General features: G+C 50.0%; 1 protein-coding gene and 1 non-coding gene across 16 annotated transcripts; one reads left to right on the top strand and one right to left on the bottom strand.

Moving 5' to 3' along the window:
- Window positions 1–488: 488 nt before the first annotated feature.
- ITGAL (integrin subunit alpha L) lies at window positions 489–50,999 on the bottom strand. 15 transcript variants are annotated; one of them, XM_063796175.1, is made up of 32 exons: window positions 50,732–50,983; window positions 49,548–49,666; window positions 49,333–49,435; window positions 48,246–48,340; window positions 48,066–48,133; window positions 44,428–44,545; window positions 44,175–44,305; window positions 42,076–42,221; window positions 39,700–39,832; window positions 39,396–39,546; window positions 34,525–34,598; window positions 34,294–34,426; window positions 29,308–29,459; window positions 28,821–28,958; window positions 27,380–27,577; window positions 27,108–27,238; window positions 24,429–24,589; window positions 24,174–24,325; window positions 19,419–19,508; window positions 18,372–18,428; window positions 18,210–18,283; window positions 16,823–16,964; window positions 13,210–13,320; window positions 12,721–12,800; window positions 12,545–12,631; window positions 9,841–9,916; window positions 6,593–6,706; window positions 5,973–6,029; window positions 5,783–5,881; window positions 4,961–5,056; window positions 3,711–3,821; window positions 489–2,185 (listed from the first exon to the last, which is right to left on the bottom strand). In XM_063796175.1, exons 5-32 carry the CDS (start codon window positions 48,102–48,104, stop codon window positions 2,012–2,014), a joined length of 3,225 nt encoding a protein of 1,074 aa, XP_063652245.1. In that variant the 5' UTR covers window positions 48,105–48,133; window positions 48,246–48,340; window positions 49,333–49,435; window positions 49,548–49,666; window positions 50,732–50,983; the 3' UTR covers window positions 489–2,011.
- On the top strand, window positions 40,464–40,524 carry LOC112207374 (U7 small nuclear RNA). The gene has a single exon (XR_002941805.1). It is a non-coding gene; the product is annotated as a U7 small nuclear RNA (small nuclear RNA).
- Window positions 51,000–56,005: the final 5,006 nt, after the last annotated feature.

Genomic DNA, 56,005 nt, shown 5'->3' with positions numbered 1-56,005 from the left:
ACCATGTTGGCCAGGCTGGTCTCGAACTCCTGACCTCACGTGATCTGCCCGCCTCAGCCTCCCAGAGTGCTGGGATTAGAGGTGTGAGCCACTGCGCCTGGCCTCTTTTTTTTTTTTTTTTTTTTTTTTTTTTTAAATTTTGAAGGCAGTATCTTGCTCTGTGGCCCAGGCTGGATTGCAGTGATGCGACCATCGCTCACTGCAGCCTTGACCTCCTGTGCTCACGTGATCCTTCTGTCTCAGCCTCCTGAGTAGCTGGGACTACAGGTACGTGCAACCAGGCTCAAATAAGTTTTTATATTTTAATTTTTTGTAGAGACAGGGTTTGCTATGTTGCCCAGGTTGGTCTCAAACTCCTGGCCTCAAAGGATCCTCCTGCCTTGGGTTCCCAAAGTGCTGAGAATACAGTTGTGAGCCGCAGAGCCCAGCCAGAAATGTTCACTTGAGTAGGGCTGCAATATTGCACCAGCACAAAACCACCACAAAACTGGACAGAATTTCACATTTATTGGATAAATACATGCAGGCACTGTGCTTGGCATTGGGGCTCCAAGTTAGCAGATGTGGTTCCCACCTTGAGCTCAGTCTTTCTGTGGGGGCCACTGCACAGGCGTGATGGGTCATGGGAGAGGGTGTGGAGCTAGGGCAGGGGCAGAGCCTGAGAAGACAGCCTCCAAGGGTGGGGATGTCACGGGCCCGTGCCCGCTTTTTATTTTTATTTTTTCCTTGAGACGGAGTCTCGCTGTGTTGCCCAGGCTGGAGTGCAATGGCGCAATCTTGGCTCACTGCAACCTCCACCTCCCAGGTTCAAGCAATTCTCCTACCTCAACCTCCTGAGTAGCTGGGACTACAGGTGTGTGCCACCACGCCTGGATTTTGTATTTTTAGTAGAGATGGGGTTTCACCAGGCTGGCCTCTAACTCCTGACCTCAGGTGATCCACCCTCCTTGGCCTCCCAAAGTGCTGGGATTACAGGCGTGAACCACCGCGCCCAGCCCAGCCCCTCTTTTTCTGTATCTTCCCACTGGCTCTGTCATTAATTCAGTGAAATTATGTCAAGCACCTACTAGATGTCCCACGCCCTGACATATCACGAGGCATCATCCCAAGGTGAACAAGACAAGTATAGCCTTTACCCTCACGGTTCACTGAGAGAGAGCTGCTAAGTACGTCAATCATTAAACAGGGAAAAAACATCCAGGCTGCCGGATGAAGAAACATGACGTGTGCTTTGAGGGAGTAGTGCAGGCTGGTGGAAGTGTGAAAGATGTGAGGACCCAACCAAGTGTGACATGTGAGCTGGGATCTGCTGGTCAAGGAAGGAGGGGTGGCGAGATGGAAGGTTCAGGCAGAGGGAGCTGTCTGGGTGAATGCAGGAAGACAGGAAAGAGCCTGGCCTGGGAGAAAGGCTGGTGTCACCAGAGCTTCGACAGGGAGGCAGCACGGCTCTAGAAGAGGCTGGGGAAGGCCACGAGGGTCTCATTTTGCAGGGTGCTGGAAGGCATGCCAAGGAATTTTGTCTTTGGCCAAGAGCAAGGCGTGTGCCACAGTCACGTAGTGACACAGGTCACATTTGCTTTCTGCCAGCAGAAGAGACTGGACTCCAGTGCAGGGGAGTGTGCAAGGACAGGTTCTGGGGGGTGGAGGCATCTGTGGACATCCCAGGGCAGGGGTGAGGGCCAGAATATCCCTAGGTCCTGAGACTACAGTTTCTCCACATTTAGATCAGACATTCTCTTCCAAGGAAGGAAACCAAGAGAGGCTGGTGAACCGTCTGGTAATGACAAGCCCTCACTTTTGCAGCCCTCTTGGCTGGTCCCTCAGCAGGTCTTCCCTATGAGCCTGCAAAGGAGACAGGCAGGAATGAGCTCCATGTTCGAGATAGGGAAACTGAGGGCCAGGGAGAGGCAGTGACTCGCCCGAGGGCACACGGCAGAATGCAGGCAGAGGCAGAGTGGCCCTGGGCATCCTGAGTCCAGTTCTGGGCACTCTGCACCTCACAGGCCTGGACTCAGTCCTTGCCACCACCACTCTCAGAGTCCTTCTCGTGGAGGGGCTTCAGGCAGCCCGGATCCCCAGCCTCTTGCCCAGATGCCAGCTGCTCAGAGTCTTCTGCAGGGATTCCATTTGGGACACCTCTGCCAGCCTCCATCTTCTCCTTCAGGTTCCGTTTGAAGAAACCAACCTGTACAAAGACAAAATTTGAATGAGCAAAGAATTCACTGAGCACTTTGGCCCCAAGAAAATGTGAGAACACTTTTTTTTTTTTTTGAGATGGAGTCTCACTGTGTTGCCCAGGCTGGAGTGCAGTGGTGCGATCTCGGCTCACTGCAACCTCTGCCTCCCAGACTTAAGCAATTCTCCTGCCTCAGCCTCCTCAGTAGCTGGGATTACAGGCGTCTGCCACCATGCCCGGCTAATTTTTGTATTTTTAGTAGAGACAGGGTTTCACCATGTTGGCCAGGCTGGTCTCGAACTCCTGACCTCAAGTGATCTGCCCTCCTTGGCCTCCCAAAGTGCTGGGATTACAGGCATGAGTCCCTGAGCCCAGCGAGAACACTTTATTTTATTTTATTTATTTTATTTTATTTTTGAGATGGAGTTTTGCTCTTGTTGCCCAGGCTGCAGTGCAATGGCACCATCTTGGCTCACCGCAAGCTCCGCCTCCCAGGTTCAAGAAATTCTCCTGCCTCAGCCTCCTGAGCAGCTGGGATTACAGGCATGCGCCACCATGCCCAGCTAATTTTGTATTTTTAGTAGAGACAGGGTTTCTCCATGTTGGTCAGGCTGGTCTCGAACTCGCGACCTCAGGTGATCCACCCGCCTCTGCCTCCCAAAGTGCTCGGATTACAGGTGTGAGCCACCGTACCCGGCCTTCATCTGTAATGTCTACTCAGCCTTCAAATCCCACCTCAAATGCCACCTCTCCTGGGAGGCCTGCCAGGCCCTCACAGCCTAAGTGAGGCTCCTGGGTTCTAGGCCCCAGGCCACACAGGCCCTTTGCAGCCCTCATTCTGCTTGCTTCTGCCTGTGTCCTCTCTTAGACTGTGAGCGCCACAATGGCAGGGAGCATGTTTGTGGCATGTGCCTCTGTGTCCCTGTGCCTGGGACAGTGCCCAGCAGCCAGAAGGACCTCCATATTTGGCATACTTCCTTTTCCTCTCCCAGGACGCCTCGTCCTGGCTCTGCCAGGGATGGGCTGAATGACCGTGGAAAAGTCTCTCTTGCTGTTTGTGTGTGTGTGAGACAGGGTCTCGCTCTGTCACCCAGGCTGGAGCGCAGTGGCATCATCATGGCTCACTGCAGCCTTGACCTCCTGAGCTCAAGGGATCCTCCCACCTCAACCTCCCGAGTAGCTGGGACTACAGTTGGGTAGCATCACGTCCCCCTAATTTTTAACATTTTTTGTAGAGGCGGATGCTTTCCATGTTGCCCAGGCGGGTCTTGAACTCCCAGGCTCACGTGATCCACCTGCCTCGGCCTCCAAAGTGCTGGGTTTACAGGTATGAGCCACTGCACCTGGCCCTTGCTTGTTCTTTGGACCTCAGTAGCCTTCTCTGTTGAAGGAGGGAGTAGGCTGAGGCCCCCTGGCTCTGAGGCCCCCTGGCTCTTATGCCCTCTGGCTTGGTATTCTCCTCCCTGGCTCCCACCAGATCCCCTTCCCCAGCCTGGCTGTCTCAGCAATGCCTGTGACCCCCGGAGGCACCCACCTTGTACAGCACTATGAAAATGAGCAGCAGCAGCAGCAGCCCCCCGATGCCGCTCAGCACGTAGAGGTAGAGCATCTGCTTCTCATACACCACGTCAACCTTCATGACAACCTGGGAGCAGGGGGAGGGGAGTGCCGGAAAATGCCTTTTCCACCCCTGAAAGTCCCTGTGAACCTGGTTCCATTCCCCATCTCCTCCTATCCGGACTGCATCACCCGCCTGGAGTCTCCAGCTGCAGACCCTCTCCCTTTAACACGTCACCTATTGCAGTCGCTGCCGTGACTTGGCCAACACACACCTTAGGCAGCCCTAGGCCTTCAATGGCTTCCCTGGAATCGCACGCAGCTCAGCATTCAAAGCCGTCCAGAATCCAGCTTTTGCTTACCTGTTAGATGCAGCTTCCCTCCTCCCCTCTGCCTGTTAGCCACACTGAACTTCCTGCTCTTCAAACCTGCCCTGCCAACGCTCACCACAGAGGCCCCTGGCCTTGCCGCTGCCTCTGCTTAGAGCGCTCTTTCTTCACTGTCTGACTCTTGGCTTGGTAACTCCTTTGCTAAGTTGCCATCAGATTGATTTTTTTTTTTTTTGAGATAAGGTCTCACTGTGTTGCCCAGGCTGGAGTGCAGTGGCATAATCATAGCTCACTGCAGCCTTGAACTCCTGTGCTCAAACGATCCTCCCATCTCAGCCTCCTGAGGCACTGAGTACAGGCGTGAACCACCACGCCTGCCTCTGACAGATCCTTTTGAGATGAAGTCTCACTCTGTCGCCCAGGCTGGAGTGCAATGGTGGGATCTCAGCTCACTGCAACCTCTGCCTCCCAGGTTCAAGTGATTCTCTCACCTCAGCCTCCCGAACAGCTGGGATTACAGGCGCCCACCATCATGCCCGGCTAATTTTTGTATTTTTGTAGAGATGGGGTTTCACCATGTTGGCCAGGCTGGTCTTGAACTCCTCACTTCATGTGATCTGCCTACCTTGACCTCCCAAAGTGCTAGGATTACAGGTGTGAGCTACTGCGCCCGGCCTTGATTGAACTTTACTCGACATATAAGTCTACTACATCTCAGGCAACTCTGGGGTTGTGTGCCCACCAAGGGGAGAAGAAGCTTCTCCCAGGCTGATGGCTCTGGCAGTGGGAAGTTCTGACTCGCACAGAGCCCAGGAGCTCTCCCACATCTAGGTCTGCCCTGGGGCTCCTGGGCTCCCTCTGTTGCCTGTTCCTGGGGCTTCCAAGGAGGTGGAGATACCTGGGCCAGGGAGGCGTTGCTGCCATAGAGGTGGAAATGCTTGCTGCTGTTGAAGGAGATGGAGAGGGAGCTGCAGAGGCTGAACATGGAAGAGGCCTGTGGGAGCGGGGAAAGGCGTCAGAACCCGGGAGAACGAGGACAGAACCCACTGGCTTTTGCCCCCACCACAACACAGTGGGGAGGGGCAGAGAAGGGGTTCCAGGGGGGTGCACCCATCTCTACACAACTCTCTATTGTGGCATTCTTTTCTTTCTATTTTTTTTTTTTTTGAGATGGAGTCTTGCTCTGTCACCCAGGCTGGAGTGCAGTGGTGCCATCTTGGCTCACTGCAACCTCTGCCTCCCGGGTTTAAGGGATTCTCATGCCTCAGCCTCTCAAGTAGCTGGGATTACAGGCATGTGCCACCACGCCCGGCTAAAGTTTTGTATTTTTAGTACAGACGGGGTTTCACCATGTTGGCCAGGCTGGTCTAGAACTCCCGACCTCAAGTGATCCACCCACCTAAGCCTCCCGAAGTGCTAGGATTATAGGCGTGAGCCCCGCCCCAGCCTCTACTGTGGCACCCTAATATGTCGCTCCACATTGTTGTAAGGAAAGCTTTTCTATAAAGAACACACAGGAACTATCCATAGGCCCATGGAAACAGCATTGCAAATATCACAGAAATCATTGTTCTCTTTCACCTGTGACTGTGTAAATGGGATTTTTCATCAAGATGGAAAAGAAAAATGGAGGCAGACTATCTGGTGGGAGCCCACCCACAACGGCCCCAGGCATTGGGGCCCCCACAGCAGCTCCACATCTCTTAGGAGCGGGGACTACCTCGATCTCTCCCACCAGCTCCAGAGTCCCGATCACTTGGACGAGGATCTCCTGCCTGAAGACAACAGGGCAGCGCAACAGGGCTCCGGGAAGACAAGGCTGACAAGGATGAGGAAAGCGGGGTCAGGGCGGCTTCATTCCGACCCGTGTACCGCCCAGCCCCACCGTCTCTCAGCTCACACGCCCATACCTCAGCTGCATCCGGGAGCCTCTCCAGATCCTCATAGTGGCAGGGCACAGGAGGCTCCTAGGAACAAGCGGCAGGTCTTCAGTTAGAGCCTCCCCAACCCAGATAAGACACTGGCATCCCAGCTTTCCCCTGCCCTGGCCCTGGCCCTGGGTGAGTTCAGACATCTCTGAGTCCAGCAGGACCTGAATTCATCCATCCTTACTCTCCATATACCCAGCCTTGCCCCCTTGATTTTTTTTTTCTTTGTTAGAGACAGGGTCTTGTTCTGTCACCGAGGCTGGAGTGCAGTGGTGCGATCATAGCTCACTGCAGCCTCAAACTCCTAGGTTCAAGTGATCCTCCTGCCTCTGCCTCCTGAGTAGCTGAGACCACGGGCACGGGCCACCATGCATGCCTGGATAATTTTAAAATTTGTTTGTAGAGACTGGAGTTGTGCTATGTTGCCCAGGCTGGTCTCAAAATCCTGGCCTCAATGGATTCTCCCACTTCAGCCTCCCAAAGTGCTGGGATTTGGGAGGCAGAGCCACCGCACCTGGCCAAGCCCTGCCCTCTGTACCCTCAAATGCACTCACCCCCAAGACCTGAGGAGGGTAGACCCTCCCTCTACAGGCAGCACTCACCATCTGCACGCTCCACTGGTGTGTGATGGGCCCCTGGCTGGGAGGCTGTGGCACCCCAACCACAGCCTCCAGGGTGGGTATGTTGTGGTCATGGATGGAAGGCTGGATCCTCACCTGGCACAGAGGACAAGGGATGCAGAGCCCTGAATGCCAGCCACCCCAGCTGCCCCCCAGACCCTGTGTGCCCTTGCACGCCTCTTCCAGTCCTCATTGGCTGAGTCCCCAGGGCCCTTGTCGGTTAGGCAGTGTCCAGTGACTGGGCGTGGCCAACTTCCGTCCTCAGGGCCTTGCAGTGTGGCTTCCATGCTCTTCCAGCTTTCTCCGCCCAGCACACTCTCACACACCCTGCAAGGGCCTGCTCTAATATTATCTCTGAAGGCTTCACTGACTCCCCAAGGACAGGGCAGCTCCCCCTCCTGGGCTCCCACAGTGTGCTCTGCGTCCCCAGCAGGACGGCAAAGGATCTGCTTGGATGTCTGCATCTCCACTAGACCATGAACTCCCTGAGGACAGGAGCCATTCTTACTCCACCTCCAATCCCCTACTGCTTGACACAGTGCCTAGTGTGGTGGCTCACACCTGTAATCCCAGCACTTTGGGAGGCCGAGGTGGGCAGATCACTTGAGGTCAGGAGTTTGAGACCAGCCTGACCAAGATGGTGAAACCCCGTCTCTACTAAAAATACAAAAATTAGCCAGGTGTGGTGGCACAATCCTACAGTGCTGGGTACTCCGGAGGCTGAGGCAGGAGAATTACTTAAACCCAGGAGGCGAAGGTTGCAGTGAGCCGAGATCATGCCACTGCACTCCAACCTGGGCGACAGAGTGAGACTCCGTCTCAAAAAAAAAAAAAAAAAAAATTTCTGAGCACCTTTTATTAAAAAAAGAACTACCTGTGTTAAGGCTGGGAGACTCAGATATGTGTAAGAAAATGACACAGAAGTGGCACTAACAATGTCTCAGGAAGCAGGGAAATGTATCAAATTAGAAGGATTCTATCATTTATTCATTCAACGAACATTTGTGGACACTTGAAATACCAGTTAAATTAAAAAGGCCAAATGTCAGGGGCAGTATTTGAATTTGACTGTGAAAGATGGACAGGATTTTTTTTTTTTTTTTTTAGACAGAATATCACTCTGTCACCCAGGCTGGAGTGCGGTGGCACGATCACAGCTCACTGCAACCTCCACCTTCCAGGTTCAAGCGATTCTCCTGCCTCAGCCTCCCCAGTAGCTGGGACTACAGGCACACACCACCACACCTAGCTAATTTTTGTATTTTTAGTACAGATGGGGTTTCATCATGTTGGCCAGGCTGGTCTTGAACTCCTGACCTCAGGTGATCTGCCCACCTGGGCCTCCCAAAGTGCTGGGGTTACAGGTGTGAGCCACCGCGCCTGACCAGATGGACAGGATTTTAACAGATGAAGGTGGGAGAGGGCATCCAAGAAGAGACATGTGGGGAGCCAGGATGGCACCAGGTGAGAGGGATGTGGCTGGAAGGAGGGTGCCTGGGAAGGAGAACAGGAGCTGAGGCTGGAAAGGAAGCCCAAGATCACACTATGGGGCCTGGAAGGCTTGAGAGTGAGGAGTTGGAGCAGCATCAAGGAGGCAGTGGGAAGTCACAGAAGGTGGCAGAGGAAGAGAGTGGCTCCAGGGAGGTCCATCCCCTGCAGGCATGAGCTGGAAAGAGGCTGGGAGAGGCGGGTCATGGCCCATGTTGGGAGCCTCTCTCAATAGTCCAGTTGCAAGAAGGTGAGGAATTGGGTCTGGGCGGTAGCAGAAAAAGGACACAGACAACCAGACTCCAGGAGGCAGTGGGACAAAGCAGGAGGAAGGAGAAATTCACTCAGACACGTTAAGTTTTCCTTGAGAAAGAGATGGTGCTTTCAAAAGATTCCACGCAAGCCAGAGGAGATGCTGGCTTAGGGGAAGAGAGCAAATTTGGTTTAGAATATGTTGAGACCAGGCCAGGCACAGTGGCTCACGCCTGTAATCTCAGCACTTTGGGAGGCCGAGGTGGGCGGATCACCTGAGGTCAGGAGTTTGAGACCAGCCTGGCCAACATGATGAAACCCTATCTCTACTAAAAATACAAACATTAGCTTGGTGTGGTGGTGGGCGCCTGTAATCTCAGCTACTCAGAAGGCTGAAGCAGGAGAATTGCTTGAATCCAGGAGGCGGAGGTTGCAATGAGCTGAGATTACGCCACTGCACTCCAACCTGGGTGACAGAGCAAGACTCTACCTCAAAAAAAAAAAAAAAGAAAAGAAAAAAGAAAAGGTAAAAATAAAGCACCAGGCACAGAACCTGGGTTTGGAGACTGGGCAGGATGCCAGCACCTAGCTAAATACCTAACTTAGAATAGGCCAGGTGCGGTGGCTCATGCCTGTAGTCCTAGTACTTTGGGAGGCCGAGGTGGGTAGATCACTTGAAGTCAGGAGTTCCAGACCAGCCTGGCCTACAGGGCAAAACTCCGTCTCTACAAAAAATACAAAAATTAGCTGGGCATAGGGCCGGGTGCGGTGGCTCATGCCTGTAATCCCAGCACTTTGAGAGGCCGAGGGGGGAAGATCATGAGGTCAGGAGTTCAAGACCAGCCTGGCCAACATGGTAAAACCCCATCTCTACTAAAAATACAAAAATTAGCCGGGCATGGTGGCACATGCCTGTAATCCCAGCTACTTGGGAGGCTGAGGTAGGAGAATGGCTTGAACTCAGGAGGCGGAGGTTGCAGTGAGCCGAGACCGTGCCACTGCACTCCAGCCTGGGTGACAGAGTGAGACTCCGTCTCAAAAAAAAAAAAAAAAAAAAAATTAGCTGGGCATGGTGGTGGATGCCGGTAATCTCAGCTACTTGGGAGGCTGAGACAGGAGAATTGCTTGAACTTGGGAGGCAGAGTTTGCAGTGAGCCGAGATTGCACCACTGCACTCAAGCCTGGGTAACAAACAGAGCAAAGAATAGTAGCTCATTCAATGTTGTTATGAAAAAGCAGGTTCTCTCTCAGCATCCTCCTTGCTCTCAAGTCCTGTGATTCTTGAAATAATGCATCCAGTGGCAGAAAGGAGTTAGCATATGCTGCTGCTGGAAGCCTGTAAGTGGAGGCTGTGACGCTCTAGAGAAAGGATTATTGAACAGTTGGATGGCTAGGATGAGTACTGTGTCTACTTGGTGCCTGCATCCTCAGTCCCCGGGATAAAGAATGAATGTGTGACCTATAAGGACCTTCCACATTGGGATTCATACCTGGTACATGTGCTTGACTTGGTGGATCTTGGGGCCTTTGGGGGTGAAACTGACATAGAGTGTGGAGTTTTCTTGGCTGCGGAGAGAGAAGGGCAGCGATGGAAGAACGAAGTGACAGCAACCCGGGCTCCAGGAAGCTTCTGAGCGCCCAGCCACTGTGCTAGGAACGGCACAGATACCATCTCATTCAATCCCTACCACAACCTGCTCTTTCCCAGAAACTAAGGCTCCTGGACAGGGCCAGCCTCTTGTCCAAAGCCCACAGTGGAGAGACAGGACTGGAGCCCAGGGAAGTGCGTCCAGTGGAGGCTATGTCCTCCCCACTGCGCACCACCTCACCAGTGTCTCCACTGTCCTCTGGGCCCTGCTCATCTCCTAGATAATTGTATCCACTGCTGATGCCCCTCGCACCCATCCTTCCAACACACACTGCTGGGTAACCTTCCCAACATCACTCTCTAGTCCTGCCACTCACCTGCTCAGCATTGGCCAACGGCCCCCTACTGCGAGGGAGGGTCAGGTCCAAAGCCTCCCATGTCCAGGCAGTCTCCTCACTGCTCCCCTGCACACACCTGCCCTTGGCTAATCCTGCCCAATCCCTGTCCCCCAGGTCTGCCCCACTGCTTCCTCCCTCCTTGCCTTTGTCTGGGCCATGGTCTCTGATGAGGACACCTAGGTTCCTTTTTAGCTCTTCCCCTAATGGCCTCATCCTCCAGACCCCAGTCCAAGCCGCACTTTCTCCACGAACCCTTCCATTTCTCCCCCAACCCACACTCATCTTTCCTGGCTCTAATTTCATGTCAGTATCATACTGTATGGCATTGATGTTCAAAAGCACTGGAGGCCAGGCGCGGTGGCTTACACCTGTAATCCCAGCACTTCGGGAGGCTGAGGCAGGTAGATCACCTGACTTCAGGAGTTTAAGACCTGCCTGGCCAACATGGCGAAACCCCGTCTCTACTAAGAATACAAAAATTAGCTGGGCATGGTGGCAGGCACCTGTAGTCCCAGCTACTCGGGAGGCTGAGGCAGGAGAATTGCTTGAACCCGGGAGGAGGAGGTTGCAGTGAGCCGAGATTGTGCAACTGCACTCCAGCCTGGGCAACAGAGCGAGACTCTGTCTCTTAAAAAATAAAAAAAATTTAAAAAGCACTAGAGACCTGAGCTCAGACACTGTCCCCGTCCTTCTCTGTCCTTCTGTAACTGAGCCAACTGGAAAAAGCCACTCGATTTTGAGTTTCCTTTTTTTTTTTTTTCAGACAGGGTCTCACTCTGTCACTCAGGCTGGAGTGCAGTGGCATGATCTCGGCTCACTGCAACCTCCTCCACCCGGGTTCAAGCAATTGTCCTGCCTCAGCCTCCTGAGTAGCTGGGATTATAGGTGACTGCCACAACGCCGAGCTAATTTTTGTATTTTTAGTAGAGACAAGGTTTCACCATGTTGGCCAGGCTGGTCTTGAACTACTGACCTCAAGTGATCCACCCACCTTGGCCTCCCAAATTACTAGGATTACAGGTGTGAGCCACCACACCTGGCCAAGTTTCCTTTTCTATAAGCGAGAAGACCTGTAACAGGTTTTTTTGAAATAGCAAAAAACGGACATAACTCCCTCCATTTTTGTTGGAGGCCTTTACCCATTCCTGCCCATAGGCTAGGATAATTTTAGAGCACTGAGATAACATGCAAAAACAGCTATCATGTAGTTTTTAAAACTAAGTCTGGCATTAAAGGGGACGTATGTAAACAACTAACTATGTTTTGTTAAAGATTTATAGAAGCACTGTGACCTGACCAAGGACCAAGAAGTTCCCAACCTCCTTGTATCCTCTCTGGTGCCCGGATGTCTGTACTAAGTTACCTCTTGATCTTAACCCCTTTCTCTTCCCCCTACCCTTAACATTACAGATGGTCCTTTAGAACACTAGTTCACTGTCTTCTCAATTGCCTGGCTTTCCAGATAAACCTGCCTTTCCTCCCACCAACTCTTGCTTCTTAAGTCTGGCTTTCAAGTAACAAGCAGCCAGACCAGAGTTCAGTTACAAACCCAACTAGCGATCCCCATGGTTCCTTCCTGCTACTGTGTTCTGAGAGTCACTGACTCTGTGTGTGCATGAGTTTGGGCTCTCCCACTTGACTGTAAGCTCCCTGAGGGCAAGGGGTATTGTGATAACTTTTCTCCTATCTCTCCTGGCATTATCGGCCCCCAGGAGGGGAGAGAATCTAGGGTGACTGAAACAATCAGGAGCTTGGCTGGGCCTTTGGAGTCAGACAGGCTGAAGCTCAGACCCTGGCTTTAGTACTTCCAGCTATTGGACCTTGGGTAAGTGCCGGCCTTCTCTGAGCCTCAGCTTGTTCATTGGTAAAATGGAGAGCAGCACAGCTGCCTCACAGAGGTGCTGAGGGCTCCAGGCAATGTCAGCAACTGCGCAGTGCAGCTGGCCCTCAGTCTGATATAAAATTAGTGTTCAATGAGCTTTTTCTTCCATCAGTAAATGCTAATCCTTCCCTGAGCTCTTCCATGGCCCTCACATTTTGGAATGTTGAAAACTTTTGGGGTTGTGGCTGGAATCAGTTCTAATTACCCCAAGGGGCTCTAAGAAAGGAAGGAGGTTCAGAAGGAGAGCCCCAGGGGCAAAGTCGGGGCCCTGGGTTGGGAGGCTGCGGTGGGAGGAGAGGGTTGGCTGTCTGCTGGGAAGAACTCACTCCTGGATGAGGATGTTGATGGGGTACAGGATGGGGATGATGGTAGTGGCTGAGTTGTCCTCCAGGAGGTCTGAGTCCTCATTGTTACTGCATTGGGGCAAGGAAGAGGCCAGTGTTAGGAGAAGGGCTTGGCCAGGTCTGAGACCATGGCAGGGATGTGGGCGGGGCCTGCTCACCAGGTCACATTGGCGCGCAATTCAACCGAGTCCCCCCAGGAGCTGTTTACCAGTGTATTAAACATCATCTGCAGAGCAACCTGGCAGGAAAGGAGAGGGCAATGGAAATGGAAGGGTCATGAGGAGCAGCCTCACGGCCCCCACATCCAATCACCATCATCTCAGGGACCCCTTATCAAGTGCTCACTGCACCCCAAGCACTGAGCTAGGATTCTACCCATTGCAAAGATGAGGCAACCAAGGCTCCAGACGGTTAAGTTATGTCTATAAGGTCACAAAATGAATAACCCAATCCCAGCTTTGCCTGATTCCAAAGTCCAGGCTCTCAAACATGACACAGAACAGATTCACATACATTTCTCTTAGGTAGGGGCAAGGTACACCCTTCTTGACAATCACCTGCTCCCTCCTCCTGAGCCAAGAGCTCCCTGCCCTCCACCAGCTCAGGGCCCCTAGGCTGCTTGGTCCCTGGAGACTTGAAGCACTCACCGAGTGGCCTGCTTTGAAGATGGGAGAGCTCACATTGCAAGATAATGCCCTGGACAGAAGCCTGGACTCTTCAGGAAGCTCCTCGCAGCTCACAGGTATCTGGCTATGGGGCTGGGAGTGAAAGGAGGAAACAAGTTTGTTAATGAGCAAGGCCAAGTTTCCCCCAGAGGCCACCAGCCCTCCTGGCCTACCTCCCCCAGGGGCTCTGTCCCTGTCATGGAACCTTCTCAGCGGGAAAGGGCCCAAGAATCAGGGCTGCAGACAGAGGCTTAGTACAAAATAGTCACTGGAAGGCTGGGTAAGGTAGCTCACACTTGAAATCCCAGCACTCAGGGAGGCTGAGGTGGGAGGATTACTTAAGGCCAGGAGTTCGAGATCAGCCTGGGCAAGAGTGAGACCCCATCTCTATTAAAACAATTTTTTTTTTTTTTTTTAAATATAGGATCTTACTCTGTTGCCCAGGCTAGAGTGCAATGGTGCGATCTCGGCTCACTGCAACCTCTGACTCGCAGGCTCAAGCGATCCTCCTGCCTCAGCCTCCTGAGTAGCTGGGACTACAGGGATGTGCCACCATGTCCAGCTAATTTTTGTATTTTTAGTAGAGATGGAGTCTGTGTATGTCACTCAGGCTGCTCTTGAACTCCTGGGCTCAAGAGATCTGCCTGCCTCAGCCTACCAATGTGCTGGGATTATAAGTGTAAGCCTCTGTACCTGGCCTACAAAAAATTTTTAAAAATGAGCTGAGCATAGTGGGGCGTGCCTGTTGTCCCAGCTATTAGGCAGGAGAATCACTTGAGCCCAGGAGTTTGAGGCTGCAGTGGGCCATGCTTATGCCACTATACTTTAGCCTGGGCAACAGAGTGAGACCTTATCTCAAAAATAAAAGTTGGGTGTAGGGGGGTAATTGCAACACTATTTATAATACTGAAAAACTGGAAGTGCTCAAACAGGTCAAAGAGATAACAACGGCTCAGTAAAGTGTGGTACAATCAAAGAAGAGACTATCGTGAAAATTTTAAAATGCCACTACCTCTATACATTCAGTAACCATTTAAAAAATGAGCCTGATCCTGGGCTAAGCATTATTAAACCATTCATCTTCATCCCAATTTTGTAAAGGACAGATTTCAGTCTCAGACTGGGAAGGAAACAGATAAGGAAATAGAGGTTCAGGGAGGCTAAGGGACTTTCCCAAGGTGTCATAACTGGGTAACAGTAGGGATCCGTAAGAACTTGAACACAGAACTGTTTGACTCCAGTTATTTTCTCTCTCTCTCTCTTTTTTTTTTTTTTTTGAGATGGAGTCTTGCTGTTGTCACCCAGGCTAGAGTGCAGTAGAGTGATCTTGGCTCACTGAACCTCCACCTCCTGGGTTCAAGTGATTCTCCTGCCTCAGCCTCCCAAGCAGCTGGGATTACAGGCACATGCTACCACACCCAGCTAATTTTTGTATTTTTAGTAGAGATGGGGTTTCACCATGTTGCCCCGTCTGGTTTTGAACTCATGACCTCAGATGATCTGCCCACCTCAGCCTCCCAAAGTACTGGGATTACAGGCGTGAACCACCACACCCAGCCCAGTTTTTTTTTTTGTTTTTTGTTTTTTGTTTTTTTTCCTGAGACAAGGTCTCGCTCTGTCGCCCAAGCTGGAGGGCAATGTTGTAATCATAGCTCACTGCAGCCTCAAACTCCTGGACTCCAGCGATCCACCCACCTCAGCCTCCTGAGTAGCAGGACTACAGGCACACCCCACCACACCTGGCTAATTATTTAATTTTGTGTAGAGACAGAGTCTTGTTCTGTTGCCCAGGCTAGAGTGCATTGGCACTATCATAGCTCACAGCGGCCTCGAACTCTCGGGCTTAAGCACTTCTCCACCTCAGCCCCCAAGGTAGCTGGAATTGCAGGTGCGCACCACCACATCCAGCAAAGAAACATTTAATGTTGCTGTATAAGAATAATTCGGTTTGGTGCAGTGGCTCACGCCTGTAATCCCAGCACTTTGGGAGGCCAAGGCGGGTAGATCACCTGAGGACAGGAGTTCAAGACCAGCCTGGCCAACATGGTGAAACCCCATCTCTACTAAAAATATAAAAATTAGCTGGGTGTGGTGGCAGGCGCCTGTATCCCAGCTACTCAGGAGGCTGAGGCAGGAGAATCACTTGAACCCGGGAGGCGGAGGTTGCAGTGAGCCGAGATTGCGCCATTGCACTTTAGCCTGGGGGACAAGAGCAAGACTTCGTCTCAAAAAAAAAACAAAAACAAAAAATAGGCCGGGCGCGGTGGCCCACGCCTGTAATCCCAGCACTTTGGGAGGCCGAGGCAGGTGGATCATGAGGTCAGGAGATGAGACCATCCTGGCTAACACAGTGAAACCCCGTCTCTACTAAAAATACAAAAAATTAGCCAGGCGTGGTGGTGGGCGTCTGTAGTCCCGGCTACTCGGGAGGCTGAGGCAGGAGAACGGCGTCAACCCGGGAGGTGGAGTTTGCAGTGAGCCGAGATCGAGCCACTGCACTCCAGCCTGGGTGACAGAGCGAGACCCCGTCTCAGAAAATAAATAAATAAATAAATAAATTTAAAGAAAATAAAAAAATAAAAAGAATAATTCAAGTGTTCATTGACAGATAAATAGGTAAAATATGGTCTATGCATAAAATGGAATATTATTCAACCTTAAAAAGGAAGGAAATTTGGCCGGGCACACTGGTTCACACCTGTAATCCTAGCACTTTGGGAGGCTGAGGTAGGCAGATCGCTTGAGCTCAGAAGTTTGAGACTAGCCTGGGGAACATAGTGAGACCCTCTCTCTATTTAAATTTTTTTTTTTTTTGAGATGGAGTCTTGCTCTATCACCCAGGCTGGAGTGCAGTGGCACAATCTTGGCTCACAGTAGCCTCTGCTTTACAGATTCAAACGATTCTCCTGCCTCAGCCTCCCTAGTAGCTGGGATTACAGCCGCACACCACCTCGCCTGGCTAATTTTTGTGGGGGTTTTTTTGTTTTTTTTTTTGAGACGGAGTTTCGCTGTCGCCCAGGTTGGAGTGCAGTGGCGCGATCTCGGCTCACTGCAGGCTCCGCCCCCTGGGGTTCATGCCATTCTCCTGCCTCAGCCTCCCGAGTAGCCGGGACTACAGGCGCCCGCCACCACGCCCGGCTAATTTTTTGTATTTTTAGTAGAGACGGGGTTTCACCGTGTTAGCCAGGATGGTCTCGATCTCCTGACCTCGTGATCCGCCCGCCTTGGCCTCCCAAGGTGCTGGGATTACAGGCGTGAGCCACCACGCCCGGCCAATTTTTGTATTTTTTTAGTAGAGACAGGGTTTCACCATGTTGGCCAGGCTGGTCTCGAACTCCCGACCTCAGGTGATCTGCCCGCCTTGGCCTCCCAAAGTGTTGGGATTACAGTTGTGAGCCAGGGCACCCAGCCTGAGAGGGTAAACCTGGTACCTCGGATCATACAGCTCGAGGCTGGGAACCCAGATATGACCCTAAGACCCCTGTCCACCCGCAGCTGCCCATGTGTTCAGGCTGTCCTGGCTGCCTGGGGCTCAAAGAAGGGGGCAGTGTCTGCCGAACAGATGCCCGCAGGCAGGCGCTGTCGTCTCACCCACCTTCAGCATCTCCACCTTGCGGAAGGAGAGTCCCGGGGGGAAGTGCAGGTCCAGCTGGACCCAGTAAGCATCTTCTTCCAAGTTACTCAGGCTCAGCTCCACAGAGAGGCTGGCAAAAGCAGTTAGACGCAGGGCTCTGGATCTGTGGGGGATGATCAGGGAAAGATGGAGGAGGGAGGATCAGGGTGGGGAATATCAGAACTGAGGGATCTGGTGGGCCAGAAATAAATAAATCAAAACCAATCATCTTTTATGCTCAGTCTTTTTTTTTTTTTTTTTTTTTGAGATGGAGTCTCACTCTGTCACCCTGGCTGGAGTGCAGTGGCGCGATCTTGGCTCACTGCAAGCTCCGCCTCCCGGGTTCACGCCATTCTCCTGCCTCAGCCTCCCGAGTAGCTGGGACTACAGGCGCCCACCACCATGCCCGGCTAATTTTTTTTTTTTGTATTTTAAGTAGAGACGGGGTTTCACTGTGTTAGCCAGGATGGTCTCAATCTCCTGACCTCGTGATCCGCCCGCCTCGGCCTCCCAAAGTGCTGGGATTACAGGCCACCGCCCCCGGCTTTTTTTTTTTTTTTTTTTTTTTTTTGAGACAGAATCTCACTCTGTAGCCCAGACTGGAGTGCAATGGCACAGTCTCGGCTTACTGCAACCTCCACCTCCAGAATTCAAGCAATTCTCCTGCCTCAGCCTCCCAAATAGCTGGGATTACAGGCACGTGCCACCATGCCCGGCTAAGTTTTGTATTTTCAGTAGAGACGGGGTTTCACCATGTTGGCCAGGCTGGTCTCAAACTCCTGACCTCAGGTGATCTGCCCGCCTTGGCCTCCCAAAATGCTGGGATTATAGGCGTGAGCCACCGCGCCGGGCCATGCTCAGACTTTCAGTTTTACAATTCTTGCAATCTCATTTACTGATGACTCATAGGAGTTCCATGAGGGATTTGCTTTTTATTTTATTTGCTTTTTATTTTTTAGAGATAGGGTCTTGCTCTGTCACCCAGGCTGGGGTGCAGTGGTGCTTACTGCAGCCTCAAACTCCTAGGCTCAAGCGATCCTCTGCCTCAATCTCCCAAGTAGCCGGGAATACAGGCATGAGCCACCATGCCCAGCTAATTTAAAAATTTTTTTTTTAGTGACAGGGTCTTGCTATGTTTCCCATAGCTGGTCTTGAACTCTTGGCCTTAACGAATCTTCCCCCTTTGGTTGGCCTCCTGAAGTGCTGGGATTATAGGCATGAGCCCCTGAGTTCAGCCTCAAATTTCTCAGAAAAGGAAACTAAGGCCCAAGAGAGGGAAGTGGTGTCTGCAAATGACATATCTGGTGAGTGGAGTGGGGGGTCTTAAAACAGAGTGGATGGGAGGCTGGAGGGGGGAGGCCTTACTGACCTTGCAGGAGAGAAGGACACTCTCAAGTTTGCCTCACACTTCTTGTCCTCCCCACAGTTCTTCTCAAAAGGGATCTGAAACGCCAAGAAGAAAGGAGTAAGAGGCTCAGATCAGGAGGGACTTGTTCCCAGGCCTCTCTGCCTGCCCCTTCTCCCCTCTTACCTCCCAGGTTTCTGAGTGCAGGGAGGGTCTCAGGATGGGCGGTATGTCCTTGCCCTGCTGAGCGAGGGGTAGTGGGCAGGATGGAGAGAGGAGAGATTAACTGAGGCAGCAGACCTCATGAAGGAGAGCTGGAGGGGCAGGGGCTTAGCTCAACTGGGCTGGCTGTGGTTGGCCCTGCCCAGGAGCCAGCTGCCTTTCCAGGGCTGCCCCACTCTGCTGCCTCAGCCTACTGCTATTTGTGCAGTCTTACTCTGCTGGCAGCTCTTTTTTTTTTTTTTTTTTTTTTTTTTTTTTAAAGACTGTCTTACTCTGTTGCCCAGGCTGGAGTGCAGTGGCGCAATCTCTGCTCACTGCAACCTCTGCCTCCTGGGTTCAAGCAATTCTTATGCCTCAGCCTCCTGAGTAGCTGGGATTACAGGCATCTACCACCACGCCTGGCTAATTTTTTAAAAATATTTTTAGTAGAGATGGGTTTTCGCCATGTTGGCACACTGGTCTCGAACTCCTGGTCTCAAGCAATCCACCCCCCTCAGCCTTCCAAAGTGCTGGGATTACAGGTGTGAGCCACAACACCCGGCCGGCTCTTTTTTTTTTTTCTTCTTTAGAGACAGGGTTTCGCGCTGTTGCCTAGGTTGGAGGGCAGTGGTGCAATCATAGCTCAATAGCTCACTGCAGCCTCAACCCTCTGGCTCAAGTGATCCTCCCTGCTCAGCCTCCCAAGTAGCTGGGACTACAGGGGCGCACCATCACAATAACTAATTTTTTATGTTTTGTAGAAAGGGAGTCCCACTATGTTGCCCAGGCTGGTCTCAAACTCCTGGCCTCAAGTGCACCATCACACCCGACCAGTCTTTGTATTTTTAGTAGAGATGGGGTTTCACCATGTTGGCCAGGCTGGTCCCGAACCCCTGACCTTAAGTGATCCACCCACTTCAGCCTCCCAAAGTGCTGGGATTATAGGAGTGTGCTGCCCGGCCATGGGCGGCTCTTCTTGCCAAATGGATTTCTCTGATAAACTCCCCACCATCCCTAGCCATCTCTTCTTACCGCCCTTTGGTCCCTCGGTGTCCCTTCCTCCTCCCAAAGAGAGAAATTCAGGGAAACATTGATGGGGGAGATGAGGTCTTGAACACATACCTGAGGGTGATAAGAATACAGCCTATGTCATGAATCTAACTTTTACCGCACTTCTGATTATATGTATACCTTGTCAGCATTTTACAAGTGATGAAATTCTGGTAGTTCTTTGTCTAAGACCCTACCAGTATTGAAAATCCATTGACTACATAGCAGGTGTGTACAGCACACCCAGGGGGCTTCTCAGCACAGTTATCATCCCTGAGCCCCAGTTCCCCAGCAGACATCACTAATCAATCCCAGCACTTTTCCCCCACTGTGTCCTAACTGAAGCCCCTGAATTTCGACCTAGGCAGCCATTATCAAAGTTTGCTTAAGAAAATTTCAGAATAACTAGAATATCCTAGTTCTAGAATTTTGTTCCTTGAGAATAGGGCTGGGTCTTAGTCATTTGTTATTACCAATGCCTGACACTGGCATTTTGTAGGCACTCAAATTGTTTTTCACCTGAAGGTTCTACTAGCCCTAAGAGGTAGGTATTATTACCCCAACATTTAAAATAAGGAAAATGAGCTCTCCCTTCCTTCCTTTTCTTTCTTCTCTTTTCCTTCCTTCCCTCCTTCTTTCTTTTTTTTTCTTTCTTCTTTTCCCTCCCTCCCTCCTTGCCTGCCTCCCTCCCTCCCTCCCTCCCTTCCTTCCTCCGTTGTCCTTCCTTCCTTCCCTCCTTTCTTTCTCTTTCTCTTTCATCCTCCCTCCTTCTGCCCCCCTCTAGAAAAGAAAAAAAAAAAAAAAAAGAAAATGAAAGCTAAAAAGGTGGCACAGTTGTCCTAAGAACTTGGAGTGACAGTCAAGATTTGAACCCAAATCTGTCCAAATCCAAAGTCCAGGATCTTTCCACCATGTCACACTGCTTTCTTTTCTGGCAAATTTATGTTTAAAATGTCTAAATCTTATAAGAGGTGGAATGGGAGTAGGCAGAGGGGCACTGAGTAGAGGTTTGAATGAAATAGAGGGTGAGTCGATAATTGTTGAAACTGGGTGATGAGGACCTGGGGATTCATTAAACTATTTTTTTCTAGTTTTGTATGATTCATATTCTCATAATAAAAAGTTTAAAACAGGCTGGGTGCAGTGGCTTACACCTGTAATCCCAGCACTTTGGGATGCCGAGGTGGGTGGATCACCTGAGGTCAGGAGTTTGAGACCAGCCTGGCCAACATGGTGAAAACCCATCTCTATCACAAATACAAAAATTAGCCGGGCATGGTGGTGTTCGCCTGTAATCCCAGCTACTTGGTAGGATGTGGTGGGAGAATTACTTGAACCCAGGAGGCAGAGGCTGCAGTGAGCCCAGATCATAACAATGCATTCTAGCCTGGGCAACGCAGTGAGACTCCATCTCAAAAAAAAAAAAAAGTTTAAAACAAACTTCAAATTCTTATGTCCCAATCCTATACTGTCTTATATGAATTTTTTTTTTTTTTGAGATGGAGTTTCACTATCATTGCCCAGGCTGGAATGCAATGGCACAATCTCAGCTCACTGCAACCTCCGCCTCCTGGGTTCAAATGATTCTCCTGCCTCAGCCTCCTGAGTAGCTGGGATTACAGGCGCCTGCCACCACACCTGGCTAATTTTTTGCATTTTTAGTAGAGATGGGTTTTCACCATGTTGACCAGGCTGGTCTTGAACTCCTGACCTCAAGTGATCCGCCCACCTCAGTCTCCCAAAGTGCTGGGATTACTGGCATGAGCCACCATGCCTGGCCTTTTATGAAATATTTAAGAGAACATAACAATTTGATATCAATCCCTTTTTTTTTTTTTTTTTTTTGAGATGGAGTCTTGCTCTGTCGCCCAGGCTGGAGTGCAGGGGCGCGATCTCGGCTCACTGCAAGCTCCGCCTCCCGGGTTCATGCCATTCTCCTGCCTCAGCCTCCCAAGTAGCTGGGACTACAGGCCCCCACCACCACGCCCAGCTAATTTTTTGTATTTTTAGTAGAGACGGGGTTTCACCGTGTTAGCCAGGATGGTCTCAATCTCCTCACCTCGTGATCCGCCCACCTTGGCCTCCCAGAGTGCTGGGATTAGAGGCGTGAGCCACCGTGCCTGGCCATATTAATCCCATTTTTATACAGGATTGCTTATAAGCAACTGAATCTGGGTATTTCAACAGTTGTTCAAACTTTATTGTTTTGGAGACAGAGTCTCATTCTGTTGCCCAGGCTGGAGTGCAGTGGCACAATCACAGCTCATTGCAACCTCCACCTCCTGGGTTCAAGCAATCCTCCTGCTTCAGCCTCCCAGGTAGCTGGGACTACAGGTGCGCTCCACCAAGGCTGGCTAATTTTTTGGTGTTTTTTGTAGAGAAGGGGTCTCGCTATGTTGCCCAGGCTGGTGTTGAACTCCTAAGCTCAAGCAATCCACCTACTTCAGCCTCTCAAAGTGCTGGCATGAGCCACCGTGCCTGGCCTGTTTAAACTTTTTTGAAACCTTTTTTTTTTTCCATGTACCATACATGAGACTTAATTTAAAAACTTTAAAAAATACCCTAAGTTTTTCTGGGATGCATGATATGTACCTGGCAAATAACAACATACCATGATGATTGAATATTCTGTAAAAATTAAATATTTTAATATTTCTTTTTTTTTTTTTTGAGATGGAGTTTCACTCTTGTTGCTCAGGCTGGAGTGCAATGGCACGATCTCGGCTCACTGCAACCTCCACCTCCTGGGTTCAAGTGATTTTCCTGCCACAGCCTCTCAAGTAGCTGGAATTACAGGCATGGGCCACCACGCCCAGCTAATTTTGTACTTTTTTTAGTAGAGATGGGGTTTCTCCATGTTGGCCAGGCTGGTCTTGGACTGCCAATCTCAGGTGATCTGCCCACCTCGGCATCCCAAAGTGCTGGGATTACAGGTATGAACCACCGTGCCCAGACAAATATTTTAATATTTCATAATTAAAAATTATGAAAGCTGTGTAGCAGCATTAATATATAATGTATGAAAAGAGTAGGGAAAAATAGTAACTACATTGCCATTGTAATCATGTTAAAAATGCCCATAAATATATTAAAAAGTAGAAGCTGCTGGGCACGGTGGCTCACGCCTGTAATCCCAGCACTTTTGGAGGCCAAGGTAAGAGGATTACTTGATGCCAAGGGTTTCAGACCAGCCTGGGCAACACAGCAAGACCTTGTCTCTACAAAAACTTTTTTTTTTTTTTGAGATGGAGTTTCACTCTTGTCGCCCAGGCTGGAGTGCAATGGCACGATCTTGGCTCACTGCAACCTCTGCCTCCCGGGTTCAAGCAATTCTCCTGCCTTAGCCTCCCAAGTAGCTGGGATTACAGGCATGTGCCAACACACGCAGCTAATTTTGTATTTTTAGTAGAGATGGGGTTTCACCATGTTGGCCAGGCTGGTCTCGAACTCCTGACCTCAGGTGATCCACCCACCTTGGCCTCCCAAAGTGCTGAGCCACCGCGCTTGGCCTACAAAAACATTTTTAAAAATTATCCAGATGTGGTGGTGCATGCCTGTAGTCCTAGCTACTCGGGAGGCTGAGGTGGGAGGATCATTTGAGCCCAGAAGTTGGAGGCTACAGTGAGCCATGATTGCATCACTCCACTCCAGCCTGGACGATAGAGCAAGGCCCTGTCTCTAAAAAAAATTTTTTAATAAAAAATTTAAAAAATTAAAAAACTAGAAGCAGCCAGGCACAGTGGTGTGCACTTGTAGTCCCTGCTACTCAGGAAGCTGAGGCAAGAGAACCTCTTGAGGCCAGAAGTTAGAGTCCAGCCTGGGCAACACAGTAAGACCCCCATCTCTAAAAATATAAAATATGGCCGGGTGCAGTGGCTCATGCCTGTAATCCCAGCACTTTGGGAGGCCGAGGTAGGAGGATCACCTGAGGTCAGGAGTTCAAGACCAGCCTGGCCAACATGGTGAAACCCCAACTCTACTAAAAATATAAAAATTAGTTGGGCATGGTGGCACGCACCTGTAATCCCAGCTACTCGGGAGGCTGAGGCAGGAGAATCGCTTGAACCCGGGAGGCAGAGGCTGTAGTGAGCCGAGATCATGCCACTGCACTCCAGCCTGGGCGATAGAGCGAGACTCTGTCTCAAATAAATAAATAAATAAATAAATAAATAAATAAATATAAAATAGGCCAGGAGTGATGGCTCATGCCTGTAATCCCAGCACTTTGGGAGGCCAATGCAGGCAGATCACCAGAGGTCAGGAGTTCGAGACCAGCCTGACTAACATGGTGAAACCCTATCTCTCCCAAAAATAGAAAAATTAGCTAGGCATAGTGGCAGGTGCCTGTAATCCCAGGTACTCGGGAGACTGAGGCAGGAGAATTGCTTGAACCCAGGAGGCGGAGGTGGCCGTGAGCCGAGATCGTGCTGTAGTAATTGAGACCGTGCCACTGCACTACAGCCTGGGTGACAGAGCGAGACTCTGTGTCAAAAAAAAAAAAAGAATATATATATATATATATATATACACACACATATATATATATACACACATATATATATAATTTTAAAAAAACACTAGAAGAAAATATGCTAAGGGTGTTATTACTACCATTGCACAGGAGAGGAAGTGACAGCACAGAGGGATGGAAGTGACGTGTCACCCACTGGACAGTGACGGAGCTGAGCCTGCCCCTGCAGGTAGCTCATCCCAGAGCATTGGCGCTGGCTCCCTTACCGGGAAATGAAATGAGAAGTCAGTGCATGACATGCTGGTGGTGACAGCTATATTCCTTCTGAGTTCATGTCTCCCTCCTGGGAACAACCCCCGTCTTCTGGTCCGGTGGCCATCCAGCTGCAGAGTGTAAGTGAGATTGGCAACCAGGCGGCCTGGGCAGGGCAGAAAAGGCAAGAGTTGAATGGTGGGGGATCCCAGGCCATAAGCCTGGATTTGGGGCGGCAGCTGCCCTGGGAGCAGGAGGAGAGCTCTGACCTTGGAACTGGGGGATGAGAGACTTGATCTGGAAACAGATTGTGATATTAACTCCTTCTTTCATCTTGTTACTGGTTGAATAGGAGCACTCCACTTCATGCACTGGGATCTCGGCTGGAGAGAAGGACATCAGGGTGACCACATCCACCACGGGCCGGGAGCTGCAGGGCAGAAGGCAACCAACTCTCTCCCTCCAACCCAACTGCACGTCCCCCCTCAGATGTGGGGCTCCCGCCAGCAAAGCCAGAGAACTCTCCTTCCCTAAAGCAGACCTCAACATGTCACTGTCTCCTCTTAAGGAAAATAATAATGATACTTTTTATTTATTTATTTTGAGAGAGGGTCTCACCCTGTTGCCCAGGCTGGAGTGCAGTGGCATGATAACAGCTCACTACAGCCTTGGCCTCCCAGGCTCTAGTGATCCTCCCACCTCAGCCTCCCAAGGATCTGGGACCACAGGCATGTGCCACCACACCTGGCTAACTTTAAATAAATTTTTGTAGAGAAGGGACCTTCCTATGTTGTCCAGGGTGGTCTTGAACTCCTGAGCTCAAGCAATCCTCCCGGCTTGGGCTCCCAAAGTGCTGGGATTATAGGCATGAGCCACCATGCCTGGCCAATAATGGTGATAACTAATTAGGGCTCCCAGTTCATTCTAGCAGCCTCTGACCCATTTTCCATGAAGAAGAGAAAGCTCTTAGGAAGAGAAATCATAGTGAGTTACTTTCATGCTTATGTTTAAGCCTTCAGTGATGCTTGCATGAATTTTATTATGCTTCATAATAAAGTTGCAGCTTTTGTTGTTGTTAGACTGAGCCTCGCTTTGTTGCTCAGGCTGGAGTGCAGTGGTGCAGTCATAGCTCACTGCATCCTCACACTCCTGGCCTCCAGCGATCCTCTTGTCTCAGACTCCTGTGTAGCTGGGATTATGGGAGTGAGCCCCAGTGCCTGGCTCCTATTTTTTTTTTTTTTTTTTGAGATCCGCCTCTTGGGCTCAAGCAATTCTCCTGCCTCAGCCTCCCGAGTAGCTGGGATTACAGGCGCATGCCACCTTGCCCAGCTAATTTTTGTATTTTTAGTAGAGATGGGGTTTCAACAGGTTGGCCAGGCTGGTCTTGAACTCCTGACTAAGCCCCCCGTGCCTCCCATTGAAGATGTACACAGCCCCCTGCTCCTCCAGAGGGGCCCCCACAACCACGTCCACCTGACCTCAAATGATCCACCCGCCTCGGCCTCCCAAAGTGCTGGATTACAGGCATGAGTCATTGCGCCCGGCCTATTTATTATTTTTTTGCGGTAGGATCTCACTCTGTCGCTCAGGCTGGAGTACAGTGGCATGATCACAGCTCACTGCAACCTCGACCTCCCAGGCTCAAGTCATCCTCCTGCCTTAGCCTCCCAAGTAGCTGGGCCTACAGTCATGCACCACCATACCTGGTCAATTAAAAAAAAAAAAGAAAAGGGCTGGGCACGGTGGCTCACTCTGTAATCCTAGCACTTTGGGAGGCCGAGACGGGCGGATCCCTTGAGGTCAGGAGTTCAAAACCAGCCTGGCCAACATGGCGAAACCCCGTCTCTACTAAAAATACAAAAAAATTAGCAGGGCATGGTGGTGCATGCCTGTGATCCCAGCTACTTGGGAGGCTGAGGCAGGAGAATCGCTTGAACCCAGGAGGTGGAGGTTGCAGTGAGCCAAGATCGCACCACTGCACTCTGGCCTGGGCAACAGTGCAAGACTCTCTCTCAAAAGAAAAAAAAAAAGTACAGATGGTGTCCCACTGTGTTGCCCCGGCTGGTCTCAAACTCTTGAGCTCAAGTAATCCTCCTGCCACAGCCTCTCAAAGTGCTGGGATTACCCACATGAGCCACCACACCCTGTTAATTTTTTTTTTTTTTTTGAGGCGGAGTCTCACTCTGTCACCCAGGCTGAAGTGCAGGGGCGCGATCTCGGCTCACTGCAAGCTCCGCCTCCTGGGTTCACGCCATTCTCCTGCCTCAGCCTCCCGAGTAGCTGCGACTACAGGCACCCGCCACCACGCCTGGCTAATTTTTGTATTTTTAGTAGAGACGGGGTTTCACCGTGTTAGCCAGGATGGTCTCCATCTCCTGACCTCGTGATCCGCCCGCCTCGGACTTCCGAAGTGCTGGGATTAGAGGTGTGAGCCACCGTGCCCAGCTGCCACACCCTGCTAATTTTTAATTATATGTTTTCCAATATGTAAACTATCTCTGGGATTACAGGTGTGAGCCACTGTGCCTGGCCTGGAAGACCATATATTAAAAAAAATAAAAATTAGGCCATGCATAGTGGCTCCTGCCTGTAACTCCAGCACTCTGGGAGGCTGAAGAGAAAGCATAGTTTGAGACCAGGAGTTTGAGATCAGCTGGGGCAACAAAGTAAGTCCCCATTGCTACCAAAAAAAAAAAAAAAAAAAAATTAGCCAGGTGTGGTGGTGAGCACCTGTAGTCCCAGCTACCCGAGAGGCTGAGGTGGGAGGATCGCTTAAGCCCAGCAGTTCGAGGCTGCAGTGAGTTATGATCATGCCACCGCACTCCAGCCTGAGCAACAAAGAGAGACCCTGTCTCTAAAAAAAACCAAAATAAATAAATAAAATAAAATATAAACAAAACAGGATAAGAGCTGGGGTCATCTGGTGTGACCTGGGAGCCCCATCTCACCTCAGCACGATCATCTGGCTCTCAGCCCCCACAGCCACATCTGCCAAGCCGTCCCCTTCAAGGTCCTTCACCCCATGGATGGAGCGTCCAAACCACTGAATTCCTGAGAGCACTTGGGTCCCTTCTATCCGCTGAGAGCAAGAAAGATATTACCACTAAGCTGAGGAGAGGTAGGTTGGAGGGAGGGAAGGATCGGGCTGGGGAGTGGGGTCTGGGCTTGGGGGCTTAGGGCACCTGAGAATGGAGTGTGATTGGCAGGCAGCGTACGTCACCTGACTTGGCTGGGGACTAAGCCCCCCGTGCCTCCCATTGAAGATGTACACAGCCCCCTGCTCCTCCAGAGGGGCCCCCACAGCCACGTCTACCAGCCCATCGCCGTTGATGTCTGTCAGAGCAGTGATGGCTTCTCCAAACCGCCCGAGTGGGTAGCCAGGGTCCCCCTGCAGCTCTGAGACTTCTTCAAACCCCAACTAGGAAGTAGCAAGAGACAGGTCACACCCAAGTCACTCAGCATGCTGTCACAGAACAACTGAGTGAAGAATGCTGAAGAAACGTAAGATGGGGTCCCTCACAGAATTGGAATGGTGCTGTTAGACTAACCAGGGTTCAAGCACCAGCCCAGCCTCTTACTGTCCTCTTACTGTGACCTTGTGGTTTCCCCTACTGAGCTTGGGGTTTCCATTTATATATATATACATTTTTTTGATAATTTTTTTTGAGATGGAGTCTTGCTCTGTCGCACAGGCTGGAGTGCAGTGGTGCAATCGCAGCTCACTACAGCCTCGAACTCCTGGGCTCAAGTGATCCTCCCACCTCAGCCTCCCAAGTAGCTGGGACTACAGGTATGTACCACCACATCTGGCTAACTTTAAAATTTTAATTTATTTATTTTTATTTTTGTAGAAACAGGGTCTTGTCATGTTGCCCAGGCTGGTCTTGAACTCCTGGCTTCAAGCAATCATCTTGCCTCAGCCTCTCAAAGTGCTGGGATTACAGGCATGAGCCACCGCACCCCAGGGATTCCCATTTATAAAATAAAGCTTGTAGTATCTCAGCAGGTGGTCATGAGGAAAGGGAGGTCGTATCTATAAAAAGTTTGGCGCTGCCTACCAGGTGCAGCGGCTCACGCCTGTAATCCCAGCATTTTGGGAGGCCGAGGCGGGTGGATCACCTGAGGTCAGGATTAGAGACCAGCCTGGCCCACATGTCGAAACGCGGTCTCTACTAAGAATACAAAAATTAGCTGGGTGTGGCGGCAGGCACCTGTAATCCGAACACTGGGAGGCCGAGGCGGGTGGATCACCTGAGGTCAGGAGTTCGAGACCAGCCTGACCAACATGGTGAAACCCCATCTCTACTAAAAATACAAAAATTAGCTGGGCATGGTGGCACATGCCTGTAATCCCAGCTACTTGGGAGGCTGAGGCAGGAGAATCCTTTGAACCTGGGAGGTGGAGGTTGCAGTGAGCCGAGATCGCGCCACTGCACTCTAGCCTGGGCCATAAGAGCGAGACTCTGTCTCAAAAGAAAAAAGAAATATTGGCACTGGACCCTGCATACAGTCTTTCCCCAGTGAGGATTCGCTATTGCCTCTCTGTCGTTCTAAAAGTTTGATCGCCACGTGACCAGACAGAGAAAGCCTTCAGAATAACTGGGAGCTGCGAATCTCTGCTGCTCTCCCTCCTCCCTCTCAGCTCCAGATCCTGGCCCCACCTGTCTTCTCTGGTAGATAAACACCCGGCCTCCTCTCTGCTCCCCATAGAAAAGTGGGGCACCAATCAGCAGCAGCTCTGTCTCCCCATCTTGGTCCATGTCGACGCCACACAGCTCCCCACCGAAATAAGAGCCAATCTGTGGGGAGAGGCAGGTGTTTGGGGAAGCGCCTGTGGGAACAGCAGGGGTTGGCAGGGAGATACCTGTACTGTGTTCATCTTGTGCCACTCCCTCAAATGCAGGTTCCAATCTTGGATCCACCCCTAGTCTATGTGCATTAAGACAAGGTGGGCTCTTTGAGGTTCAGTTTCTTAAACTAGAGAGGGAGATGACAGGGCTTACCTCTGTGTGTTATGAGGGACAAATGTGATCATGTTTAGCACAGGGGCTGCCACATGGTAAGTGGATGAGCATTCAAAGGACAGAAGGGAGTGTGATGTGTGTCCCGCCAGTCCCTGGTCTGCAGATGCCCTCGGACTGGGCGCACCTGGGTCCCATGGATTGTCTGGACCTGGCTCCAGTGTCCTCCGCCCTGTGGCTCTTGGAACAGCAGCACTCGGCCCACGTGCTGGTATCGAGGGGCTCCCGAGGCCAGCAACGAAGTCTTTTCCCGGGAGGGCAGCCAGGTCACGGTGTAACCTGAGGAAAGTGTGTGGGGCGTGGAGTTAGGAACACAGGATGCTGGAAGAACACCCAGCAGGAGAGGGGCAGGGGCCCCAGGGAATTGGGTTAGTAGCAGAGATGCATGGAAACAGCTGAAGACCTTCTCCTGAGAAAAGCATCCATGTGCTCCCAGCCAAACAAATCCTGCCATCTTGGGGATGGCATGTCTTCAACTGTGGGTGACATGCACACCCAGGGAAAAGCAGCTATGCACAACAAGTGGAGCGTGGAGCCTCTTCTGAGCCTCAGTTTACCTGAGGATTAGTAAGGAAGACTCCATTCTTTCTTCTTTTTTAGAGACAGAGTCTCGCTTTCTTGCCCAGGCTGGAATGCAATGGCGTGGTCTCAGCTCACTGCAACCTCCGCCTCCCGGGTTCAAGCAATTCTCCTGCCTCAACCTCCCAAATAGCTGGGATTACAGGCGCCCAGCCACCACACCCAGATAATTTTTTGTATTTTTAGTAGAAACAGGGTTTTGCCATGTTGGCCAGGATGGTCTCAAACTCCTGGCCTCAGGTGATCCACCCACCTCAGCCTCCCAAAGTGCTGGGGTTACAGGCATAAGCCACTGTGCCCGGCCTCTTTTTTCTTAAATAATAAATTAAAATGGGAGTCCAGGTGCGGTGGCTCACGCCTGTAATCCCAGCACTTTGGGAGGCCGAGGCGGGTGGATCACAAGGTCAGGAGATCGAGACCATCGTGGCTAACACGGTGAAACGCCATCTCTACTAAAAATACAAAAAATTAGCTGGACGTGGTGGTAGGCGCCTGTAGTCCCAGCTACTTGGGAGGCTGAGACAGGAGAATGTGAACCTGGGAGGGGGAGCTTGAAGCGAGCTGAGATTTCGCTACTGCACTCCAGCCCGGGCGACAGAGCGAGACTCCGTCTCAAAATAAATAAATAAATAAATAAATAAATAAATAAACAAACAAACAAACAAACAAAACAAAATAAAATAAAATGGTATGTATTAGTCAGAAGAATGCAAAGTTGGCATGGATATTAAAAATAAAGCATGTCTGGGCCAAGTGCAGTGGCTCACACCTGTAATCCTAACATTTTGGGAAGCCGAGGTAGGAGGATCACTTAGGCCAGAAGTTTGAGACCAGCCTGGGAAACATAGTGAGAACCTGTCTCTACAAAAAATTACAAAAACTAGCCAGGTGTGGTGATGCACACCTGTGGTCCCAGGTACTAGAGAGGCTGAGAGGCAAAAGGATTGCTTGAACCCAGGAGTTCAAGGCTGCCTTGAACTACGATGGTGCCATTACACTCTAGCCTGGGTGACAGAGTGAGACCCTGTCTCTAACAAAATAAAATAAAGCAGGAAACTTGAAAAATTTTCATGCTTAAAGATATCATGTTGCCGGGCGCGGTGGCTCACGCCTGTAATCCCAGCAGTTTGGGAGGCCGAGGCAGGCGGATCACGAGGTCAGGAGATCGAGACCACGGTGAAACCCCGTCTCTACTAAAAATACAAAAAATTAGCTGAGCATGGTGGCGGGCACCTGTAGTCCCAGCTACTCGAGAGGCTGAGGCAGGAGAATGGCGTGAACCCAGGAGGCGGAGCTTGCAGTGAGCTGAGATAGCGCCTCTGCACTCCAGCCTGGGTGACAGAGCAAGACTCCGTCTCAAAAAAAAAAAAAAAGATATCATGTTGGCCGGGAGCGGTGGCACACGCCTGTAATCCCAGCACTTTGGGAGCCCGAGGCGGGTGGATCACCTGAGGTCAGGAGTTTGAGACCAGCCTGGTCAACATGGTGAAACCCCATCACTACTAAAAATACAAAAAATTAGCTGGGCGTGGTGGTGGGCACCTGTAGTCCCGGCTACTCAGGAGGCTGAGGCAAGAGAATCAGTTGAACCTGGGAGGTGGAGGTTGCAGTGAGCTGAGATCGCGCCACTTCACTCCAGCCTGGGCGACAGAGAGACTCAGTCTCAAAAAAAAAAAAGAAAAAAAAAGATACCATGTCAGTGTCAGGCTGTCTTCATCTTCAACTTCCTGTAATGAGGTTCTTTCCTTTAAGATATCAGGACAACCTCTATTGAATGTTCGAGGAAACACTGCAGGAAATTGGACCCAAGATTGGGCTAGAGCCAGGAGCCACCAGCAAGAATCCTCTGAGATGAGTCACTGACCCCATCTGATGGTCTCTGTGCAGAGCAGTTAAAAGTGAGTGAAGAAAACAGAGCTGTCCAAGGCCCTACAGCACATGGAAGGAAGAGTGAAGAGACGGAACCGCTTCCCTATTGTCGTATGGAGTCTGGAAGCACAAGGGTTAAGAACTCCAAATTCTTGAACTCCATGAGACAAGGTTTAAATCCTAGTGCTACTGTTTCCTAGCTGTGTAGTCGTTAAGTAAATTGCTTCATGCCTCTGTGCCTCAGTTTTCTCATCTACAAAAAGGGAAGAGGCTGGACATTGTGGCTCACGGCTATAACCTCAGCACTTTGGGAGGCTGAGGAAGGGGGATTGCTCAAAGCCAGGAGCTCAAGGCAGCAGTGAGCCAAGATGGTGCCACTGCACTCCAGCCTAGGTGACAAAGTGAGACCCTATGTCTAAAGAAAAAAAAAAAGGAACAGTACCAATCTCATGGGGTGTGTTTTGAGAGTTAAATAAGACATGTATATAAAATGCTTAGTGCTACACTAGTGATAGCTAAACTGAGATCTGAAGGATAGTAGACACTCAGGATTCTGTTTATTTATCTATCCACATATATGTATATATTTATGTGTGTGTATAGTGGGGTGGGTGTCTAACTAGAGATTCAACTTTTTTTCTTTTTTCTTTTTTTTTGAGACAGAGTTTTGCTCTGTCACCCAGGCTGGACTGCAGTGGTACGATCTCGGCTCACTGCAACCTGTGCCTCCAGAGTTCAAGAGATTCTCCTACCTCAGCCTCCCGAGTAGCTGGGATTACAGGTGCATGCCACCATGCCTGGCTAATTTTTTGCATTTTTACTAGAGACGGACTTTCACCATGTTGGCCAAGCTGGTCTCGAACTCCTGACCTCAAATGATCTGCCAGCCTCAGCCTCCCAAAGTGCTGGGATTACAGTGTGAGCCACCACACCCAGCTAGAGATTAAATTTTAGAGTCATTTCTTCTTTTTTTTTTTTCACTGCAATCTTAACCTCCCAGGCTCAAGTGATCCTCCCATCTCAGCCTCCCAAGTAGCTGGGACCACAGGCATGCACAACTATGCCCAACTAATTTTTTTTTTTTTTTTTGAGACAAAGTCTCTCTCTGTCACCCAGGCTGGAGTGCAGTAGTGCAATCTCGGCTCACTGTAACTTCCGCCTCCCAGGTTCAAGTGATTCTCCTGCCTCAGCCTCCCAAGTAGCTGGGACTACAGGTGCGCATCACCACGTCCAGCTAATTTTTTTGTGTTTTTAGTAGAGACGGGGTTTCACCATGTTGGCCAGGCTGGTCTTGAACTCTTGACCTCAGGTGCTCTTGGACAATTCAAGAGGAGGAAGCCTTAAAAAGGAGTGGCCAGTCCTCTTACTAATAAGGCACGTTGTTTTAAAATGTGCCTGGGATTTAATATATAGGTGTGACTGATGATACAGAGAGTCACTGTCATTGAAAGAAGTTTACTAGCCACAGTTCCAAGAGGGAGTAGGCACTGGATGCCATGCAGGGCCAGACAGGGAAACACTACATTAGTGGAGAGGCAGGAGGAGCCAGGGAAGAGCATGGCCCAGAGCTCTTCTTGTGGTTTCCACAAGGAAGGGTGGCGAGCTAGGTTGGCAAGTTCAAGCAAGTTTAGGATTGCACAGTTTGAATAATTTTGGCTGGCTCTGGGCTATAGCGGTGGCCTCTGGTTGACTGATGCCTGGCTCTGAGCTGATTTAGGGCAGAGGAACTATTGACTTATTGTGTAAGGATTAGACAAAGGAGGTGGCTGAGGATATGGGCTCGGAATTGGCTGGTTTGCATATAAAAGGCCTTTTTTTTTTTTTAAGACGGAGTCTCGCTCTGTCATCTTGGCTGGAGTGCAGTGGCATGATCCTCAGTTCACTGCAACCTCCGCCTCCTGGGTTCAAGCGATTCTCCTGCCTCAGCCCCCTGAGTAGCTGGAATTAAAGGCACCCGCCATCATGCCCGACTAATTTTTGTATTTTTAGTAGAGATGGGGTTTTGCCATGTTGGCCAGGCTGGTCTCGAACTCCTGACCTCAGGTGATTCACCTACCTCAGCCTCCCAAAGTGCTGGGATTACAGGTGTCAGCCACTGTGCTCGGCCCTGTTTGTTGAGACAGAGTCTTGCTCTTTTGCCCAGACTGGTGCGCAGCGGCATGATCTCCACTCACTGCAACCTCCTCCTCTCAGGTTCAAACGTTTCTCCTGCCTCAGCCTCCAGAAGAGCTGGGACTACAGGCATGCACCACCATGCCTGGCTAACTTTTGTATTTTTAGTAGAGACAGGGTTTCACCATGTTGGCCATGCTGGTCTTGAACTCTTGACCTCAGGTGATCCGCCTGCCTCAGCCTCCCAAAGTGCTGGGATTACAGGCATGAGCCACCAGGACCAGCTACAAGGCATATTCACAGGCAAGTTGTTTACTATCTCTAGGAATTTGCCTACCCTGGGAGAGGTAGTCTCTTCAGGATTAGCACGGCCCCAAGTTGTCAAAGCATCAGAAAATACAGACAATAAATTATGAATGTTATAGCCATATTTAAACTCTGACTTTGTTCATGCTGGTTGCTTAACTGCTTTCATTATTGTTTTGGAAGCCAGGCTGAGCGACCATCTGACCTCAACAACCAGAAGATCCCAGCAGAAAAGAGAAGTACTCACCCAAATAGCCTGCTCTCACTTCTGGTGTCAATGGTTCATTCCCAATAAATGTGTCATCCTGCAGGTCTGCCTTCAGGTCGAGAAAGCCCCCAGCCCAGTCCTTGGCTCCTACTGCCCCCACGACTGCATGGCCCTGCCCAGGGAAGGAGATGAGCGGGTCAGCTACCCACCGACCCACCCCCCAAAGCCAACTGCACTCCCTGCAGCCCATTGCTCCAGCCCAGCACGCACCCTGCTGAGGTCAGCACTGATGCCGCTGGAGGACAGCTCCATGTTGAAGGAAGTCAGGTCCTGTTTGCTTGTGCCTGGGGAACAAAGCAGAGAACAGGTGAGACCCAACAGCAGTAAATGCAGTGAAAAAAATTCATGGCAGGACGGGGAAGAAGTGAGGTATTTACTTCTGGGTAAGGTAGAAGGCATGCATGTGAGGGTCAGGCAGACCCAGGAAGTGACTTAATGTGGAGTTGGCTTTTACCCTGGGAGTCCCAGATTTGTTTGTTTTTTGTTGTTGAAACAAGGTCTTGCTCTGTTGCCCAGGTTGGAGTGCAGTGGCGCAATCACAGCTCACTGCAGCCTCAACCTCCCAAGCTCAAGCAACCCTCCCGGCTTAGCCTCCTGGATAGTGGGGACTACAGGCACACACCATCACACCTGGCTAATTTTTTTTTTTTGAGATGGAGTCTCTCTCTGTCGCTGAGGCTGGAGTGCGGTAGTGCAATCTCAGCTCACCACAGCCTCTGCCTCCTGGGTTCAAGCGATTCTCCTGCCTCAGCCTCCCGAGTAGCTGGGATTATAGGTGCACCACCATGCCCAGCTAATTTTTGTATTTTTAGTAGAGATGGGGTTTCACCATGTTGGCCAGCCTGGTCTCGAACTCAGGTGATCCACCCGCCTCGGCCTCCCAATGTGTTGGGACAATGACAGGTGTGAGCCACTGTGCCCAGCCTCCAGATTTGAATATCCAATTACTCATCTCCGTGTGTCCAAGACTCAGCTCTTGGTTTCTGCTCTGACTCAGGCTTCTCTCTTCAATGAATGGCACCCCCACTCACCTAATGAACCATGCTAAGAAACCAAATCCACCTGGAGTCTTCTCTTTCCTCCATCTCATCTCCAACACATCACCAAATCATGATACTCCTGCCTTTGAAATACATCCTTTTTCTTTTTTTTTTTGAGACAGGGTCTTGCTGTGTTGCCCAGGCTGGAGTGCAGTGGTGTGATCATAGCTCACTACAGTCTCAAACTCCTAGGCTGAAGAGATCCTCCTGCCTCAGCATCCCAAGTAGCTGGGACTACTGGTATGCACCACCGTGCCTGGCTTATATAGCTTCTCCTTAAGAACTCTTCACTGGCTGTGCGTGGTGGCTCATGCCTGTAATCCCAGCACTTTGGGAGGCCAAGGCAAGCAGATTACCTGAGGTCAGGAGTTTGAGACCAGCCTGACCAGCATGGTGAAACCCTATCTCTACTAAAAATACAAAAATTAGCTAGGCATGGTGGGACATGCCTGTAATCCCAGCTACTTGGGAGGCTGAGGCAGGAGAATTGCTCGAGGCTGGGAGGCTCAAAAACAACTGGAGGTTGCAGTGAGCCAAGATCGCACCACTGCTCTCCAGCCTGGCTGACACAGTGAAACTCTGTCTTGAAAAAAAAAAAGCCAGGCACAGTGGCTCACACCTGTAATCCTAGCACTTTGGGAGGCCAAGGCGGGCAGATTACCTGAGGTTAGGAGTTCAAGACCAGCCTGGCCAATATGGTGAAACCCCGTCTCTACTAAAAATACAAAAAATTTATCTGGGTGTGGTGGCAGGCGCCTGTACTCCTAGCTACTTGGGAGGCTGAGGCAGGAGAATCGCTTGAACCGAGGAGGCTGAGGTTGCAGTGAGCCAAGATCACACCACTGCACTCCAGCCTGGTGACAGAGCAAGACTGTCTCAAAAAACAAAACAAAACAAAACAAAAAACCTCTTCATGGGCTGGGCACAGTGGCTCACGCCTGTAATCCCAACACTTTGTGAGGCTGAGGCAGAAGACTTGCTTGAGCCCAGGAGTTAAAGATCAGCCTGGGCAATATAGTAGAAACTCTGTCTCGGCCGGGCGTAGTGGCTCATGCCTGTAATCCCAGCACTATGTGAGGTTGAAGCAGGAAGATTGCTTGAGCCCAGGAGTTCAAGACCTGCTTAGGCAATATAGTAGAAACTCTTTTTTTTTTTTTTTTTTTGAGACGGAGTCTCACTCTGTCGCCCAGGCTGGAGGGCAGTGGCACAATCTTGGCTCACTGTGAACTCCACCTCCAGGATTCACGCCATTCTCCTCCCTCAGCCTCCCGAGTAGCTGGGACTACAGGCGCCCGCCACCACACCCGGCTAAGAAACTCTTGTCTCTACAAAAAATTTAAAAATTAGCCAGGTGTGGTGGTGTGTATCTGTAGTCCCAGCTACTCAGGAGGTCAAGGTGGGAGGACTGCTTGAGCCCAGGAGTTTGAGGCTGCAGTGAGCCGTGATCGCACTACTGCACTCCAGTCTGGGCAACAGGGTGAGTCCCTGTCTCAAAACAACAACAACAAAAAACTCCTTCATGATTTCTCATTGATCTTCACACTGAAATCCAAACTCTTTCTGAGGGCCTGGAAGACCCTTACCTCCCTGCCAACCTTCTCTCTCCCTTCCTCACTGCGCTTCGGTCACACTGAACTTTTTCCATTTTCCTGGCATGCCGAGCCCTTTCCCCGCCCCTGGCCTTGCACCTGTGCTTCTCTCTGCCCTCATTCCACCTTTCTCACATTGCTGTTTGAATCTCATCTTTCATATCTCAGCTTAAAAGCCAGTTGAGAGTGAGTTTTTTTAAAAAACTTTTTTTTAAAAAATCACTTTTCATTTTTATTAATTATTTAGACATGGCTTCTTGCTATGCTGCCCAGGCTGGACCATTGCTGCTGCTTTTTTTTTTTTTTTTTTTTTGAGACAGTTTTGCTCTTGTCACGCAGGCTGGAGTACAGTGTCACAATCTCAGCTCACTGCAACCTCTCCCTCCTGGGTTCAAGTGATTCTCCTACTTTAGCCTCCCAAGTAGCTGGGTGACCTCAAGTGATCCGCCTGCCTCAGCCTCCCAAAGTGTTGGGATGACAGGCGTGAGCCACCACGCTCAGCCCATTGCTTCTTTAACTGAACCGAACACCAAGGCTGTGTCCTAGCGAAGGAGACTTTCCTGTAGGAATCACATATCTTTCAGTCAAGTAAGCTTCCTGGGGAAATGCCCTCCATAACCAGTCCTCCATCCGGTGACCACAATATAAATCTTCCCTTATTCTAGGCCAGGAAAGAAGACTTGTGGGTTCTTCACACTGGCCCCTGCCAGCCTGCCCTTCTGAAGTAATGTGGAGCCTTGGATAAGTGACAGCAAGACAGTTGAGCAAGAAGGGGGAGGAATTACATTCACTCTGCGGGGCTCAGATCACACCAGCAAGACATAGGTCAGTCCTAGATCAACCTGAGCTCCAAGAGAAGATGGAATTTCAGAAAGAAATATCAGAGAGGGCCGGGTGCAGTGGCTCACGCCTGTAATCCTAGCACTTTAGGAGGCCGAGGCGGGCAGATTGCTTGGGGCCAGGAATTCGAGACCAGCCCGGGCAACATAGCGAGATCCCTGCCTCTACAAAAAATACAAAAAATACAAAAAAAAAAATTAGCCAGGTGTGGTATCACACACCTCTAGTCCCAGCTACGTGGGAGGATCACCTGAGCCTGGAAGGTCAAGGCTGCAGTGAGCTGTGATCATGCCACTGTACCCCAGCCTGGGTGACAGAGTGAGACCCTGTGAAAGAAAAGCAAAAAAGAAAAGAGGCTGGGCGCAGTGGCTCACGCCTGTAATCCCAGCACTTTGGGAGGCCAAGGCGGGCAGATCACGAGGTCAGATCGAGATCATCCTGGCTAACACGATGAAACCCCGTCTCTACTAAAAATACAAAAATTAGCCAGGCGTGGTGGCTGGCGCCTGTAGTCCCAGCTGCTCGGGAGGCTGAGGCAGGAGAATGGCGTGAGCCTGGGAAGTGGAACTTGCAGTGAGCAGAGATTGCGCCACTGCACTCCAGCCTGGGCAACAGAGCGAGACTCTGTCTCAAAAAAAAAAAGAAAAGAGAGAAGAGAAAAGAAGAGAAGAGGAGGGGAGAGGAAGGGGGAGGGGAGGGGAGGAGAGGGAAAGGGAAGGAAGGGAGGAAGGAAGGAAGGAGAGAAAGAAGGAAGAGAAAGAAAGATCACAGAGGCTGCTCTCAAATGACCCTCTCCTAAATTCCTTCTAAAGGTCTGTTTTATTTAGGCAAGCCCTTGGCACAAGATCAGATATTCAGTAAGTGCTTATTATTCTTTGTGTTTCTAATATGATGTCCCAGGGGAGGTTTTTTTTTTGTTTTTTTGTTTTGTTTTGTTTTGTTTTGTTTTGTTTTGTTTGAGACTGAGTCTTGCTGTGTTGCCCAGGCTGGAGTGCAATGGCACATCTCAGCTCACTACAACCTCCGCCTCCTGGGTTCAAGCGATTCTCCTGCCTCAGCCCCCTGAGTAGCTGGGATTACAGGCATGCACCACCAAGCCCAGCTAATTTTTGTATCTTTAGTAGAGACGGGGTTTCGCCATGTTGGCCAGGCTGGTCTCGAACTCCTGACCTCAGGTGATCTGCCCACCTCGGCCTCCCAAAGTGCTGGGATTACAGGTGTGAGCCACCGCGTCCGGCCATTTTTGTTTTTTGTTTTTTATTTTTTGAAATGGAGTCTTCCTCTGCCACCCAGGCTGGAGTGCACTGTGGTGCGATCTTGGCTCACTGCAACCTCTGCCTCCTGAGTTCAAGTGATTCTTGCGCCTCAGCCTCCTGAGTAGTGGGATTACAGGCACCCACCACCACACCTGGCTATTTTTTGTATTTTTAGTATAGATGGGGTTTTGCCATGTTGCCCAGGCTGGTCTCAAACTCCTGAGCTCAATTGATCCATCTGCCTCGGCCTCCCAAAGTGCTGGGATTACAGGTGTGAGCCACCGAGCCCGGCCTGATGTCCCAGGGGAATTTCTTTATGCAGACTCCCGAGCCCTCTCCCAGGGCCTGCCACTCACCCTCAATGACATAGATCTTCTTCTGCAGCTCAGTGAATAGATCTTTCAGCTTCTCAAATGTGTCCAGAATTTTCACAAACTCGCTCGCGGGTTTTGATGCAAATTTGTGGAGGGTCTCCTGACTCTCCTTGGTCTGAAAATGCTTTCCAATCTGTGAGGGAGTGGAGAGTGAGGAGCTGAAATCCCCCAAACCTCAGTCCAGTTTGCTATTATTTTCACAAGAGTCTGGCCCTAGGGAGAAAGGGGCTTGGGGTTCAGAAAGAGGAGAGGGAAGATGAGATGCAGGAAGCAGCAGGGGCCCTACCCCGATGATGTAGCGGATGATGTCTTTGGCCGCATCAATGTTGCCACTGTCAGTGGCCTCCCCATCCGTGATGATGATAAGCACTTTGGTGGCATCTGGCCGGGCCCCCAGCTCCTCCCGGAACACCTCTGTCCTGTGTCCAGGAAAGGAGGAGATGAGAGACTCCCCCAAACTAGGGCCTGAGGTCTCCTTCCCCACCTGCTCATCAAGTCACCTCCATGCTGGTTACGCAAAAGCCCTTCCTGGATCTCCCAGGCCGGGATTCCAAGCCTGCAGCAGTCACCTCTAAACCTCTTTGCTGCCACCCCTTTCCTTCTGGACCAGTGGTCCTCACACTGCATCCTGGGCAGTCCAGAGGGTGTCCCAGAGCCCATGGACAGGAGGAAGAGGTTTTGTGAGGAATGACTCTGGGCTTCCTACCCTCCATTGCAACCACATGGCCACCACTCTTTAATCAGCTACAGATGTTGATCCAAGTGAGATTTCAATGTGGAAGAGAGGGTCCTACAGCTGAAGAAAACTGGGGAGTCACTCTTCCAGAGCAAGCTCTTCCAGCACCTCCTCTGCCTTCCCATAGTCCACAGGCTGCCTCCGGATCTCTACCATAGCAGTGAACCTAGTGAATTACCGTGACTCATTTCTCTGTCAATTTTCCCCCTAAACCATGAGTTCCTCAAGGAAAGGACCATGTTGGATTTGTTGCTGTATCTCTGGCTCCCAGCACAAAGGAGGCGGTTGTGCATGTGAGATGAAGGAGGGAGAAATAGTGTTACAGCTCTTTTAGAATTTGTCTAGCAGGCTTTCTGTTTTTTGCTAAAATCCTCCACCCTCAAAAAAATTAAAAAAAAAAAAATAAAGAAGGGAGAACTGAACACCAGATGGGCCAAGGCTAAAAATTTCTGCCCTGGGAGTTCCAGACCATTCTGGGCAACATAGCGAGACTCCAACTCTACAAAGATGAAAACAATTAGCCAGGCATGGTGGTGTGTGATTGTAGTCCCAACTACTCAGGAGGCTGAGACAGGAGGATCGCTTGAGCCCAGGAGTTTGAGACCGCAGTGAGCTAGGATCACGTCACTGCACTCCAGCCTGGGCAACAGAGTGAGACCTTGACTCTAAAAAAAAAAGAAAAAGAAAATTCCTGTTTTGCCCACAGCCTTCCTCTGAGCAAGTTGGGTTGGCCATAGCTCTTGCTGGAACAGCAGCAAGGTGTGAACCGTCTTACCCATGAACACCTGCTGTCAAGACCTCTGGTTCTATCTTGGATGCAAAATGCTTCTCCAATCTCCATCCACACAGACATGGGCCTGTTGCGGGTCCTGTTCATGGATTTCCACCCTGGTTTATACAACCATTGTCTCTCATCTGGATTTTTCAGTAGCATTCTAACTGGCCCTATCGCTTCCACCCGCCCTTGCCCCCTCTACAGTCTAATATCAACCCTGCAGCCAGAGGGATCTTTTAAAAAACATAGATCATCACTCCTCTACTCAAAACCTCTAATGACTTCTCATCTTACTCAGAGGAAAGCCAAAGTCCTCACTATGGCCTCCAAGTCACTAACCCATCCAGACCCTCATGATCTCTCTGACCTCATCACCTACTATTTTCCCCCCTCACTTATTTCTCTCCAGCCACATCGGTGTCCCGGCTCTTCTTTTTTAATTTATTTTTAATTTCTTAGAGTTAAGATCTTGCTCTGTTGTCCAGGCTGGAGTGCAATGGTGTGATCATAGCTCACTGCAGCTTCAAACTCCTGGCTCATAGGCCAGGTGTGGTGACTCACACCTGTAATCCCAGCACTTTGGGAGGGTGAGGCAGGTGGATCACCTGAGGTCAGGAGTTTGAGACCAGCCTGGCCAACATGGTGAAAGCCCATCTCTACTAAAAATACAGAAAAAATTAGCCAGGCGTGGTGGCACAGGTCTGTAATCCCAGCTACTTGAAAGGCGGAGGCAGGAGAATGGCTTGAACCTGGGAGGTGGAGGTTGCAGTGAGCCGAGATCATGCCATTGCACTACAGCCTGGGCAACAAGAGCGAAACTCCATCTCAAAAAACAAAAACAAAAACCAAAAACCAAACAAACAAACAAAAACTTCTGGGCTCAAAAGATCCTCCTGCCTCAGCTTCCCAAAGCCCTGGGATTACAGACTGTGCACCTGGCTTAGACTTTCTCTTGGATTTAATTAGTACAGAGTAGATTTCTGTTACGTACAACCAAAAGAATCTGCAGTAAAATTGTTCCACTTCAATTCAGACAATAAACTGCCCCTTGCTGTACCTACCTACTGAGTTCCCATGCCCTGCAGCTGGAAGTGGGTAGATCACCCAGAACAAATCACAGGACACGCGCTCTCCTGCAAAAGGGAACTCACGCGACATAATTGATGGCACCAAAGGTGTTGGTCAACAGCAACATGTGCTTTACATGCTTCAGCAGAGCATCAGGGTCCTTCCGTTTAACATAATCTGAGAAATCAAATTCTGTTTTGTAGCTTGTGGAAAACTGAACAGCAGCAAACTAGAAAAGGAAGGAAGAAATGACATTCAGTTATATATCCCTTTCCATTTGTCTGTTCCAAACTCTACTTCTTTTTTTTTTTTTTTTTTTTTTTTTAGATGGAGTTTCGCTCTTGTTGCCCAGGCTGGAGTGCAGTGGCACAATCTTGGCTCACTGCAACCTCTGCCTCCCGGGTTCCAGCGATTTTCATGCCTCAGCCTCCCAAGTAGCTGCGATTACAGGCACGTGCCACCACACCCGAATACTTGTGTGTGTGTGTGTGTGTGTGTGTGTGTGTGTTTAGTAGAGATGGTGTTTCACCATATTGGCCAGGCTGGTCTCGAACTCCTGACCTCAGGTGATCCACCTGCCTCAGCCTCCCAAAGTGCTAGGATTACAGGCATGAGCCACCGTGCCCAGCCCCAAACTCTACTTCTTCTTTTTCAAAACAGGGTCTTGTTCTGTCTCCCAGGCTGGAGTGCACGGTCACAATCATAGCTCACTGCAGCCTCAGCCTCCCAGGCTCGAGCCATCCTCCCTCGTCAGCCTCCGAAGTAGCTGGGACTTCAGGCATGTGCCACCACACTTGGCTAGCTTTTATTTTTTGTAGAAATGGGGTCTTGCTATGTTGCCCAGGCTGGTCTCGAACTCTTGGCTTCAAGTGATCCTCCCGGCTAAGCCTCCCAATGTGCTGGGATTACAGGTGTGAGCCACTATGCCTGGCTCAATCTCTTCTTATGCAGGACCTGGGCAACCCAACTCCACATCCTTGCCTCAGATAATTCTTTTGAAAATGAGGCAATATACAAATAAACACAGAAATAAAATGAAATAAACCTTGCTCCCTCATGTAACACTGTGTGTTGAGCTCCTGTTTTCTGGGTCCACCTATGTCACTGATAGGGATGGGTTCCAGCAGCCATATTTCTGCTGAGTGACCCTGCTTAACTAGATACAGTTGGCTGGGCCGGGGATCAACACCTGACTGAAGCTACGCCAGCCAGAACCTCTTCTCTGAGAACTGGAAATTTGCAAAGGGAGGTGTTGGTTGAGGGGAAGGTAAAAAACCCTCTTGGAACTTTAACACATGAACTTAGGAGCTTTCCATAGGTCTATGTGGTCTAAAGGCGCTAAGGGAGCCAGTCTACGGAGACTGAGAAAAGAGAAGAAGGAAGCAAAGACGCAAAAAGAAACAGAAATGAGAACTAGCTGGGCACAGTGGCTCATGCCTGTAATCCCAGCACTTTGGGAGGCCAAGGCAGGAGGATCTCTTGAGAGATCCAGGAGTTTGGGACCAGTCTGGGCAACACAATGATAAACCATCTCTACAGAAAATTTAAAAATTAGCCACGCACAGTGGTGCACATGGGTAGTCCCAGCTAGTTGGGAGGATCATTTGAGCCCAGGAGTTTGAGGCTACAGTGAGCTATGATCGTGCCACTATGATTCCAGCCTTGGGGACACAGTGAGACCCTGTCTCAAAAAGAAAAAATGGCTGTGCACGGTGGCTCACGCCTGTAATCCCAGCACTTTGGGAGGTCAAGGTGGGCAGATCACAAGGTCAGGAGTTTGAGACCAGCCTGGCAACATGGTGAAACCCCATCTCTACTAAAAATACAAAAATCAGCTGGGTGTAGTGGCAGTTGCCTGTAATAGCAGCTACTTGGGAGGCTGAGGCAGGTGACTCGCTTGAATCTGGGAGGCAGTGAGTTGAGATTGTGCCATTGCACTCCAGCCTGGGCAACAAGAGCAAAACTCCATCTCAAAAAAAAAAAAAAAAAAAAAAAGGAAATGAGAACTAGAGAGGCTCCTAGAAGCTTTCTACTCCCCAGTTCTTGTCCCTTCCAGAGGCCCAGTTATAGCCATGCCCATAGGCTCTGAGGATTCCACATACTAACATTTCCTTTCATGGTTTAAGTCAGTTCAGGTAGGCATCTATTGCATGCAACCAAGAATCCTAACTAACATTTTTACCTGGTACGAAGTGTTGCTGAGTTTCTTCATCACATCCTTCATGAAGTCCAGAATTTTCTGAAATTCATCTGGCTGCAAGCTCATCGAACCATCAAACAGAAATACCAGGTCTACGTTGCCCTTGATACATTCTGCAGAAGCCAGACGCAAGGGACCCAGTGAAGCATCTCTGGTGTTTGACCTGCCCATGCTGGTTCTCTCTAGGGACAGCCATTTGGAGGTATTTTTACCCAATGAGTCCCCAGTTCCTTACCCTGAAAACCAGGGCGCCCCTGCAGCATGGGACCCTGCAGATTCTGGCGGAAGAGGTAACACAGGCCACTCAGATAGGTGTTCTGGTCACACGTTCGAGACAGCCCAGGGTCACAGGCCTAAAGAAAGCAAAGGCCAAAGATTTGGGTCTCCTATTTGCTATGTGTCTTTTGGGCAACATCAACCAAAACTAGGAACGTTCAGAGTCCTTGTCCCCTTTCTCACTTCCTCTATCCAACTGGTTACCAAGGCAAGGAATGTCCGCCTCCACAGTCTCTACTGTCCATCCCTCCCATCCTACCAATGCTCTATGCCAATGGATGCTCACCGCCTGTAGGACTGGTGGTGAGTCTGGACTCCTTATCTGGGCTTACACTGGGCATGACCTCACATTTCCAGGTCCATCTTCTCCTAGTCCCAATCTCTCTTTCTGTGTTCCAGCCAAATCAAATTATCAAGATTCCCAGAATATACAGTGCCTCTTTCTTTCTTTCTTTCTTTTTTTTTTTTGAGATGGAGTCTCGCTCTATCGCCTAGGCTGGACTGCATGGCATGATCTCGGCTCACTGCAAGCTTCGCCTCCCGGGTTCACGCCATTCTCCTGCCTCAGCCTTCTGAGTAGCTGGGACTACAGGCACCCGCCACTACACCCGGCTAATTTTTTGTATTTTTAGCAGAGACGGGGTTTCACCGTGTTAGCCAGGATGGTCTTGATCTCCCAACCTCGTGATCTGCCTGCCTCGGCCTCCCAAAGTGCTGGGATTACAGGCGTGAGCCACCGCGCCCGGCCATGCCTCTTTCTTTCTTTTTCCCTTCCTCTCCCCTCCCCTCCCCTCCGCCCCCCCCCCCCCTTTCTTTCTTTTTCTTTCTTTCTTTTTTTTTTTTTTTTTGACGGAGTCTCGCTTTGTCACCCAGTCTGGAGTGCAGTGGTGCGATCTTGGCTCACTGCAACCTCTGCTTCCCGGGTTCAAGTGATTCTCCTGCCTCAACCTCCTCAGTAGCTGGGACTACAGGTGCCCACCACCACGCCCAGTTAATTTTTGTATTTTTAGTAGAGACGGGGTTTCACCATATTGGCCAGGATGGTCTCAAACTCCTGACCTTGTGTCTGCCCACCTCGGCTTCCCAAAGTGCTGGGATTACAGGAGTGAGCCACTGCGCCCAGCCTTTTCTTTCTTTCCTTCCTTCCTTCTCCTTCCTTCCTTCCTTCGTCTTTCTTTTTCTTCTTCCTTCCTTCCTATCTCTCTCTCCTCCTCTCCCCTTCCTTCCTTCCCTCCCTCCCTCCCTCCTTTTTTTCTTTCCTTTCTTTGCTTTCTTCCTTTCTTTCCTTGCTTTCTTTCTTTTCAGGTCTCACTCCCATCACCCAGGCTGGAGTGCAGTGGGACAATCATGGCTCACTGCAGCCTCAACTTCCTGGGCTCAGGTGATTCTCCTACCTCAGCCTCCCAAATAGCGGGGACTACAGGCACACGCCACCATGCCTGGCTATTTTTTTTTTGTAGAGATGGCATTTTGCCATGTTGCCCAGGCCAGTCTTAAACTCCTAGGCTCAAGTGATCCACCTGTCTCGGCCTCCCAAAGTCATTTCTTTCATTTATGACCCTTTCCTGCCAGATTGCAATTTCTTCAAAGTCTGGGCTTGTATCATGGTCATCTTTTTGCTTTGTTTTGTTTTTGTTCTTTTTAGACACAGGTCTCACTCTGTCTCCCTGGCTATAGTGTAGTGGTGTGATCAAGCTCACTGCAGCCTTGAACTCCTGGCCTCAACTGATCCTCCCAAGTAGCTGGGACTACACGTGTGTGCCACCATGCCCAGCTAATGAAAAAAACATTTTTTTTTTTTTTTGTAGGGACAGGATTGACCAGGCTGGTCTTGAACTCCTGGCCTCAAGCAATCCTCCAGCTTTGGCTTCCCAAAGTGCTGGGATTACAGATGTGAGCCACCAGCCCGGCCTCATCAACTTTGTATCTCACTCCCCTTCCCCTGTCAGAACCTCGCCCAATGCCTGGCTATAATAGTAGCTAAATAAACAAGCTCTACTTAAATACTGGATGAATATTTCACTCAGTCTTCTATCTCTCACACAGAAGGATGCTGGCTGGGATAAGTTGGAGAGAGCAATGAACTTGGGATCAAATGAGAATTTTATTCAAATCCTGACTCTACCACTTTGCAACCATGTGACCTTGGTCAAGTCTCTTAACCCTTTGGTCCTGTTTCCTCGTGTGTGAAATGTGTACACTGATCCCTATCTCACCGGAGTGTCTTGAGGGGTTAAAAGAAATAAAGTGACCAGGTGTGGTAGCTCATGCCTGTAATCCCAGCATTTTGGGAGGCCGAGGCGGGCAGATCACCTCAGGTCAGGAGTACGAGACCAGCCTGGCCAACATGGCGAAACCCCATCTCTACTAAAAATACAAAAATTAGCCAAGGCATGGTGGCACACGCCTGTAATCCCAGCTACTCCAGAGGCTGAGGCAGGAGAATCGTTTGAACTCGGGAGGCGGAGGTTGCAGTGAACTGAGATCATGCCACTGCACTCCAGCCTGGGTGACAAGAGTGAAACTCTGTCTCAAAAAAAAAAAAAAAGCAGTGTTTCCTAAACTTTAGGCATTTGTGTAATACTTCACAATATCTGCCATATGAGCATACTATTATTTTCTTAATATTTTCCTTTAAATTTTTGTTTAACTTCAGCCTCTTCCTAAGCAATATGATGTAAGAAATTATAAATTTGATGTGCTTGTCATATATTTTTTTCTAATAAGCCATTAAATTTATAACCATGAAAACATTAAAAGTTTGTATACCACTAAAAATCATATTGCATATCAATGATCACAGATATTTCATATTTGGAAGAAAAGTGAGGTAAGTTATTGAAAATAGCTGGCTCTGCTGGGTGTGGTGGCTCACACCTGTAATCCCAGCACTTTGGAAGCTGAGGCAGGAAGATTCTTTTTTTTTTTTGAAACGGAATTTCACTCTGTCGCCCAGGCTGGAGTGCAGTGGCACGATCTCGGCTCACTGCAAGCTCCGCCTCCCGGGTTCACACCATTCTCCTGCCTCAGCCTCCTGAGTAGCTGGGACTACAGGCGCCCGCGACCATGCCCGGCTGATTTTTTGTGTTTTTAGTAGAGATGGGGGTTTCACCGTGTTAGCCAGGATGGTCTCGATCTCCTGACCTCGTGATCCGCCTGCCTCGGCCTCCCAAGTGCTGGGATTAGAGGCAGGAGGATTCTTGAGCTCAAGACCAGTCTGGGCAACATGGTGACACTCTCTGTCTACAAAAAATATAAAAATTAGCTGGGCATGGTAGCATGCGCCTATAGTCCCAGCTAATTGGGAGGCTGAGGTGGGAGGATTACTTGAGTGCAGGGAGGTTGAGGCTACAATGAGCTGTGATCACGCCACTGCACTCCAGCCTGGGCAATAGAATAATAGAATGAGACCTTGTCGCAAAAAAAAAAAAAAAAAAAAAAAAGGCTGGTTCATCATTGGTTCTCAATAAACACTAATTGACTCTGATGCCTTTGACCGTCTGTGGGAACTTTTATCCACATTCTTCTTCTTTTCTTCTCTCATTACTTGAATTGAGCTTCACAGGCTCTGATAACACCACTGCACAAAATTCTTACCAAAATGCTTCCATCTGTGGGGTCTGTTGCCAAGGTCATTCCCAAGTACTTGGAGGTATAGTTGGAACCTGTAGGCACCAGAAGGTTGGTCTGGAGGAGCTCAGGCAGTCTAGGTGGGCTGGGGCCAGCCTCAGTTTCCCCAAGATCCCATTCCTCCCAGCTCACTCCCCAGTTACTCACCTCTCAGGGTGACTGGCAGGCAGTGTCCTGTGCCCGACTGGCACTGATAGAGGCTTCCTGTGCTGTTCCCCTCCCCTGGAGCTCCCACGATGACCCTGGTGAGAAATCTCACCTGTGAGAGGGAGTGGCCCAGATCTGTACCCATCTACTCCTGCCTGCTAAGGAGGTTCAGATCTCCTGTCTCATTTCTCCAAGCACTGCAGCCATTCCGCTTCAAGAAGGTGCCTCTGGCCAGGTGGGGTGGCTCATGCCTGTAACTTTCGCATGAGGCCAAAGTACTTTGGGAGGCCGATGTCGGTGGATCACCTGAGGTCAGGAACTTGAGACCAGCCTGGCCAATATGGTGAAACCCCGTCTCTACTAAAAATACAACAATTAGCCTGGCGTAGCGGTGCATGCCTGTAATCCCATCTATTTGGGAGGCTGAGGCAGGAGAATGGCTTGAACCTGGGAGGCACAGATTGCAGAGAGCTGAGATCTAACCGTTGCACTACAGCCTGGGCGACAAGAGCGAAAACTCCGTCTCAAAAAAAAAAAAAGAAGATGCCTCCGTCCTCATCTCTTCCCTACAGAATCGCAGAGACATAATTCCAAATGCTAAAATCCTAGAAAATTAAGGTTCCTTTGCATTTACAGTCTCTGAGGCCCAGAGAATGATCCGCCAGAATGTCTCATGATAAGTACATTCATTCAATCCTTGATTCAAAAGCCATTCGTGGCTTACCTACTGTGTGCTGGGCGGTGGCGTATCTAAGAAGGGTTAGGAAGAGAGAACAGACTCCTGGCTTCCAGGCGCTCGCAGGGGAGTAAGGGAGTGTCAGGAACCTACTGGGCAATGCGAAGTGTTTTGGGGCTGGGATCCTTCCCTGTTCTGCACTTCCATGGCCTCCCTGATCGCGTGTATCCCGCTTTTTGATCCCTCACTCCTGTCTCTGAGGATTCCCACCACAGGCTCCTCCAGACGGGAACCCCTGGAGAGCTGCCTCGGGCCACCGACTAGCCCAGGCGAGGGTCGGGGAGGCGGCCACCGCCTCGGGGGCTGCCCCAGGGCGGGCATCAGGAGGAGGACTTGTGGGGCACAACTCACCCGTTTCCGACCTGCAGGACGCGGTATCCAAAGTGCCTCCCGGCGCGCGGTGGGGAGAAGCTCCGCGCGCCCCGCACGTCCAGGTTGTAGCTCGAGGCCGGCGCTGAGGAAGGCAAGGGTCGTCAGCTGCGACCGAGGGACCCCCGCCCCTGCACGTGCCCAGCAGGTGGCCGATCCCAGGCCCACCCGGATGTCGCTCCCCAGGCCGCCCGCACCCTGCGCTTCCCCTCCAGGGCGTTGACTTCTGGGAATATGGAAGGAGCAACTCCCGGCCCCCCTAGAGCTCTGAAAGCTCTTCCCAGGGCCTGAGGACACAACTTCCCGTTTGGCCTCTCTGCAAAAAAGGAAGGATGAGAAGTTAGAGGCTCCAGAGAGAGGAGCAGACCCAAGGGGCCCCAAGGCAGAGGGTGACCAAGTTCTTAGGCAGAGGCCAAGATGGGGATGCCCCCGAGCCGGGTGCGCCTCTGCCACCCACTTCTCCTGCGGTCATGGGGCCCAGGCGCCTCCTCCCACAGTCTCAGATTGTAGCTCCCCTGATCCCTGGGGGGCTGCCTCCCCACCCCACCGGGCCAGTCTTTCGGAGCATCTGTAGATCCCAGCTCCCTTCCCCCTCAGTCGGCCTGCCCAGGCGCCCTGGCACACCCAGCTGTCCTTTCCGCCCTGCTTTCTCTCCCCGCATGGAGTTTAGTTCAGAGCATCCTAGAATGTCATGGAGGCCGGGCCTTCATTTGTTTAGATGAAGGGTGTGGGGCTGGAAAGGGGAAAGGACTTGTCTAAAACGCGCAGAGGTGGCCCCAGAACCCAGCACCCTCCTCCCAGCTCTAGCTACTCAATAACTATCTGCCTTTTGTTTGTTTGTTGTTTAAGAGACAGGGTCTTGCTCTGTCACCCAGGCTGGAGTGCATTGGCACGAGCTTGGCTCACTGCAACCTCTGCCTCATGGGATCAAATGATTCTCATGCCTCAGCCTCCCGAGTAGCTGGGATTACAGGCCTGTGCCACCAGGCCAAGCTAATTTTATTGTATTTTTAGTAGAGATGAGGTTTTGCCATGTTGGCCAGTCTGTCTTAAATTCCTGACCTCAAGTAATCTGCCCACTTTAGCCTCCTAAAGTGCTGGGATTACAGGCGTGAGCCACCGCGCCTGGCCCCATCTGTCTTTTTAAAGAACCCACTGCCCCTTCTTATGCTCCCTTCTCTGTCTTTGCCTCCACCCCTTGCTTATTTGTTTCTTTTATTTCCCCACTCTCCCCTTTCTCCTTCCAAGATCCCTGGGCCCCATATCCCTAAGGCCAATCCCACTTTATGGGGCAGCTCCTTGTTTACTCCAGCTGCACCAAGCCCTGCAGTTTCTCTGGTCACAGACACATGTCCCTTCCCCTCCCTCCTCCCTTGCCTACCGAAGAAAAAGAACCCAGACAGCAGCGCCATGGCCATCACGGTGATGCAGGAATCCTTCATCCTTCCAGCACTCGAGGGACCTGTGGCCCCAGGGGCAGCGTCAGGAGGCCCGTGGGATTTGCTGGCAACCTAGACAGGGTGAAAGAGGAAAATGATCATGCCCTTTGGCCTCTTACAGTGGTACTTTCTCACAGAGGCAACAGGCTGGTGACACTGGCAGGCGGGGAGGGAGGTGTGCCTGCAGGAGTTGTGAAACCGCAGGGGTTCAGGGAGGAAGTGTAAGCAAGTTAGAGACATTTCCTGTGCCTGCTTGCATTTTCACATCATCCAAAAGCTGACAGCATGTCAGGAAGATGACAGTCTCCACTGCTGTCATGGTTTCTCACTAACATCCCAACTAAGGGCTCTGTAAAGCTCAGCAGAGGACTGGTCTAATAAACAGTGGCAAAATTACAATGGAATGCTATGCAGCAGTGAAAAAGAATGAGGGAAGGAAAAATAAAACGGGGAGAAAGTGAGAGCTTTCTCTTGACCTTGAAAAATGTACATGAACTACTATTAAAGAAAAGAGCAGATTACAGAACAGTGTATTTAACCCATTTTGGTTCTAAAATGTAAAATCTAAAGAATTGGAGGCTGGGTGCAGTGGCTCACTGGCTGTAATTCCAGCCCTTTGGGGCTTCAGGAGGTGGAGGTAAGAGCATCTCTTGAAGCCAGGAATCAAGACCAGCCTGGGCGACAAAGTGAAACTTTGTCTTAAAAAAAAAAAAAAAAAATTGGAGAAAATATTTGCAAATCATATCTCTAATAAGGGATTTGTTTCCAGAATATATTTTTTAAAACTCTTATAATTCAACAATAAAAAGACAAATAACCAGTTTTTTTTGTTTTGTTTTAAATTTTTTGAGACAAGGTCTTGCTCTGTCACCCAAGCGAGAGTGCACTGGCGCGATCACAGCTCAATGCAACCTTGAACTCCCAGAATCAAGCGATCCTCCCACCTCTGCTCCTAAGTAGCTGAAACCACAGGTGCATGCCACCATGCCTGGCTAATTTTTCTTTTTTGAGATGGTTTTTCACTATGTTGCCCAGGCTGATCTTGAACTCCTATGCTCAAGTAATCCTCCTGCCTCGGCCTCCCAAAGTGCTGGGATTACAGGTGTGAGCCACTGTGCCCAGTTTTAAAAATTTATTTATTTTAGGCTAGTCAAGTGAAGCAGAGGGAGTGGAGAAGGAACAAAGATATTGGTAACTGGTTGTGCTCAATTAGTTTTAAACGGCCTGGTGCGGTGGCTCACACCTCTAATCCTAGCCCTGTGGGAGGCCGAGGCAGGTGGATCACCCGAGGTCAAGAGTTCGAGACCAGCCTGGCCAACGTGGAGAAACCCCCGTCTCTACCAAAAATACAAAAATTAGCCAGGCGTGGTGGCGCATGCCTGTAATCCCAGCTACTTGAGAGGCTGAGGCAGAAGAATTGCTTGAACCCAGGAGATGGAGGTTGTAGTGAGCCAAGATCTCACCATTGCATTCCAGCCTGGGCGACAGAGTGAGACTTTGTCTCAAAAAAAAATTAGTTTTAAACACCACTGCACTCAGACCAACCTACCTAAGTTTCTAAATGAGCAAACGGTTTGAGTAGACATTTCTCCAATGACATATAAATGGCCAACATGCACATGAAATGATACTTAACACTATTAGTCATTAGAGAAATGCAAATCAAAACCACAGTGAGATACCCTTTACACCTACTTTGATGGTTAGAGTTTAAAGCAAAGGAAATAAGAGTTAGTGAAGATGTGAAGAAATTGGAAGCCTGGTGCACATTGCTGGCAGAAATGTAAAATGGCGTGACTGCTGTGCAAAACATTTTGATGGTTCTTTTTTTTTTTTTTTGAGAGAGGGTCTCACTCTTGCCTAGGCTGGAGTGGTGTGATCTCGGCTCACTGCAGCCTCAACCTCACGGGCTCGAGTCATTCTCCCACCTCAGCCTCCTGAGTAGCTGGAACTACAGGTGCGGGCCACCACACCTGACTACTTTTTTATTTTTTGTAGACATGGAGGTCTCTCTACCTTGCCCAGGCTGGTCTTGAATTTCTGAGCTCAAATTATTTGCCTGCCTCAGCCTCCCAAAGTGCTGGGATTGCAAACGTGAGCCACCGCACCTAGCCCAACAGTTCTTTAAAACAGTTAAACATAGGCCAGGCATGGTGGCTCATCCCTGTAATCCCAGCACTTTGGGAGGCTGACGTGAGAACTCCTGAGGTCAGGAGTTCGAGACCAGCCTGGGCAACATGGCAAAATCCCATCTCTACTAAAAGTACAAAAATTATCTGGGTGTGGTGGTGCGCCCTGTAGTCCCAGCTACTCGAGAGGCTGAGGCAGGAGAATTGCTTGAACCTGGGAGGCAGAGGTTGCAGTAAACTAAGATCACACCACTGTACTCCAGCCTGGGCAACAGAGTGAGACTCCGTCTCAGGAAACGAAAACAAAACTTTAAACATAGAGTTACTATATGACCCAGAAGTTCTCCTCCTAGGTATATACCCAAAAGAATTGAAATCATATGTTCGTACAAAAACTTATACATGTATGCTCATAGCAGTATGAATAATGACTCACACTAGCCCCAAACTGGAAACAGCCTACATGTCTATCAGCTGACAAATGGATAAACAAAATAAGGTATAGCCATGCAATGTAATATTATTTGCCTGTAAAAAAGAATCAGGCTGGTGATTCACACCTGTAGTCCCAGCACTTTGGGAGGCCAAGGCAGGCAAATCAGCTGAGGTCAGGAGTTTGAGACCAGCCTGGCCGACATGGTGAAACCCCGTCTCTACTAAAAATACAAAAACTAGCCGGGTATGGTGGCACACGCCTGTAATTCCAGCTACTCGGGAGGCTGAGGCAGGAAAATCTCTTGAACCCGGGAGACAGAGGTTGCAGTGAGCGGAGATCGTGCCACTGCACTCCTGCCTGGGTGACGGAGTGAGACTCCATCTCAAAAAAAAAAAAAAAAAAAAAAAAAATAGAGTACTGGTACATGCTACAATATGAGTAAGCCTTGAAAATATGCTTAGTGAAAGAAGCCAGCAAAAAAAAAGAGTCACATATAGTCTGACTCCGTTAAGTGAAATATCCAGAACGCAAATCTAGAGAGACAGAAAGCAGGTTGGTGCTTGCTGGGGAAATGGAGGCTAGGGAGCGAGTACTAATGGGCATAGGGTTTCATTTTAGGTGATGAAATGTTCTGGAAATAGACTGTGGTAATGATTGCACAATTTTGTGAATCTATTTAAAAATCACTGAATTCTATACTTCTTTTTTTTTAATTTTTGAGACAGGATCTTGTTCTGTCACCCAGGCTGGAGTGCAGTGGTGCAATCATGGCTCACTGCAGCCTCGACTTCCCTGACTCAAGCAATCCTCCCACCTCAGCCTCCCAAGTAGCTGGAACTACAGGTGTGTGCCACCATGCCCAGCTAATTTTTGTATTTTTTGTAGAGACAGGGTTTCACTATGCTGTCTAGGCAGGTCTCAAACTCCTGGGCTCAACTGATCCTCTCTCCTTAGCCTCCCAAAGTGCTGGGATTACAGCCCTGTGCCTGGTGAATTGTATACCTTAGAATGGTGAGTTTTATGGTATGTGAATTGTATCTCAATAAAAAATAAACATGAAATTATATATATGTATATATTTGTTAAATTGGAAAGGATATACAACCATACTTTAAACAGTGGTTAGCTCTGTAAAATGAGATTTATACATTTCTATATGGTCTGCATTTTTTTTTTTTTACAATGAGGATGTATAACTTTACCATTTAAAAAAATTAGGCGCAGTGGTTCACACGTATAATCCCAGCACTTTGGGAGGCCAAGGTGGGCAGAACCCCTGAGGTCAGGAGTTCGAGACCAGCCTGGCCAACATGGTGAAACTCTGCCTCTACTAAAAATACAAAAATTAGCTGGGCATGGTGGTGCATGCCTGTAATCTCAGCTACTTGGGAGGCTGAGACAGAAGAATAGCTTGAACCCAGGAGGCAGAGGTTGCAGTGAGATGAGATCGCGCCATTGCACTCCAGCCTAGGCAACAGAGCAAGACTCCATCTCAAAAAATAAAAAATAAATAAAAAATAGGCTGGGCACCACGGCTCATGCCTGTAATCCCAGCACTTTGGGAGGCCGTGGCGGGTGGATTACCTGAGGTTGGGAGTTCAAGACCAGCCTGACCAACATGGAGAAACCCCATCTCTACTAAAAATACAAAATTAGCCGGGCGTGGTGGCGCATGCCTGTAATCCCAGCTACTCGGGAGGCTGAGGCAAGAGAATTGCTTGAACCCAGGAGGTGGAGCTTGCAGGGAGCCAAGATCATGCCATTGCACTCCAGTCTGGGCAACAGGAGTAAAACTGTCTCAAAAAAAAAAAAAATTAAACTACCATTAAAAAACAAAAAATATTGGCCGTGCATGGTGGCTTACACCTGTAATCCCAGCCCTTTGGGAGGTCAAAGTGGGCAGATTGCTTGAGCTCAGGAGTTTGAGACCAGCCTGGGCAACTTAGCAAGACCCTTGTGTCTACTAAAAATAAAAATAAAAAATTAGCCAAGTGTGCTGGTGCACGCCCGTAGTCCTAGCTACTCGGGAAACTGAGGTAGGAGGATCACTTGAGTCCAGGAGGTAGAGGCTGCAGTGAGCTGTGATCAGGCCGCTGTCCTGCAGCCTGGGTTACAGAGTGATACCTTATCCTTTTACACAAACAAACAAACAAACCAAAACATAAAAATATTTAAAACACAACAGAGGGAAGGAACTATATTCGTTTACAAGAAATTGGGAAGGATCTTCAGATTCTCCCTGTGCGGTGAAGAAATCCCGTTCAACCTGGAAAGATGTCACTGCCCTGAGGAAGCCTTTTTCAGATGGATTATCTATCATCTGTACTGCCAGGCAGCTGGAACAGGACAAGCTGGCTTGTGGTAATTAGAAGGTATTAGACAGTCTTTTGAAAATTCAGTTAAGATCAGATAATTCAGGCTGATTTCTTTGATTCTCTGTAGAGCAGTTCCAACCAAATTCTTTTGTTTTGCTCTGAAATTACAAAAAGAGTATAAGTTTTTAGATTCAAACACTATGGAATGTGTAAAGAAGGATAAGCATTTTTTTTTTTTTTTTGAGACGGAGTCTCGCTCTATCACCCAGGCTGGAGTGCAGTGGTGTGATCTCAGCTCACTGCAAGCTCCGCCTCCCGGGTTCACACCATTCTCCT

This window comes from Pan troglodytes, chromosome 18 (genome assembly GCF_028858775.2).
Source record: "Pan troglodytes isolate AG18354 chromosome 18, NHGRI_mPanTro3-v2.0_pri, whole genome shotgun sequence".
Taxonomy (NCBI): Eukaryota; Metazoa; Chordata; class Mammalia; order Primates; family Hominidae; genus Pan; species Pan troglodytes.
The sequence above is the reverse complement of the archived record's forward strand: the minus strand, read 5'-3'. Positions and strand labels throughout refer to the sequence as shown.

Bases quoted from the DNA above. Each gene is read 5' to 3' on its own strand.
- ITGAL (XM_024353419.3), bottom strand. From the start codon at position 50,792: ATGAAGGATTCCTGCATCACCGTGATGGCCATGGCGCTGCTGTCTGGG. The intron at 34,599-39,395 runs GTGAGTGGCAGG...TTTGTTCCCCAG, and splicing joins GAAGATCTATGTCATTGAGG to GCACAAGCAAACAGGACCTG. The intron at 6,707-9,840 runs GTATGAATCCCA...CCTCTGTGCCAG, and splicing joins AAGTCAAGCACATGTACCAG to GTGAGGATCCAGCCTTCCAT.